We start from the raw sequence: 60,948 nt of genomic DNA, 5'->3' as shown, positions 1-60,948 counted from the left end.
ACATTTTCATCTCATTTCACATCACGTCCCAGTTTAAAACAAAAACAAGAAGGAAATGTTTTATTTAACGATGCACTTAACACATTTTATTTAAGGTTGTATGGTGTCCCGACATGGTTATGGCCACACAGATATTGAAAGGTAACCTGCTGTCACCACTTTGTGGGCTACTCTTTTCGATTAGCAGCAAGGGATCTTTTATATACACCATCCCACAGGACAGGATAGTACATACTACAACCTTGTTACACCAGTTTGTGGAGCACTGGCTGCAATGAGAAACCGCCCAATGGGTCCACCGACGGGATCGATCCTAGACCTACCGTGCATCAAGCGAACGCTTTACCACTGGGCTAAGAATTAAATAACAAAAATTCCACAAAACAGATAGTTGCTATTAATTTTATTACAAATGTATTCATATGGACAGCATTTCCACAAAGTATTCACAAGTTATTGGCAAAATATATTCAACATTGCTTTATCGGTCTAAAAAAATAAAATAAAAATATATGGAAGACAATAGTCTAGAGGCAGATATGAATTTCTCTCTCTCTCTCCTTTTTTTTTTACCAACCAAATGTGTTTTCAAATATTTCTTGTAAAGTTTCTGTCCACAAAAACTATTATTTTATGAAGGACAGAACATAATATGTAATGGTGAAGAGTTTTTATATTTTATTTATTAGCCTATAATCATGTTTTATTTAAACAATGTAGCCCAGTGCAATTAGGAATGGCAATTGACTGCATATTTACAAATTCAATGGTGGTGTTTCGTGGGACATACCACTAAAATGAACCAAGATATTTTTGAACCATATTCATGGGTAGGCCTAATAAACATTGTATATAATACACTTTAAAAGACGTTGAGAGTATGACATACATATGATATGAAAATTAAAATATTTTCCCATTTCTTTACACACATCAGCATTCTGGTAAACAAATAATCATTCTTCAATGTGTAGCCTACTGTGGAACTCACTGCAACTTTATTATGAAACACAACTTGTTTGATCATTCTTATACAACATCGATCGAGTTTACTGAAATCAAATCCCATGCTTATCAATGTTTTAAAAGTCTAGTCTCAAGGCTTCATTGAAGTCTTGCCCATAGGCATGTAGTTCAAGACTGCTAAAATCTCCACATTGGACATTCATCTGTTGTAAGCAAGCAGGAAATGAGTTTATTTTAATGACACACTCAACACATTTTATTAATGGTTATATGGCGTCGTGCATATGGTTAAGGACCACACAGATATTGAGGAAGGAAACCCGCTGTTGCCACTTCATAAGCTACTCTTTTCGATTAGCAGCAGAGGGATCTTTTATATGCACCATCCCATAAACAAGATAGCACATACCACAGCCTCTGATGTTACCAGTCGTGGTGCACTAGCTGGAGCATGTAAGCAAGGAGACAGATCCGACAGTCACTTCCACTGGGATGTATTTATTTATAGATCTGATATGAACCAACACTATTTGTTGTTCAGATAATCTTTCATTGTGAACCAAATCAATGTGATCTAGTCGTGTCATTAAACGCATTAAAACAAAAATTCATTGTGAATCACGATTCCAAATGTGTTCCGATTTTAACATGATTATAAAAAAGCAGTTTTTGAATAGCCAAGTAAAAGGTCATCTGGACATGGACCAACACAGGATTTAGTCAGATCCAGTAATAACTACTTTAAAAGTGATGTGTCAGTAGGATCCCATTTTAACAGAATGAGTATGAGCTTGTTTAATAAGCTAATATAAAGGTTCCGTGATATGAATGCTTGTTTTCGTAGATCACCAAGTGGTTACATACAGTTTGTTTCTATCCAAGAAATGACAATAAACTTGTATCAGGACTTGCTATGGGCGAGCAAAACATTTCGGAAAATTGTCTATTAAACTTAAAAAATTGCAGAAATCAACATATATTTTCTTTAAAATGTTAATTATTACCTGAAATTATTTCGGCAAATTAAAATAAAAATCCCCAAATGCTTTCAAAATTTGCAATTGGTGAATTTGGCAAGTGTACTGTCCTAACCCTAATCATTCTGAATCTATCGATGATGGAACACTACACTATTTGTGTTAAAATGGCCAACATTACATTGTCTAGTCACCCCAACTCACATATTCCTTTTATCACCCAGTGAATACATAGTTATATAAGATGTTAACACATTCTGAACCTACCTGATAAAAGAACTCTGTACTACACATATCAAAATGGCCAATAATACATTCTCTAGTCACCCAACTCACACATTTAATTTATCACACGGTGAACACAAAATTATACAATATTTTAACACATAGCTAACCAGTATAGCTTAGACTGTTAAAGGTCCTTGTTTCTCTTGCAATACTGTATAGTACTTCTTGCATAGAATATTAATTTGTGTAAATCCAATATGTTTTTGGTTGTCCCAATATTTACAGAACCTCGAGACTATTTTGACATGACCGTTTGAAAAGCATGAGAACTTTGATGATAAAGTTCTGGTATTTTCAAAGTAATTTTTAGACATAACCATTTGGCAAGCACCAAACCTTTGATGATACAGTACTGGTATTTTTCAAAGTAATTTTTGGAAACGGCCAATCTTTGGCTAATAAAATATTCCTTAAATTAACCATATTTCATTAAATTTTCAAGGAAATGCTCATATCTGAATATTGACTACACCGAAATTCATTCTAATATGAGCCCTGTATTTCCAGATAAAATCTGAAAATTTTGTGATGGAGAATTTCGCACAAATTGATATTCAAGGAAACATACAAAATGTTAACCAGAAATACCCTATACTATTGTAAGAGAATCAAGAGCCTTCAACACGTAGCTAATCAGTGTAGCCATAATATACGCCATCAATAAGTGCTTTCTCTGGATCTTTCGAACCCCTTCTTGGGTAACGTCCAAATGGCTCCAAGTCTCTGTAACACTTATCGAATACCCGATTCACAATCTCCATTCCTTCTTCTCGTGAAATATTACGAACCATTAACACTGAAAGCAGGGCCTTGTTTTTTACACATTCCTGCAACAGAAGTTTGAAATTATTTTGTTATTTCAGTTAATTTGAAATAAATCCATTGCCACATATTACCTGTAATTAATTAGTTTTAAAAGTATTCACAATTTTCCATAATTAAGATATTTAGGATAGGTACTATTTGTCAAAATAATTTTTATTGTTGGACCCTGCCACCAAATGGTCATGTGACACTAAAACATCAGGCTTGGTAGCAGTCAGGTTGCATTGAATTAAAAAAAGAAAACAAATCCAATTAGAAAATTTTCTGATTTAATAATGCATTAAGTTATATTGTTTTAGAATAATTTTCTCCTCCATTAAAAAATTAACTTAACAATAAGCAAACAAAAATGTCCAATAACAAAGGTTATTAATTACATGGAGAAAAAATATTTTTAATTTATGTTGAGGAAAATCAGCTTCAACTCACTACATGTCTCTGTTTAATATGGAATGGTGAGGCATCCCCTGCCGATACAGCTGCTAGATATGAACAGTGTGTAAAATTAGATGCACGAATCTAAAAAGAAACACAAAATACCGTGAAATGACATTAACAAAAAGTTTGTTTTGTTAACAACACGACTGAAGCACATTGATTAATGAATCATCGGTTATTAGATGTCAAACATTTGGTAATTCTGACATGTAGTCTTCAGAGGAAACTCGCTCCATTTTAACTTATACAGAAATGGATCTTTTATACGCACTTCCCCACAAACAGGAAAGCACATATCACAGCCTTTGTCCAGTTGTGGTGCACTGGCTGAAATGAGAAAAACCCCAATCACCACCGAGGTGGTTCGATCCTATGATGCAAGCACCTCAAGTGAGCACTCAACTGACTGAGCTAAATCCTGCCCCTGAAATGAACATTAACACAGAAAAACATAAAACTTTAATATTTTCATAGGGAGTAACACTGGTTTGAAAAAGTGGGGGAGGAAAAAAATCACATCACTGAAAAATTTCAAACTAAACATTAAAATATTAAAATAAGCAACTTTGAAATTCACTTCTATGTCCCTTTACTCATTAAACCTAACAAGTTGTTTAATAGTTTCCTCAATTTCTCAAATGTGCAAGTGCGTATTCAGTAGGGAGCGTCTAGACGGCTGGAAAATGTATTGCAAAAAGCCGGGAGTTGACCCCAGAAACACCCCCTGCACACGTGCCTGATATTGATAACATTATAAAAGTCACTCCATTTTATATGTAATAAATATAACTATAACTCAACTTGCCTATCCAACAATAGCATGACGATTTATGACAGCTATTACAACATAACAAACAGTCTATTACCTCTGTACAGGCCAGATGTTCAAGATTTTCAAAGTCCAGTTTGGCGCGGCACAAATCAAAGGCATGGATCAACTCATGAGCGAGTACACTACATAATATACTTCTCTTTGTTGCTGTATTCTGGCAAACCACAATCTACAATAAATTAAAAATGTACATAAAATAGATACATCAAACTTTCTGAATACTGTGTTTAAATATAGATGACTATAGATACTACTTCAGTTTAATCATTTATTTTTAGGTGTACATTCAGGTATGCTGACCTGGGCACAAACCTTGCTGTCTGTCCAGAGTAATGATTTGTGAAAGAAGCAGACCTGCACCTCAGCACTTTGCAGTAAACACACTCTAGGATACTATCTCAGAACTAACAGCTTTAAAGCCACTGACTTAACCATTACACCATTTATACCAATTACTCAAGCATTGGTTACAAGCTTAGTATAGTTGTCAAGCTACTGGACTTAAATCAGGTAATTTTGGGGTTCTCATCCTAGTTTCACCTCCCATCCAGATGCAGTGTTAACAGCTCAATGGGGAGATGTAAGGATGTTGACTATGGTTGCATTCAATTTTATAGCGCCATATCCCAAAAAAACATTTTTGGCAGAAACACTGCTGGGCTATTTCACGTTATTGCAGTGCACCACGACTGGTATATCAAAGACTGTGGTATGTGCTATCCTATCTATGGGATCGTGCATATAAAAGATCCCTTGCAACTAATGGAAAACAATTAGTGGGTTTTCTCTCTAAGACTTATGTCAAAATTACCAAACGTTTGACATCCAATAGCTGATGATTTATAAATCAATGTGCTCTAGTGATGTTGTTAAACAAAACAAACTTTACTTTTACTTTTCTGATGATGGTGAAAATTATACAGACTTTGCATTTAGTTTTACCGTAACTTTTTATCACAAACTTTAAGTACTAGATCAATAAAAGTTGAAGACAGTTATACTTGTGGATCTTAAGGCAAACTAAAGAAACATTGTAATCTTTTAACAGGGTTTTTTTTTCAGACTAGCTAAATTAAATTATTAATGAAGCAAAGAAAAACAGTTTACTGGTATGATAGGTGAGGCATTTAATTCCACATAATTTCTGTAATGCATAAAATTCTGTATTTGTTAAGTATTGGATGAGTAATATTAAATTCTGATAAATTTTACAACATACCTGACTAGTAGTTGGATCAAAGCCACCATTAACTCTCTGCAAACATTTCTCACAAGAGATGTGACGTCTTAAATTTACCTCACTGCAAAATAAGTTCACAAACTTACAAACACTCAAGTTATTAATCAACTGAACTGCCTATAATTATATATTATTAATAAGCATTTCATATTAGTAGTGAATTATTCAACAAAGAATTGTAGGTGTGTATATATGTGTGTGTTTGTGTGCATGTGTGTGTGTGTTTGTGTACAACGTGTATAAAATAAACTAAATATACCATCCACGGCTTTTCAGGGCTCTCATCATTAGCTTCACCATTGGATCTACAAAGAACAAACAAAATGAATGAAAATATTAAACTTTTGATCTGGATTATTAGACATTAGGATTGGCTCCTTGGTGAAAAAAAAAAAGGAAAAAAGAAAAAGAAAAAGAAAAAAAAAGAGACGATACCAGAACAAATATTTATATGTAATTGCACAAATGAATTACAGCAAGTAATCAGTAATAATTTTAAATCTTTAAAAACATTCACATTATTCTGCATTCTAAATATATTACAGGATTCAGCAGTGCTGGATTTTAATCATCCCAAGTATCATTCAAAAGGATGTGTTCAGGGTTCATACACTTAAAACATTTTCACTTTCCAAGACTTTTAAGCACCATTTTGGTTCATTTTCCAGTTCTTTTTTTACATTTTTCCAGAAGTCTGAATATATTACCTGGAAAATATTTTTTAACGGCACCCCAGTAAACTGTTTATTCAGTGATTGTTATGTCTCAAACATAAGCTACACCTAATCTAGATATATCACATGGATGCTAAAGTTGTAAAAATACATTTAAAAAAAAATATTGTAGTGTGCAGATTTTTTTTAACTGTGTGTGTGCGGATGTGCATGCATCTGTGTCTCAATGCTGGATCTTACAGCAAAACACTCCATAACCATAATACATATCTAACCACATTGTGGAAATGTTTTTAAGGGTTTCAATTATTTTTGGTCAAGATTACCGGGTAATTAACACTGTTGGTGTGCCTTATACTGTCAATTTACTGATTTTAAACACAGTATCAACCAATTTATCTTTTCAACTTGGCAACATGATTGGGATGGTGTGATTGCGAACAAGCTTCATGCTATCAAGCTGGTCTTGGGAGAGTGGCAGTCCTCCTATAGACAGTGCAGGAAGGATGAAATAGTTTTGTAATGCTCACATCGGTCATACGTACTTGACCCATTCATTTCTCTTGAACTTTAAGAATGATCCTCCACCTCAGTGTGAGTACTGTCAGTGTCTTCTGACAGTACACATTTTGGTGGAGTGTACTCAGCTCAAGGAAACTAGAAAAGATATATTTGGACAACGATCTGTGATGGAATCATTTCGATTACATCCAGAACTTATATTACAGTTTTTGTATGATACTGACTTTTATTGTTAATTTTAATTTTATCTATCTGTGATATTTATATTTTTGTACAGTTCTTTACACTGTGTTTTTATTTGACTATTGAATTTTTATACTAATGTTGATCATCACTTCATATTTTGCCTTTACCATAGTTTGACACCCAATAGCTGGTGTATTTTTCGTGCTGGGGTGTTGTTAAACATTCATTCATTCATTCATTCATTCAAAAGGATGTATTTATAAAAGTTTCGTGGAAAAAACAAATTATAACATATCATTCACATTTTGGCACACACTGAGCGAATCTGGATAAGAACAAAACAACCTGATACCCACTGAATTTCAACAGTAGCATCATGACAGAAGGAGTGCGTACCTTTAACAAATTGTAAAAGTTTGCCGAAATTAATTACCTCCCCTTCCACAAAAACTATTTTTAATTTTAAAACAAAAAATATAAAACAGACATGTTTTTAAGTCATTGTGATATACAAATTGTTCTTTGAGTAATGTCATTTTAACATGGATGATGGAATATTATCTAATGAATATGAAATGTGTACGCGGTCCCTACTTTTATTAGCGCACCAAACGACATTCGTTTCACACTTCAGCGTTTGACGTTGCCCTCTATTCCAGAATTTTTCCCAGTATGTTTTTTGTACTTTCGCTGGATCATCGGTATTTCGTTCTGGAAAGAAATAAAACCCATAATCTTCATTTGACGACTTTTGGTATTTTTGTCTGACGCTCGATTCAGTAGTTTTGTTTTCGTTGACATCATTCTTTTCTCCATGTGACTTTTGTGCCATTTTACTTTTTGTATTTTCTTTTTAATAAAGAGTTCCAAACGTTGAATAACTCTTTTTATAAAATTTAAAGGAGCATTATTATATTGTGTAAAAAAAAGAAATTGTTTTACACCACTAAAACACATTGATTTATTAATCATCGGCTATTGGTTGTCAAACATTTTGTAATTTTCTTCGTGATGAAACCCACAACATTTTTCCAGTAGTAGCAATTTTAAGGGATCTTTTATATACACTATCCAACAGACAGGATAGTACATACCACGGCCTATGATATACCAGTCTTGGTGCAAAGGCTAGAATGAGAAATAACTCAATGGGCTCACCAACGTGGATCAATCCCAGACCAAACACACATCAGGTGAAAGTTACCACTGGGCTGCATGCCACCCCTAAACAGCATTAAGGTCACACTGAAGCTGGGTCTGGAGAGTATGGTACCATTTGAAAATGAAACGCACTGTATCAAATGTGATAAAACATACCACGTCTGTGCTGGCAATATGCTCTATATTTTTTACACTGGCAGCTGTAGTTTCATAATAAATAACAGAAAAGATATATCTGCCCCGGATTGGGTCCCTGGCCTCCATAGGCCGAACCCTGGGGCAGACATGCTCGAAACCTATGTGGTACACGAGCATGTTAAAGTCTTACCCGACCCGGAAAGATATATATATATATATCAATCAAAGTAGAATTCTCATAATTATTGTTGGTGTTTATAGAAAAAAATATATCTAAATATATGCATGCAGTTACCGGGTAATATATAACAACTGAAAATAGGGTCTCCACGACTACTCGGGCATGAAAAGTGTATAGCAAGGCTAAAGTCCGTTCACAGGATTCTAGTACCCATGCAAGGAAAAGCACTCTCAATTAATTATATTTTTTATGTCATTTTGCCACATGCTTGCCGCCGGTTATATTATAGGGTTATGGGATATGGAGGAAAACAAAAGTCGAATGTGTGGAATACAATACAATGGCTTGATTTGGCATCAATGTTCAATGCTGGAATTAAGATACATAATGCTATTTTACTTTATCATTATCATTTAGTGTAAGTGTCGGGTACTCTGGTCTGGGTCGAGTGTGACCCTCGAGTACTAGAGTCCAATATTTTGTACTCGTGAAGGCCCTAGTTGAAAACACATAACAGTTACAGAACCAGATGTCAAAATATGCCAGACATGTCTTTGCCACCATGGGCGTATGGGGACTCTTTGATTTAGGGGGGCTGGAGGGATTGATTTGCCCGAAATTTTATCCAGTTTTCCTCGAATTTGGGGGGGCAATTGCCCCCCCCCCCCCCCCGGTCGTACGCCCATGTTTGCCACACTCACCAGACCAGACCCAAACATGGTGTGTTGAGCCTAAGTCTTGAACTACATAGTAAAAACACAATAACAAAGTAAAAGAAAACAACACCATATTGAATGTTTTGTCATCTTTATCCATTCCATTCTTGTTACTAAAACTAAAATGTATACACATTGCAAATATACATTAAACATTTTGTCTAGCCAGAAACAACAAACCTAAGTTCTAGCAACACTAATTGATAATTGCATGTAGGCCTACAGCTTTAAACGGTATATTCACAGCAAGGAAAGGAATATTTATTTAATGGGCTGAAATACTGCTGTCGGCATGACTGCAGAAGCTGGGAAGAATTTTTCCCCCTGTCATCCTAACAAACCAGATATTATTTTACATTTATATTCACACATTAGTTTAAAGTCAATCATGTTTGGTCTTGAAAGTTTTGATTCAGGCCAGCAGAATTTGTAGCTTACTGGACCTAGTATCTGGCAAGAATGTTGGCCAATTTTAATCCCCATTTTAACAATATGCCATTACCATTACCAATATTTATTTACATGCTCATATACCACTAGAATTTCAAGCATGTCTGTCCCGGGCCCGATCTCTGGATAGCCAGTGATAACAATATGCCAGCACATTTTAAACTATGGCTATTTTGTCCTGAGCAAACTCACCTCTGTCACACAGGCTACTTCTTCCAAACAATAGCAATTAGTGATCTTTTATATGTACATTGTTATTGAAAGGACTACATGCACAGCCTTTGTATGATGAACATCATGTGTGGCAATGGTTGGGAATGACCACTGATGCTGGGACTCACTGCATTAAGCTTAGACAAACACTTTATTAATGAGCTACATCCCACCACTTTTGGCAGAAAAATCAATACACAAATGTTTTAGCATTAAGTATTTTTAATCCAACAAGCAAAACATTGGGTTGGGGTTGGGTCTTCATACATTTTGTACAGAATTTTTAATCAAACAAGCAACCCAAACCATGCAAATACACTGTCACAGGGTGTATTACTCACCCATTTTAATATCACAGCTATTTCCAAAAATAAAAACATACATGTATTCGTTTAATCAAAGGGGATGGCAGAACTGTTATTAAACTGGACTAAGGTTAAAACTTCAAAAGTCTGGGGCCCAGTTAACTAAACTAAACTTGTGATCTCGCAGTGCAATGCAAAAAGACTTGCATGGAGAATGCGATGTTACTTAAGAGAGCCTAAGAGAGCTTTGTGAATAAAGTTAAAGTTTGTTTTGTTTAACGACACCACTAGAGCACATTGATTAATCATCAACTATTTGTTAATTCTGACTGATAGTCATCAAACCTGCTACAATGTTCCTAATGCAGCAAGGGATCTTTTATATGCACTTTCCCACAGACAGGAAAGCACATACCACGGCCGTTGACCAGTTGTGGCGCACTAGTTGGAACGAGAAAAAATCTAATTAGTTGAATGGATCCTCCAAGGTGGTTCGATCCTGCGATGCAGGCACTCAAAGATTGAGCTAAATCCTGTCCCATGACTAAAAAATATATAGTTTTAAAGCACGATGTTTGAGCTTTAATTCAACATATAAAATGTTTTACAACTGGGGGAATGAACCAACTGAAACATTTTAGGGGAGGGGTGGCTTTAACTTTCACAGAATTTATTATATGATATCATAATATCAATATTTAAAAATACACATTTACTGCCACAATCATATTTAAAGATTAATAATAATAATAATAATAATAAACAATTTATATTGAAAGAAGCATTATGAGAGGACTGCTAAAGCACAACATGTCCCCTTTCTAAATTTAAGGACCACAACCGTCAAAAATGGATAAATTCTATTTTTGACAATCATTTCCAGTGAAAGTCAAACTGGATCTGACCATAACTCTTGTCAAAAATTTTGTAAATCCCCACAAAACTCAAACTTGACCCGTAACTACATAATAAAGCTATGTACAAAATTTCAACCGCATATCTCGAGGCATTGCAAAAAAAAAATCTGGAAAATTACATGTAGGATAGATGGACAGACAGACAGACAGACAGAAGGGCGGAGACAAAACCTATATAGTTCCCTCTGGTTGAACTAAAAATGTTATGCTACAACCTATAGTAGGTTGTAGCATAACATTTTTAACTCCTGCTCACCCCATTCCCCTAAAACGTTTGTAACTTTCAATTGTCATATTTGCATGTGTTAGTATGCCACTCCAGCTTTCTTACACTTGAAAATAACCAATAAAATTCAAGTACATTTCCAAAACTTTTCCAGGACATTTTAAAATATTTTCCTGGATATGAAATGTTGAATCAATGAATGTTTTTATAACAAATTGTTGTCAGAATTTAGACAGGTTATGAGGACAACAAAAGTAAAGATGCAAAAAAATAATAAACCACAAAATGTTTGGCTTAAATTTCCAGGACACAATAAAATTTAATGCTTTTTCCTGGACATTCCAGAACTAGATTTTAAAATCACAAAATTCAAGGACATTCAAGGACGTGTAAGAACCCTGCACACCCCAATTCAAAATTCTCTCTATTTTATTAACGGTTTAACAAAAAAATTCAATGTACTAGCCTGTGAGAAACATAAACTAGTTTATACAAATGATAATTATACAAAATATAAATAGCCTATATAAGAAATCTAACTAGCTGGAAAGAAATATAACTTGCCAACAAGTACTGAATCTTTTTTTTCTTTTTTTTTAAATCCCACAAACAAACACCCCTTTTCACAACATCAAATAAGCAACCAACTTTTAATCTCATTCATGGTGTAAACCCAAAATTCTGTTACTTCTATATAAATAACTTCCCCAAAATGTTGTTTGTTTTAATTCCAGTTCGTATTTTCAGTATAAAGACTAGCCTATGTGCATTTTCCCCCAATCATATTCATCTACCATTTTTTAAACACAATATTAAACTTTCATACCAAACCACTACTAAAATAGTGGGTCATGTTACAGCTAAACTAATTTACAGAATAATGACTCGGCTATGAACATACAGTTCTTGTGTATATTTGAAGATGCTCAGTGTATCACAGAAAATGCTTTTCATTCACTAATCATAATATTTACAATGTTCAAACGAATTTCTATTCTACTTAAGTTAGAATGCAGTAGGTGTGGAAATTAAAGAGTTTTGTCATGTCTAATCTTTGATAAAATGCATGTTTGCTTGCATTTCATGTTTTAATTGATATGGATAAATCAATGATATATGTATAATGTATAATTTCACATTTAAATTTGGTTATGTTTGGTTATACAAATTTATTTCAAATATTACTTTTGAATTATTTTTTTTTCATGACAAACTGAGAACAAATTATTCAATCCATGTAATTAATGAAAACAAATGAATTTAAAGTTGATGGCTGTCACTTTCCGTACCCTTGTTTTGGCTTCGTTCACAATCAATATAGCATACCTCACCACAATTTTACTTGAAAACCAAATTTTATAAATGGTACAATTTTTTAATTACAAGATTTTCTTCAAAGACATCCAGTGCACTAATAATGTTCCAAAATAAATAAATTCAATAGCAATTTTGCATTGGAATTTTTCCAGCATTCTGAAAATGGAAACTATTATTGTAAGGAGCTATAAAGTGACGTCACTGGAATACTGACGTCATTCAAATTAAAAATTAGCTGTACTATTACAATGCTTCACCATAGTAAAAATAAAAACTGGTCTACTAACATTGACCCCCTGTTAAAATTCTATAACCAGCTCACGACATTGTTTTCAGGTCAGTATGTTTTTATTTTTCATAATTTTGGACAAAATATTAAGTTTAAATTTTAAAAGATGAAATGATATATTTTACAAAAGGTACTTTTTATTTCTATCAAAATATTACCATTGGATGTTATATTTATTGTGTATGAAGCCAAAACAAGGGTGCGAAGAATGACTGTCATTGACCTTAGTTGAATAATTCTGAAATATGAAGAGAAAAACCCTAACGTGTTATTTCACACCGGAACATTATTTTATTGCTGAAGTCGGTCTCTTCACTAATTCTGACATTCCTCTTGTTTTTCAATCTTGCCACTATGTAGTGCAAGACTAAGTATTCTTTATTTCTGGTGTAAACAGTGCCTTACACAGGGGCAGATACAGATATATGAAAAAGGCTGGGTGTAAAATGTTTATTGCACTAAGTGGGAGATGCGTTGGCTGTTGACCCTTCATTTTGGTCAAATACTAGTACATCAAATTGGGAATCATTCCTATCCCAAATGTGTGTGTCAATTGTTTATTATTTTGTATATTGTTCACTGTTAAGCATTGAGCACAGTGGTACTCAGGAAACTTGTGACATGTTCATTAAAATCAACAAATAACCAACAAACCACTCAGCAAAAAAAAAAATCTGTTTTGTTTAACGACACCACTAGATCACATTGATTTATTAATCATCGGCTATTGGATGTCAGACATGGTCATTTTTTACTGTCATAGAAAGAAAACCCGCTATATTTTTCCATTAGTAGCAAGGGATCTTTTATATGCATCATCCCACAGACAGGATAGTACATACCACGGCCTTTGATATACTAGTTGTGGTGCACTGGCTGGAATGAGAAATAGCCCAATGGGCCCACCGATGGGGGACCAAACTCAAACCGACCGCGCATCAAACGAGTGCTTTACCACTGGGCTACTTCGCGCCCCTAAAACACTCAGTAAACAGCTAATAAGCTTGTTGAGGTGCACACCAGCTTGTTAAGACAAAAAATATAACATATTAAGTCAAAGTATAGAATATAGAAAACTGGAGTCCATTAAGGAATTCCAGTTGTAGCTGAAATGATACCTTGCATAATTATTTCAAGCATAACTCTTCTGCATAGAAACACACACATACACATATTTTAACATAGCTGCATTCACACATACACTTTAAACTAGTATGACTACACTGGTATAACTAAACCAGTTTAAAATGTAAGTGTGATTGCGATTGTTTCACCATACCGGTATAACTAAAAGACTTCAGTATGTGGTTTACTTAAACTGGTATAACTAAACCAGTTTAAAATGTAAGTGTGATTGCGATTGTTTCACCATACCGGTATAACTAAAAGACTTCAGTATGTGGTTTACTTAAACTGGTATAACTTAAACAGTCTAAAATGTAAGTGTGAAAGAAAACTGTTTTAGTTAAACTAGTATAAGGCAGAAGTGACCATGACGTCATAGTTAGAATAAACAGTAAGAGTGTTAGCCAAGGCATAACAGACAAGGGCAGATAACTACACTTCGCCTTATACTGATATAGCTATTGCATGTGTGAAAGCTCATCATTTCTAACCAAATGTGTTTTAAATAAACCAATATAGTTAAACCAGTTTATCCTGCAACCACCGTTTCTATTGACAGAATATGATGACGGATAAAGCAAAGTCATAAAAAGCTACTAGCAGGATATGAGTGACATCACATGCATAGCTTACATTACAAAATTGCTCATTTGACCCTAGGTCATTGTACAATGTGGCTGAAATAAAAGAAATAATAGCTTTTCAACTTCATTTTTATGGTCTGCAGGATAAAGATAATAATCAGTTAATGACGTCGGATATCTGCTTTATCCTATTCAGGCCAAATGAGAAATTCTGTTTGGCAGAGCCTCGTGGGATTTCCCATTTTTACCGTCACATATATAAAGCAGATATCGACATCAACTAGTTATTCTCTATTTAAACTGTAAGTGTGAACACAGTTCATGTGAATGAGGGACACCTTAAAAATATCTTTTTTTAACCTTCTAGGTGTGGCCTTTACAGACAGGTTTCACTGTATTAGTATTTCTACTACCTGAAAAAAGTATTTAGTCTATTGAACATTTTGGCTTGAGCTCCATATTGTCTGCAAAATCATACTGTCTAATCACTTAAACAGAAAATGTCACCATTGTCACATGACCAGTTTTGATCACATGATCACACTGCCTGATCACCTGACTAAACAGCCTGGCCACAAGACACCATTGCTTGATCACTTGACTACATTGTTTGATCACCTGACCACACTTGCTGATCACATGACACTGCAGCCGGATCACACAAGCTGATCACATGACTGGGGACCATTCTTCGTTCTCATCTGCATTCTGAATACCAGTGATCAAAGATCCGCGACACAAACCCCAAAACTTCTGGGGTCTCATTTTCCTGTCAGTTGCTGTGAAGCGCCATCCCATGTGACTCATACAGTTTTTACACTGAGCAATAGTCCATGCATAACTGAAATAAAAATCAGCAGAAAATATTCATAATTAGATGTGTAGAAAAATTAAATGTGTCATTCAGTGTTTTTTAATACTTAGGTAAATCTCACATATTTTAGGGAGTTTTTTTCCACCTTTTCTAGAGCATTGTCAATAAATAGTCAGGGTTTTTTTGGTTTTTTTAATCAAACAGAAAAAAAGAGAGATGAAAAACGACAGATCAGCACATTTTAAATTATGGCTATGTGGTGTCTATCATGATTATTTAATACTTGATAATGAAAAATCGGGGAGGGGGGATCAGTAGTTATTTTTATCTTTTTATTTAAAAATAGCCTAATAATGTTATATTTAAGAACATTTTCAAGTTAACTAAGGCAATTCGTAGTATGTTTTTTTAATATGTTTTTTTAATTTTATAGTTATTATTATTATTTATTATTATCACACTGAAACTAAAAAGGCAAAAAACATTGCTGGACCTTATACCCATTGCAACAGTACATTTTCTTTGGTAATACAAACTGAATTCAGTTCTACATTTTCAAACAAAATTCACCATTCTTGCTAACAATTTCATTTATCTTAAACCCTAAAAATAGATCCATGTCAGATATGTTACCCTGGAAACCAGCTGTGCTCAGTAGATGGGCGTCCAATCAGAGAGAGATTTTGTGCACTGTGTAGGGTCAGAGTCTCGTGAACGTAGCCACCCGGGTTGACGAATGCCCCAAGCAGACCTTCCTCGGACATGCTGAACACATCCGTCTTGTTGGCGATCTGCAAACCACAGTCCTTACACAGCAACATGGTGCACTGTAGACAGACAAAGTAAAATAAGTTATGACCAACAGACCATATTAGTAACCTAAACGTGAAAGTTCATTTGTTTTATTTAACAACACCACTAGAGACATTGATTTATTAATCAGATGTCAAACATTTGGTAATTTAGACATATAGTCTTAGAGAGGAAACCTGCTGTATTTTTCCATAAGTAGCAAAGGATCTTTTATATGCACCATCCCACAGACAGGATGGCACATACCACAGCCTTTGAAATACCAGTTGTGGTGCACTGGCTGGAATGAGAAATAGCCCAATGGAACCACCATCGGGAATCAATCCCAAACTGACCTAGCATCAAGCGAGTGCTTTACCACTGGTCTACGTCCCGCCCTATAATGTCCTTATCCATGTTAATTTTAGAGCTTCTACATAACAACAGATATTTATCATTCCTAGACCCCCATCCTTAATTGTCTTACAAATTATTTTTCTTTTAATTCGATCCGGCTTATTGTTCCACAGAAATTTGAACAAGATTCTGTTAAGACTTTTCAGGTAATTATCTGATGGATTTGGCAGAGTTAGGAGTAGGTAGTTTAACTTTGATATCAATAGAGATTTCAAAATAGCAATTCTACCAAGTGGAGTTATGACTCTCTTCCAGGGGTGGGGAAAATAAAAATTGCCAATCGGTCCCACCTATGACATAATTAGTAGCCTAAACCCCCCCCCCCCCCCCACCCCGGTTAAAAAAAATTTAAAACTATTTTATAGGCCTACTTGATGAATTTATAGTTTATTATCGTTTTACGGGACTTTACTGCTCGTAAAATATCCGACTGCACGTACACCCAATCCCTCAACGTACATTAAAACACCTACTTATCTGTACATTAAATGATGTTTCTAATAAGGAAGATATTAATTCATTTCATATTATGCTATGGTTCCTTACTATATTGTTTTATTGACGCGTCCTGATAAGTGTCGTTGAACAACCAACTTGACACCTAATTCAATGATACTATTGATAGAAGTTGCCGACTGAACGATTAATAACGTCGACGCTGATTGGTTCACCTTGAACTTGAGCTACTGTGTATGACAACCGATGTAAACCATTTTGCTTCCCAAAACAGTATACATACGTTAAACTTAAAGTTGTTGTTTTTGTCGACAAGTATAGGCATACCTGCAGCGTATTCATATTTGCAAAAATAGTATCCCCTTTGATTAAAGATGAACTCTAGGTCTTTGTTTTAATTAAAGCATACGTCCTTCCTTCATTATCACCAATAAATGGTATCATCGCTAATAAGTAAACCTTTAATCTCGTGACCGGTTGTGACCGACTGTTCATTGCGGTTTTTGGTGCTAATCCCATTGATGTAATTATTTTGTTATTTGATCACAGTGCTATTAAAGATTACTGGCCGACTTAATTAAACCTATTGTAATTGTGTACCGATCGACACCTGTGCAGGAACAAACTGAGAAGTGACACAAATAGCTCATTCACCGTGTTCAACGTTTCTATTTCCGGTCATTGATAGAAAAACAAAACATGACCGATTGATTTGTATTAAACGTGTGACCGGTTTAAATGTATCACGACTCAAAATAAACACCTGTTAGTGAAGTAGGTAAGTAATGAGTTGCAGAAACATCAATAACAAATTAAAGTTGTTTCCAATAATAAAAATGGACAGACGCTTCGGACCGAAAAAATAATAAAAGTGGGACCGGCAAACACATGTTTTCAAAAAATTATTTCGGTCTCAAAAATTGTGAATCGGTCCGAGACCGGCAAAAAAGGGCTTTTCCCCACCCCTGCTCTCTTCATCCATTTGTTTATAATTTGCTGTATTTCCAAAACCTTTCCTTCATAGTTCAGTGATGTCATATCTTCTAAATGAATGGAAAATATTATTCCCAGTATTTTAAAGATCTTTGGATTCCATTCTATATAATATTGATATTAATATCTGTGTATAACCTCTCACCTTCTTCATGATATCTAGCTCACAGCGTAGACGCTGCTCCTTGGAGTTGAGACTCAGTAAGTGGAGTCTCATACTGTCATCAAGGGGGAGGTTCTGAGCCACCCAGTAGGACAGTTCCAGTGGATCCTGGGGGAACGATTCTGTTTTCAAAGTGTCGTTCCAGCTCTGTAGTTCGTGTATGATCTTGTCACACAAGATTCTCTGAAACCAATAAACCCAAAACATCAAAACTCAGTATTCTAAATTCACAACTAGATGGATGAATGGTCAGATGGGCTAGACTTACCTAGGGAGAAGCAGTTGTCTCTCCTACCTAGAAAAATGTGAAGAAGGGTTTTGTTTAAATACATCTAGGTGGAGAAAGAAAGAAAAAAAGAAATGTTTTATTTAACGACGCACTCAACACATTTTGTTTATGGTATATGGCGTCATATGTCATATGGTTAAGGACCACACAGATATTGAGAGAGGAAACCCGCTGTCGCCACTTCATGGGCTACTCTTTTTGATTAGCAGCAAGGGATCTTTTATATGCACCATCCCACAGACAGGATAGTACATACCACAGCCTTTGATATACCAGTCGTGGTGCACTGACTGGAATGAGAAATAGCCCAATGGGCCCACCGAAGGGGATCGATCCCAGACCGACCGTGCATCAAGCAAGCACTTTACCACTGGGCTACGTCCCGCCCCTCTAGGTGGAGAAGACCCTATATTACTGTGCCCTGATTCTATTTTTTACTGCACCCTCACCCTACCACTAGTTATTTTAGTTTAGGTATTTGGTGGTGAAAGACATAAAAATATACGTAAGCAATGTTTGAACGGAAGTAGGTACCTGTGTGTATAATCATCACAAAATAAACACAACTATAAACTGGATTCTAGCAGAATACATTCTTAGAAAAAAACACATTTAAAAATAAACATTTAATAATGGACCAAAGACTATTTAGGACAAGTACATTTGTATTTAAAATACTTTCCATAATCACAGCTGATAACAATGATGAAATCATACTAACCGAATCATACATTCTGTACACCCATGGAGGCCACCATGTTAAGTTGGCAGGGCTGAATTTATCCAGCTGAAAAATGAGATGCATATTATAAAGTTTAACATGCTTATTGATCACTGGTAATTTATATAATAACGATGTTTTTAGCAGCAGTGCAAAATGTTTAACTAAATATCATGTTATATTTTTTTACATTAATAACTTGATGTACAACTGGTCAATGCTTGTATACTTCATACAAATTGGTTGAATAAATGTGTCTCCATCTGACCTGAACACTCATATTGTTTTTATTACTGTTGTTGTTCATATTGATTTTATATATAATTCTTATCTTTTAATTGCATGTAGGTAAAAATGTCAAAAGTCTCACTTCCTCAGACTGAAGAGTATTTTTAGGTTATAGTCCAGGGCCCCGTTCCACGAAGTGATCTTAGCACTAAGATCATCTTAAGTGCATTAGGTAGTTATGCATTTATGGTGATCTTAGCGCTAAGATCGCTTCATGGAACGGGGCCCAGGTCAAAGATGGGTTTTCTAAAGACTGCAAAAACTTGACTTACCAATGGACAAGCTTTCTCGAACATAAGCGAATAAAAATGTCATGAATAATGGAATCAGAATTCAAAAACATAATTTGGCAAATATAAACAGATATGATTAAACTTACTAAATTGTTAAACAAATGAATACAGATCTGAGCACATATTTTTGCTGTTATCTTGGCTCTGTGATATCATAAAACCGACATAGGCTATGGTGAGTGTCATATTGACATCATAGCCTATAATGGTTTTATGATATTGTAACACTAAAATAACTTTAAAAATCTGATGGCTGGTGTGGAGTCTCACCTGGCGATTAACCACCATGTTAACACTGGTGAGTGTATTGCCGCGCCTGTCGACTGCAGTTTTCACCACCATGTCCTGGTCGAGTGGGGAACAACAGAACTTTCTGTGTGATGGGGGCCGGGCTCCCTCCAGGCAGTCAGGCAGAACACATTCAGGAAGAATACGAACTTTCCCCATCAATATTCTGAAATAAATAAGCTAACATTTAACAATGTGCACAGAAGTATTATTTAATTTAATAGCATAAATTGTCCAAAAAAAATTAAATTACTAAAGTAAATTAATTAATTAATTAATTATTGGCTTTTAGGTGTCAAGCATTTGACAATTCTTACACATTATGTTCAGAAGAAACCCACTACATTTTTTCAATAGGATCAAGGGATCTTTTGTATTCCCATAAACAGGACAGCACATATCTTGGTCTTTGATACACAAGTCACAAGCCCTAGCCGAGATGGAAAAAAGCCCAATGAATCTGCTAAGGGAATTCAGTTCTATGATCGAAACGCTTTTTCAAATGCCCTATAATATACTGTTAGTCTTTAGTAGACCTGTCTACATTGGATGTGAAGGCAGGAATATGTACCAATAACTAAAAACAGGTGTAAAATATTTCAAAATTACATTTAAAAATGACTACTATAGTTGATCTTATAAGGATTACATACATGTCTTTTGAAAATTTGGATCTTGTCAATTTGAAGATTGGAACGAAGGCCCATGGTCCCCAAAAAGTTAGTTTTTGCAAGTGACACAAAGTTTTTGTAATATAAATCTAAAACATCACTGTTAAATAATGTCCATGGTCTTATAAGAATAAAATCTTTGTGTAAACTGAATCCTGTCAGTTTACGACAGTAAAACTGTGGATCATTATATCCTTTACTTCTGTGAACATAGTGATACTGACCCAGTTATCTCACGACGTGTCTCTATTACTCTGAATCTTTGTCGACCCTTTGCCTTGACCCTCACAGTTGAATTGCCTGTTACATCATCGGTTTCATATTTTATTGAGTAGATTTCGGCTGTTGTCCCAAGATTAGCCAGTGATGTTGTTGATTCATCTGTCTCGTATCTAAAACCAAATACCAAAACAAATAAAATACATATTAAAACTACAGTGTTGTAAGTACGACAACAAATGGCAACATAAAGAAAAAAAAAAGAAAAAAAGATTTTGACAGATGAACCTTTCTATAAAGATATTCAGAGGTAAAACAGTAATCTCTGTGGACAGAAGAAATACATCTGAAGCATCAGTATATACAGGGTTTTGTTATATAAGATGTCCATTAAACCAGGTTGTCACATGACTGAGGTATTTGGTGAATCTCATCAGCTAATAATAAAGCTGAACATTCCATTCCCAAAGTAGCTGTTCAGTTTTTAAATAAAGTAGAGCTATCTGCCTTTAAAGCTGCAAATTGCAATCGGGAGTATATCTTTATAATTTACCTTTTAAAACAGATCATCCACATTAAAATTTTCCATAGTTCATGTCATTCTTAGATATCCTGAAAGTGCCATTATTTATCTTAATAATATAAAAATACATTGTTAACTTTTATAAAAACTCTCAAAGAGGGATGCTTCATGACTATTTAGTTGAACAATGTGCTAAAAAAAGACAAGAAGACTTGTAATTATTCCAACACAGTTACATGTAATATCCATCAGTAGTGAAAATAATAAGGCTACAAAAACAACATTTGCATTAGTAAATATTATAGGATGGGGAGGTGTTGCAAAAATGTATTAAAACTGTAGGTGTGTTTTGCATTTAGTAAACAATACTATTTCGATAAGGAGACATGATTGCAGCTTCAAGTGTGGTTACCTGTAATCAATAATCCCAAATGTGCGGTCATTTTCCGCAATGGTTTTAATCATAGCCACCATGCGGTGCTGGAACAGGTGTAGAGGTATGGTGAACCCTGGAATAGGAACAATTCCTGGCAGAGCGAGGAGGGGCAGAATTACAAGCGAGTCATCGTCATGTATAGTCCGACCACTTATGTCCTCCAAGTCATTACCCAGGTACTGAAAAAAAGAGAGAAACAAATGTTTAACAAGACCTCAACACACAGTTCAAAGCTGCTGATTTTAGGATATGTACTTTTTTATATTTAAGCATTATTTATGTAATTACATTTTTCCCTATGATGTCACTGGATGGAGGAGGCAGGGAACATTTTGTTTAGTATCGCGTCGTGATTCGATATGGAAGTTTCAGAGATTGCTACACAATTTTAAAACATTAAATAGAATTTGCTAATCAATTTTCAGTTGACTAGAAATATTGCTAATCAAGATTTTGAAAACAAAATGTTCCCTGGGGGAATGAAATGTCAAAAGATGGGAATATGAGAGGTCATAGGATGGGAAATGTGATGGCATAGAATGGGGAGGTGAGATGTCATAGGATGGAGAAATGAGATATCACAGGATGAGGAGGTGAGATATCATAGGATGAGAAGGTGAGATGCCATGGGATTAGCAGGTGAGATGCAATAGGACGTGAAGGTGAGATGTCACAGAATGAGGAGGTGAGAGGTCACAGGATGAGGAGGTGAGATATCATAGGATGAGGAAGTGAGATGTCAGGATAAGGAGGTGAGATGTTATAGGATGAGGAAGTGAGATGTCAGGATAAGGAGGTGAGATGTCACAGAATGAGGAGGTGAGCTGTCACAGGATGGGGAGGTGAGCTGTCAAAGAATGAGGTGAGATGTCACAGGATGAGGAGGTGAGATATCACAGGAATGGAGGTGAGATGTCAAAGGATGAGGAGGTGAGATGTCAAAGGATGAGGAGGTGAGATGTCACATGATGAAGAGGTGAGATGTCACATGATGAAGAGGTGAGATGTCACAGAATGAGGGGGTGAGATGTCACAGAATGAGGTGGTGAGATGTCACAGGATGAGGAGGTGAGATGTCACAGGATGAGGAGGTGACATGTCACAGAATGAGGGGTGAGATAACATACGTGTCACAGGATGAGGCGGTGAGATGTCACAAAATGAGGGGATACGATGTCACAGAATGAGGTGGTGAGATGTCACAGGATGAAGAGGTGAGATGTCACAGGATGAGGAGATGATGTCACAGGATGAGGAGGTGAGATGTCTCAGGATGAAGAGGTGAGATATCACAGAGGTGAGATGTCACAGGATGCGGAGGTGAGATGTCACAGGGTGAAGAGGTGAGATGTCACAGGATGAGGAGGTGAGATGTCACAGAATGAGGTGGTAAGATGTCACAGGATGAAGAGGTGGGATGTCACATAATGAGGAGGTGAGATGTCATATAATGAGGTAAGATGTCACAGGATGAGGCGGTGAGATGTCACAGAATGAGGAGGTAAGATGTCACAGGATGAGGTGAGATGTCACAGGATGAGGTGATGTCACAGGATGAGGAGGTGAGATGTCACAGGATGAGGTGAGATGTCACAGCATGAAGAGGTGAGATGTCACAGGTGAGATGTCACAGGTGAGATGTCACAGGATGAAGAGGTGAGATGTCACAGGATGAGGAGGTGAGATGCCATTGGTTGAGGTGAGATATCACAATGAGGAAGTGAGATGTTGCAGAATGAGGGGTGAGATAACAGGTGTCACAGGAGGTGAGATATTATAGGAGGAGGAGGTGAGATGTCATAGGATGAGGCGGTGAGATGTCACAGAATGAGGTGAGATGTTACAGGATGAGGAGGTGAGATGTCACAGGATGAGGAGGTGAGATGTTACAGGGTGAAGAGGTGAGATGTCACAGGATGAGGAGGTGAGATGCCATAGGTTGAGTAGGTGAGATGTCACAGAATGATGAGGTAAGACGTCACAGGATGAAGAGGTGGGATGTCACATAATGAGGAGGTGAGATGTCACATAATGAGGTGAGATGTCACAGGATGAGGCGGTGAGATGTCACAGGATGAGGAGGTGAGATGTCACAGGATGAGGTGAGATCTCACAGGATGAGGAGGTGAGATGTCACATGATGAGGAGGTGAGATGTCACAGGATGAGGAGGTAAGATGTCACAGGATGAGGAGGTGAGATGTCACAGGGTGAAGAGGTGAGATGTCACAGGATGAGGAGGTGAGATGCCATAGGTTGAGGAGGGGAGATGTCACAAGATGAAGAGGTGAGATGTCACAGAATGAGGAGGTAAGACGTCACAGGATGAAGAGGTGGGATGTCACATAATGAGGTGGTGAGATGTCACATAATGAGGTGAGATGTCACAGGATGAGGAGGTGAGATGTCACAGAATGAGGAGGTTAGATGTCACAGGATGAGGTGATGAGATGTCACAGGATGAAGAGGTGTTGTCACAGAATAAGGAGGTGAGATATGTCATAGGATGAGAAAGTGAGATGTCACAGAATGAGGAGGTGAGATGTCATAGGACGAGGTGAGATGAGGTTAAATGTAATAGGATGAGGAGGTGAGATGAGGTGAAATGTCATAGGATGAGGTGAGATGTCACAGAATGAGGAGGTGAGATGTCACATAATGAGGAGGTCAGATGTCACAGAATGAGGTGGTGAGATGTCACAGAATGAGGAGGTTAGATGTCACAGGATGAGGTGATGAGATGTCACAGGATGAAGAGGTGATGTCACAGAATAAGGAGGTGAGATATGTCATAGGATGAGGAAGTGAGGTGTCACAGAATGAGGTGAGATGTCACAGGATGAGGAGGTGAGATGTCACAGGATGCGGAGGTGAGATGTCACAGGGTGAAGAGGTGAGATGTCACAGGATGAGGAGGTGAGATGTCATATAATGAGGTAAGATGTCACAGGATGAGGCGGTGAGATGTCACAGAATGAGGAGGTGAGATGTCACAGGATGAGGTGAGATGTCACAGGATGAGGAGGTGAGATGTCACAGGATGAGGTGAGATGTCACAGCATGAAGAGGTGAGATGTCACAGGTGAGATGTCACAGAATGAAGAGGTGAGATGTCACAGGATGAGGAGGTGAGATGCCATTGGTTGAGGTGAGATATCACAATGAGGAAGTGAGATGTCGCAGAATGAGGGGTGAGATAACAGGTGTCACAGGAGGAGGTGAGATATCATAGGAGGAGGAGGTGAGATGTCACAGGATGAGGCGGTGAGATGTCACTGGATGAGGAGGTGAGATGCCATAGGTTGAGCAGGTGAGATGTCACAGAATGAGGAGGTAAGACGTCACAGGATGAAGAGGTGGGATGTCACATAATGAGGAGGTGAGATGTCACATAATGAGGTGAGATGTCACAGGATGAGGAGGTGAGATGTTACAGGATGAGGAGGTGAGATGTCACAGGGTGAAGAGGTGAGATGTCACAGGATGAGGAGGTGAGATGCCATAGGTTGAGGAGGTGAGATGTCACAGAATGAGGAGGTAAGACGTCACAGGATGAAGAGGTGGGATGTCACATAATGAGGAGGTGAGATGTCACATAATGAGGTGAGATGTCACAGGATGAGGCGGTGAGATGTCACAGGATGAGGAGGTGAGATGTCACATGATGAGGAGGTGAGATGTCACAGGATGAGGAGGTAAGATGTCACAGGATGAGGAGGTGAGATGTCACAGGGTGAAGAGGTGGGATGTCACATAATGAGGAGGTGAGATGTCACATAATGAGGTGAGATGTCACAGGATGAGGAGGTGAGATGTTACAGGATGAGGAGGTGAGATGTCACAGGGTGAAGAGGTGAGATGTCACAGGATGAGGAGGTGAGATGCCATAGGTTGAGGAGGTGAGATGTCACAGAATGAGGAGGTAAGACGTCACAGGATGAAGAGGTGGGATGTCACATAATGAGGAGGTGAGATGTCACATAATGAGGTGAGATGTCACAGGATGAGGCGGTGAGATGTCACAGGATGAGGAGGTGAGATGTCACATGATGAGGAGGTGAGATGTCACAGGATGAGGAGGTAAGATGTCACAGGATGAGGAGGTGAGATGTCACAGGGTGAAGAGGTGAGATGTCACAGGATGAGGAGGTGAGATGCCATAGGTTGAGGAGGGGAGATGTCACAAGATGAAGAGGTGAGATGTCACAGAATGAGGAGGTGAGACGTCACAGGATGAAGAGGTGGGATGTCACATAATGAGGTGGTGAGATGTCACATAATGAGGTGAGATGTCACAGGATGAGGAGGTGAGATGTCACAGAATGAGGAGGTTAGATGTCACAGGATGAGGTGATGAGATGTCACAGGATGAAGAGGTGTTGTCACAGAATAAGGAGGTGAGATATGTCATAGGATGAGGAAATGAGATGTCACAGAATGAGGAGGTGAGATGTCATAGGACGAGGTGAGATGAGGTTAAATGTAATAGGATGAGGAGGTGAGATGAGGTGAAATGTCATAGGATGAGGTGAGATGTCACAGAATGAGGAGGTGAGATGTCACAGAATGAGGAGGTCAGATGTCACAGGATGAGGTTATGAGATGTCACAGGATGAAGAGGTGATGTCACAGAATAAGGAGGTGAGATATGTCATAGGATGAGGAAGTGAGGTGTCACAGAATGAGGAGGTGAGATATCATAGGACGAGGAGGTGAGATATCATAGGATGAGGAGGTGAGGAGGTGAGATATCATAGGATGAGGAGGTGAGATATTATAGGATGAGGAGGTGAGATATCATAGAATGAGGAAGTGAGATGACACAGAATGAGGAGGTGAGATATCATAGAATGAGGAGGTGAGATATGTCATAGGATGAGGAAGTGAGATGTCACAGAATGAGGAGGTGAGATATCATAGGATGAGGAGGTGAGATATGTCATAGGATGAGGAAGTGAGATGTCACAGAATGAGGAGGTGAGATATCATAGGATGAGGAGGTGAGATATGTCATAGGATGAGGAAGTGAGATGTCACAGAATGAGGAGGTGAGATGTCATAGGACGAGGTGAGATGAGGTTAAATGTAATAGGATGAGGAGGTGAGATGAGGTGAAATGTCATAGGATGAGGTGAGATGTCGCAGAATGAGGAGGTGAGATGTCACATAATGAGGTGAGATGTCACAGAATGGTCAGATGTCACAGAATGAGGAGGTGAGATGTCACAGAATGAGGTCAGCTGTCACAGAATGAGGTCAGATGTCACAGAATGAGGAGGTCAGATGTCACAGAATGAGGAGGTCAGATGTCACATAATGAGGTGGTCAGATGTCACAGAATGAGGTGGTCAGATATCACAGAATGAGGAAGTTAGATGTCACAAAATGAGGAGGTCAGATGTCACAGGATTGGAAGATGAGACTGCAACTGTAATCAGTGGTTATTACTATCAAAAGTGAACCATTCACCACGATTTATACATATGCCTTGCATGATAAAATAGTCTTGATCTAGAATGTGAGGGAAAAAATCCACTGTTACAATACAAGCTAATCATTTCAAACTATTTGATATTAGACTGATGAGCTTAATCTAGTGAAACTGTGCATTGAAAAACATGATCACAAAAGGAAAAATGTCAATAACATTATTAATAATTTTCTAAGTTCTGATATTTTATGACCAACAACATGGTGAAAAGATTTGGCTATAAAACTAATAAACAGGGGATAACTTACCGAGTGTGTTCCTGGGAGTGACTTATCAAAGGTCTGTTTCAGAGGGAGTGCCGCTGCAGCCTTCTTGTCTTGTTTAGACTTTTTCTTCTTCTCTGGCTGGGCTACATGTTCCTCAATTTCTTCACCTTCGTGTTCACTATGATTGGAATCTAAAGTGTATGTACATACAAACTATAACAGGCACGGATCCATGGAAAGAGTCATGACACAGCTAGAGGTCATCACCTCCTTCTGGCTATAAATTACAGGTCATAATCCAGAAGCTGGTCAATACATACCCAAACCAAAATATTCACAACCAAAACATACACAATTTGTACTGAGACACCTATTATTATTATTTTTCTCCTATCCATTAAGATGTAGATAGATAGATAGATAGATAGATAGATAGATAGATAACAATTTAATGTGTCCATATACCACTAGGGTTTCGAACACGCCCATCCAGAGTCCGACCTCCGATAAGATCGGTGGCCTGACTCGGGATGAGGGGAGGATAGAGTTGAAAATGGGCAGAATTTTGAAGATAGCTATTAGTAAAAAAGTTAATAGAATTTAAAAAAATAATAATAATAAAAAGTTACAAGCCAAAAATAAAAAGAATTGACTGCTCGGCCAAATATTTATATAATTTGGACCATTTTAGATGGACAGTCCAAAAATAAATAAGAGAAAGAGAGGATCGGACTATTTAATAATATTAAAAAAGAGAGAATAATTTCGACATATAATTTTGAACGGAGGTCTAAAAGTTTAAAGTCCAATCTAAATGGTCCGGGCCGGGGGTGGGGGGTGGGTGTGTGTGTGTGTGTGTTTAAGGTGGGCGGAATTTGGAATACGAATTTAGTAGTTAGGTCAAAGACCTAAAGCCAAAATGAGCTCATTCATACAACTCATGTCTGGACAAAAATTAAAGTCCAAAGAACAAAATTAGACTGCTCGACCAAAAGGGTTTTAAGGTGATTTGAGCAATTTAGACGGGCTGCCAAAATAAAGTGCGTCGGACTGTTTACAAAAAAAGAAAAATTAAAGTCCAACTAAGCCCTTGGAACGGTTGGCAACTACGGGGACGAGATGAAGTGCTTGGCGTTGAACTGTGGCACCAGTTTCCTCCAACGGTGGGCTAGCAAGGTCTTAGCTATCTTGACGTATTGGGCGCTGGCGATGATCTTCAGTACTCTGTGGATGGTGTAGTTGTCCATGTCTTCGAAGAGTATTCCCTGTCTGTAGAGATCATCTCGGCACGACGTCACCACAAGTCCAAACTTCCCGTCTCGTAGTTCCATGGCGTGGATGGCACACTCAACTCCGTCAGGAAACTTCTTAAAGTTGCCCTCAAGAATGCCTCCCGGCAGTGAGCTGGTGTCCAAGGTGTCCCCGACCAAGTATCGAGCGTACTGGCCCTTGATCTTGGAGATGGCTAGGCTCCAGGCGGCGTCCCTGCCCCGGTCGGTCGCGGAAGGCCGGGCCTTGGCTGGCTGGTCACTACTCGGTGGGGTGACGGCCTTCCGCTTTGCAACAGCGCCATCCATAGGGGTCTTGGCGGAGCCCCCCGGGGGTGGGGGACTCGACGCCGACCGCCTCGAAGGGGTTGGAACGGGAGTCGCACGCCGTGGAGTTTCGCAGATCGCTGTGTCCAACTGCGGCGTAGTCTGGTCCACTGGCTCAGTCTGTTCAGAGTTATCTGCGTCGGCTGGCACTGGTTGGTCGGGTCCCGGGGGTGGGGGCGGCGACGCAGACAACAAAACGGTGCTAATTGCAGTAACAATCCAAGTTCCGGTCCAGATCACACATATGTGTGATACAAAATAAGTTTATCACACGGTTTGAAAATGTTTTTATCACTATAGTAAGATTGAATAGGTATGTAATAAAAAATAAACCACCAGTGTCAAAGTGTCAAAATAACTGTATTATGTTTTGTACATACATTAACCCATGTACTGAAATGATAATCAGAGTGTTTTCTTAGTTAATTGGTCTTCTTTTCTTTTAGTGACCTGCACTTGTGATTCCTGATTGGCAGGTGTATATTTGGAAGGTCACCAGTCAAGGTATCTAGACACAAACAAAATATGTGCCTGTTTTATTAATATCACAGTGTATTGTGGGATAACTGGACACCCCTAAAATGGTATTGGATATTATCAGGCGTCCTGCTTTATTACCATAAAGAATTCTGAAAACCCCTTGATTAAGTAGACTTTCCCATCTAAAATCAGAAAAACTGATCAATTACTTAGTCCCAAAGAAAAGAAAATTATCACTTGGGAGAAGGACTTTCCTTTGGCGGTGTCAGTGTGTCACTAACCCTAACTCTATGATAAGTATTTATAATGTTGAACTTGCTTATATGTGACAATGCAAAAGGAAAGTCCTACCATTACACGTTTTTCATTTCTTAAAGTGTTATGTTGCTGGTCCGGGTATGCATCTTTCCAACACATAAGCCGTAAGGCTCATGTTTGAGTTTACTATGTATCATTGTAGCCTATGTATGATTATGATAATGATAGTATGATACTATGCAACTATCCCTTCAAAATTAGTGTATGTCATTCATTGTATCAACTAAACTAAGGCCATTTTTAACGCTTATGCTTGCTATAATATTTTAAAAAAGTATGATGACAAAAGTGACAGCGCAAGTAATAAAATCATTACCATCTTCACTGTCACTTTCGTTTTCTTCAATATTAATTCCAAGCAGCGGAAGTAAATCTTCAGCCATTTTGTAACTAGTTTCATTCGGTACATTTCGGCGGAATACGGATTCAGCCGTGAAATTCCGAAAGCGCCCGACCAGTGAGGAATTTGAAGCACGTGATTAAAGTAGCCAATCAATGAATCAATCGTGTACTTCCTATTTCTAAAGAACACGTCCAATATTAATGGTATTTAAGCCTTACACCACTTACGAAGTTACTTGCATGTGTCAGATAAAAGAACACGGTTTAAAACATATTTCAAAAACGGTGAGTGAATCAAATATACAAAGTTATAATCAACAACTATACTCCGGTATTTTATTGTAAATTGCTTTGATTTAAAATTATTCCTGTTGTTATCGGTCAGCTGACAACTGTCAAAACTTGATGTCAAAAATAATGATGTATTGGCTTTCGTTGATAAACATATTTTCCAGCTGTTAGTTCATTTACATATTATCTGTTATATTCCTTAAACACGTATTTAAGTATTTCAATGTAACCCACATTTTAATACTTTTTGGGGTTATTTTGGGTAAAAATTAATAACATCACGTACTACATAGTCATAGATCTTAGTTCATCAAGTTAAACGTCTCTGGCACGATATTTATTATTGTGATGTTTATTGCTGTCCAATAGATGTCAAAATGTTTTTAAAAACCCGGACCGTAGATGTTTACCTTGGTGAACTACATAGATCTATGAACTATAGCCAAGTGTAGGCCAACGGTGTTACTTTAATAATTTGTATCAGTAGTCTCGATACCCAGTGTTACGGTGTTTTTTTCATATTTATTTACTTGCATTTATGTCTTAATATTGGCACTGTAAAAAGAACTGGAATGTATTTTAAGAACATGTACCATTATCCTCAATATACAGTTGTAGCAGGGGTCTGAAATTGCATTTATGATTTTTTGTAAAAAAAAAAATTGAAAAACAAAACCTAAGAAAATGTCATCAACTGCTATCTGTAAAGGGTGATATTTACTTAGTTCTTTTCCTATTTGTTTTCTAACTATGGGCTCAGTGGTGGGCTAATGGTTGGTGTAAGGCCACTACACAGACGTGTGTTTCACTAACCACTAATAAAGTTCTAACCACTAACCTACTGACAGACAGTCCAGATCGCTGAGGTGTGTGCCTAGGACATGCTTGAACCTTAATTGGATATAAGCCTGAAAAAATTACTACCGTATAATTAAATAAATGTGCTTGTATTTTTATTTTATTTATTATTATATTCATTCTTTCTCATTTTGCAGCAGTCATGAAGTGTGATCAGCTGATTTTGATGTCTGTATATTGCACTGTGTTTCTCAGTTTTGTGGATATTGCCTCAGCGGGGAAAGATTATTATAAGATTTTGGGTGTTAAAAAAGATGCCACAGAAAAGCAAATAAAGAAAGCTTTCAGGAAGTTAGCTCTCAAATATCATCCAGATAAAAATAAAAAGGACAAAGATGGTGCCCAAAAGAAATTTATGGAAATAGCTGAAGGTATGTTCTTTCGTGTGTGTGTGTGTGTCTGTCTGTCTGTCTGTCTGTCTGTCTGTCTGTCTGTCTGTCTGTCTATCTATATGTGTGTGTGTTTTGTTTTGTTTTAGTGTTGTTAAAAACAATTGGTAAATTTTATTTTAATTTGGCGATGATTAGGTGAAATGTTTTGCTCACCCAGAGCTAGCCCTGGTAATATTTGTTTTCGTCTCTCTATGTACATGTATCGGTATGATGAAATTTGATAGAGAAACCACAGCAATATATTGGGAAAGTCTCTGTGACTATTCATTTGGCCAGCAGTAGTGACAAATTACATGACATGCCGGGCCTATGGGAACCAGGGGAGGGGGCAGTGTGATCTGTGGCCCCTTCTCCACTTGAGGAAAAAAAATTAACAAGGTTTTTTGTACTCTGTATGAAAGTATATCTTTATGGTCTCACTGAGTCTGTGCCCCATCCATTTGACATTGTGTCAACTACTTGAGGAATGGTTACAGCCCTATAGGCTGAATGTTCAATGGTCCGGAGGTTCAATGGTCCCAAGGTTCAATAGTTCGAAGGTTCAGTAGTCCGAAAGTTTATAGACCTAACTATAATCACGAAGAATTGTAAAAGAACAGTGTCAAATGCACTAAACAAATGTGAATTATTTACAGTAATCACTAAGCATACCTCTGTGTAAAACGTTTAAGGCAACAGTGTAAGATATATGTTATGACACAACAATATGGTACATGTTGGATATATTAATTTAAAGGCATCTGACTGGCTTTTTCATATAAATCCAAACCATCCACTGGGATTAAAGCTACAGACGTCGATTTCTATTGTCAGATGATGTACAGGTCAACAGTGTATATTAGTATTATTACGTAAACGCGAGCGCCATATATAACTTGGTTCAAAATTCGTTATAATTTCTCTTAAACCTGGATTTTAAAGAAAAAGTTATGTCAGAAAAAGAATTCTACATTCTCTAGCTCTCGTGTCAGTTAGATACCATTTGTCTTGTATTTCGTTTACAACTGTATTCATCTCGTGTTGGCTCCCATGCATTGGCATATATTGGTGGGGGACCACAATGTCATGGAGGGTCAACCACATTGTTTTTGAGATTGTCAATAGTGAAGAAAGGAAGGAAACATTTTATTTACGGTTATATGGTGTTGGACATATGGTTACGGATCACACAGATATTGCGACACTTCATGGGCTACTGCACTATCCAGCAGACACGATATTACATACCACAGCCTTTATTACATCAGTTGTGGAACACTGGCTGGAATGAAAAATAGCCCACCAACCGGGATCGATTGTGCATCAAATGAGCACTGTATCACTGAGCTACGATCCGGTCCTATATTAATAGGGTGACATACAAACATAAACAATGTAGTTGGGGGGAAAAAATGTGTCCTTGGGGAGAGCATAATCCTCCTCCTCCTCCCCAGGCAACGCCAATGTTTGCTCTTTAGGTACAGTTTGAAGCATCTCGGAACCTAAACGGTTTGTAACGATCATTCATGTAGTTTTCTATGTTTATATAAGAACATTCTACAGTGGTCACAATTTAAACGCTTGGGTGATGCTATTAATAAATAATTATATAAATAATATAACAATAATAATTTCCCTTTTAAGAGTGGATATTTGAAAACATATGCCACACCTGAATAGGCCAGTAGTATAATTATAATAATACAGGCCGCACCTGGATAGGCCAGTAATATAATACATGAGTTGACAAAAAAGAAATGTCAGTTTTTAATTAAAATTACTTTATTGAAATCCAGCAGTTAAGGCTCCTACAGTATATCCGGTTTTCATGTTATAACATGGTAACCGGATATAGCAGCTTTAACAAGAACTACAACACACAAAACATCCGGCACAATCCACACTGTTCAACAGTTAATAATGTTTTTAGCCCAAAAAGACTTCACCAGAAGATTCAAATATATCTTCGAACAGCATAAGTACCTACTGCCCAATAGTCTTCCAATGTACGCCGCCTATTATTGTAAAACTGTGTGCCACTTTTCCCTTCGAATGTTTGGTGGATTTCCTCTGCATGGTGCTACCGCCGCTAAAACCTCCAAAAGTTGCTGCTTCCCACAAAATACTATATCCAAATAATTCCATGTACTACCATTTTATAAATGTCTATATTGCAAAAACTAATAAGGGTGGCCCATGGGTTAGCACGTGTCCATTTTTGTTTTTAGTAATGTGTGTTGTAATAAATATATGGACATCCAAAAGAAACTATATACCAAGACTTGAGAGACTACTGAAGAAAAATCAAAATATATTTCATGTTCCAAAGCTATATACTAGTATACATGTGTGGTGTTTTGGCATGATGTGAACAAAATGTCATTTCCATTATCCAAAGTATAAATAGTCAAATACATGTTAATTAACATATAATGCCCTATTTATACCATACACATATTAGACATAGTCAGGGCTCACCCTGGATCAAAAATACATGTAGCCAAAATATTAGCCAAATGAAATTTTTATTAGCCAGATTGAAAAAGACGTGGCGTGACGTATATTCGCACTGAGAGCTGTCCTCAGTTCAGCCAAAGAACGTTCTTCCTAACGTTCGCGACCTATTTGATTGGTGTTCGTCGTGTCCATTTGGTTTAACGTGAAGCGCACAAACCAGCCTAGCGAACGTTCGGTCTGACTGAACTCAGCCCTTGAGACGGTCTACATGTCTTTCGGCCCTGAACTGGCATGTGTATTCAAATTGACACGCATTGTCGGTCTGTTTTTATTACTTTGGTTCAAAGATTTTACAAAGTAAAAATAACAAGTTACAGATCTTCCAGACATTGCTGTCATACATGTTGAATGCATGCCGTTAAAATTAATAACCGTGATTATTAACATAAGAAAACATTATAAGGCCAATGCTGTATTCTGCATGACACCGTTTCTAGTTACCGGTCGCGAGATGGCTATTACGCTGATTTAATATTTGGTAGTATTATTATGTTTGAGGTGTCGGATAGATTATGTAACCATTTGTTTACATCAGAGGACAGAAAATGGCTTAGCCAAAATTTTAGCCACTTGCAAATTTTATTAGCCTTTTTTTTTAAATTAGCCAGTGGCTAATTTGGCTACCGACAGTGCGAGCCCTGATAGTAAAACATTAGCCTATGTTCACGGGAGTTCAGTGTTTCGGATCAATGAACATTCGGACTACTGAACCTTCGGACTATTGAACCTTTGAACTTTAGAGGTATTTTCCATTCACGTTTATACAATTTGAAACCCAATTCCAGTTTGTAAAAATATTTTCTTTTTTCTTTCTTTTATTAACATTTTTTGGAATTTCCTTAAGAAGTGGTACTTGATTAATTTGTACAAGTATACAAATATTTAAAATTTGATAAAAAAAAGACTTAGATCTATAACTTTTCCACTTTCATGATTTTATAGAAACATGCTTAGAATTGCATGAACACTAATTATAATGATACATTTTTATGATTAATCATCTGATTTCCCCTAGAGATATACACAGTCTGAGATTCAGGATTGAGGTTCGAATTAGTGTCAGCATTTGGCTTGGGGTCAGTCATATACATGCATGTCTGATATGATGTGATTAGGAAAATTAGCATGACTGAATCATAATTAGGATGTTTGTTTAGGCCATTGAGTTTATTTTAAATATTTACACATCAAATTGGGTATTTTTAATGTCACTTGCTTTTGGGAAGTTGAGCCTGTATGTTCGGTACGACGGAGTGCCTGGATAAATCTCTGGGTAGGCCTATATTAACCTAATTTAATACAGATTGAACAGCATTTGAAAACTAACACTGCAGGAACATTTTGAGGAGGCCATGATTTGGAACACCTCTAGATGTAGGTGGCAATTAAGTCTTAACTTGTGTGGCGAGGGTTAGTACATTATGCTCAGTGTACACATATATATATACTGTATACTACTCAAAAGAATTTAAGGGTCAGACGATATTTTCGACATTATTTTCTGAATGTCAATTATATTAGCTAGACCATAACGTCACGCATGGTATTGTTCCATTTTGACGAAAGTGGGTCTAAGCAACCCATAAATGAATTAAATTCCACTGTCATTGACACTGTTGACTAGTTCTAATGGCGAAAACATGCTTACATTTGCACGTAAATTAGGCGAAAGCGAAAGGTGTGCTAAGTGCCCATAACTTGCTTTTTCACAAAGCGCTTCATTTGCACGCTTTGCACGTGTATTCCATGTTCCCAATGCTGAATTTCCGTATAATTGGAGCTTGCGTTCGTGTACGGTGCACACTCCAAATTCGACAATGGTACGACTTCAACTGACTATAGAAGATCGAGGAAGGGCTATTGCTTGGCTTCAGGATGTCAATATGCAAAGAAATGTTGCTCTGAGACTTGGTGTCAGTCAGAGTATCGTTGGCCGACTGTGGCGACGGTACCAAGCAACAAATTCTGTTCGAAATCGTCCACGTTCGGGAAGACCCCGAAGCACTACAAATAGAGAGGACCGCTACATCACCAATATGGCTCTATGTCAACGCACAACCACTGCACGCCGATTACGTGACAATCTGCAGACTGCGACTGGAACTCGAGTGTCTGATCAAACCATACGCAATCGTCTGAGAGCCAATAATCTATGCTGCCGTCGCCAGGCTGTTCGACCACCACTCCTACCACGTCACAGAACGGCCAGACGTCACTGGTGCACTCTTCATCTGCGGTGGCAACGTGTTCAGTGGGGTCGAGTGATGTTCACTGATGAGTCCAGGTTTAGTCTCCAGTTCAACGACAGTCAAGTTCGTGTCTACAGACGTCCTGGGGAGCGCTTCGCTGACGTTAACGTTAGACAACGTCACCGGTTCGGTGGTGGCAGCGTCATGGTGTGGGGTGGCATCTCTATCCACCACAGGACCCCCCTCTATGTGGTGGATGGCAATCTGAATGGAATCCGCTATCTGAATGAGATTATCCGGCCGTTGGTTCTCCCAGGCCTTCAGCAGATTGGCGGCGGGGCAGTTCTGCAGGATGACAATGCCAGATCCCACCGTGCCAGGGTGGTAACGGACTTTCTCAGACAACAAGGTATCGCCAGGATGGATTGGCCAGCATATTCGCCTGACTTGGCCCCAATAGAGAACGCCTGGGACGAATTAGGCAGGAGAGTTCGGGATAACCATGCCCCTCCGGCCAACCTTCATGATCTGGGTCAACTTCTTATGGCAGAGTGGCTGGCCATTCCCCAAGAGTTCTTCAGACGTCTGATCAACAGCATGAGGCAACGATGTGTCGAGTGTATTCGCGCCAGGGGTGGTTTCACACACTATTAAACGAATGTTCTAATGTGTAAAATCCATGTTTGACAATCTTCAACTTTGACAGCATGTCATGTGACTTTCTTGTATACAGTGACGTTTATTTGTGTTTTTTTGTAAATATGGAACAATAAATAAAATTGTTGGTGTAGTTTACATCATCAATCTAATACACTCTGAAACTTATTTGGTTATAAATTTTTGACCCTTAAATTCTTTTGAGTAGTATATATATATGTCATTCATTTTCTATTTCAGCATATGAAATTCTGTCAGACAAAGAGAAGAGAAACCAGTATGACCAGTTCGGTGAGGAAGGAGCAAATGGACATGGATTTCATGGACATGAAGGATTCAAATTCAACTTTGACGACTTCTTCCAAAACTTCGACAGTGCTTTCAAGAACCACCACTTCAGAAGTCAGCACCACGGTGGAAACAACGGATTCAAATTTCAGTTTGGTGGGAGCCGCGGCGGAGCGTTCAACTTCAATGATCTGTTTGGTGATGTGGAGGAAGACGATTTCTTTGGTTTCAACCCGTTTGGAAACGACAACATGTTCGGACATCACCATCATGTACACAACCACTATGATAGGGCACACAACAGTGGTCACTTTGACCAACATTTCCACCAGCATCCGTCATTTGGACAACACGCTCATGTTCACACCATGCACAGTTCTAGATCAGGTATGCTATCTGGGGCTTTCAGGCCCCTGAGAATTGAAAATCTGTGTGACCCATTTATCAGTTACACAGAAATAAATCCAGGTAACCCATTTCCTTTTTGCACAATCCGTTATATTGCATGAAAAAAAAATAGGTCACGCAAAATTATATTTGCACAAGCAACGCCGGAACGAAATGATCGACGATCGCTCTCACAATTTACAGAGGCCTGGCTTTATAGAAACTCAGGGATGTGATTTTTTTTTTTTTATCTGATTTCGGCACTCTTCTTTTCTTTTTTTTTGCAAAATGATTTCACAAAGTAGATTGGAGTTGATCTGAAATGCTGAAGAATGACCTTTACTTAGCAATATAGTATTCAGCTTTTTAAACATCATTTTAGCATTTTTTTTTTAAATGGGTGTCACATTCCCAAGAGTGTTCAGCAGTGGGCAGTAGATGATAGTTTCGAGCAGCTCAAGCCTCTGAAAATTGCAAGAATGAGATGCCATTTGCACATGACTTGTGTAAGCTTGATTTTGTGTAACCCAATTTTTGTTATGTATTAAATTTAGGACATCATTTACATGGTCATGATGGGTTATGCAAAAGTGGATTTCCTCAAATGTTTTATTTGCATTGATATTATCATGTGCATGTCATGTTGCCCAGGATAGATTCAATATGTCAATTTTACCTTTAACAAAGTGTACCTATTCATTATTAGTTTTTGTTATATACTCATGAAAACAAATCCAAACCTGAGCATACATGTATTTACATCAATTCAAAGCATATTTACATCAATTCAATCAAGTAAATTGAAGAATCTGCAACAATCGACTGTTGAATTTTATAATCGAGCCCAAGTGATCAGTACGTCTTAATTATAATTGATCACTGGATCATCACCAATGAACACCATGCTTTAGCTCTTGCAAAGTTGGCACCTGTTATGTTTTACTTTTTTGTTTGATAAAAAATAAATCCTGATCATAGTATCTTTTCTGATTAAAAAATATGATTAACTGTTTGTGGAATTGGAATGGTGCAATTAGCCAAGACCCACATCCACTGAATGGTTGTTAATGTTCAGAAATGCAGTTCAAGTCAGTTTAACCTCCTTAATTTAAGGATTGTCTGTTATGGTTTTTTTTACTTTCATTGGGGTATGAAAAAAAAAATCATCCACAGACTCAAAAAAAAAGAAGAAGACAATACTTATAATTAAATTTGAAACATACTTACTTTTTGGTGCTAAACAATAATGCTCAATAGGGCAATGTACCAGTATAAAGTGACTTCATCAGATATGACGTTTCCTGACTATTTTTACGTTCATCAAATAATGAACAAATTCGTATTGCTACAGTTGGACCAATGGAATGACATTAAATTGTAATGAATGTAATGGAAATTTAATCATTTGAATGCTTGTTAAATACTTGATATTGCTTCATGACATGATGTTTTGGGGGCAGGACGTAGCTCAGTGGTACAGCACTTGCGTGATGTGCGATTGATCTAGGATCGATTCCTGTCAGCCAGCCAGTGCTCCACAGCTGGTGTAACAAAGGCTATTCTGTCTATGGGATGGTGCATATAAAAAGATCCCTTGCTGCTAATCGAAAAGAGTAGGTCATGAAGTGGCAACAGTGGATTTCCTCTCTCAATATCTTGTGTGGTCCTTAACCATATGTCCGACACCATATAACCATAAATAAAATGTGTTGAGTGCATCGTGAAATAAAACATTCCTTCCTTCCTTCCTGCATATTTGTAGTTCTTTAGTTCTTTATACAAATAAATATGGTTATAATAATTCTGGACAGATTATGTCAGCGTTATTACATGCAGCGTTTATATTTTTATATTGTTTGTGTATTTCAGGAGGACAGAGATGCAGCACAGTGACAAAGAGAGTTGGCAACACAGTAACCACCTACACCCAGTGTTCCTAGTCGATCACTGAACTCTGGTCGTAGATCGGTGGACTCGTCAGGTTTTTACACGATGAAAACTCGGACAAAATAACGACTGAATACCCGTATGTCTTTCTTTGGATGCCAACATAACACAAGACAGAGACTTAGTGATATATTTTACATCATGTGGTTGACAGTGACGTTGGTGATGATTGGTTGACACTGGAATGATGTATTTTATACTGGTGGTTTATAGTGCTTGAGTACTGAGTGATTAGGCACATTAATCCTATCTCTTGGCTTCCACGTGTGTTGATTGATTGTGCATAGAAAGCATGACCCAACTTGCTTTCATGATGCTTTCCCCAAATTGTTTGTGTTTTTGAATGATGTACTCAGGCATAAGAAGGTGCCAAAAAGTGGGGGACACACATGCATGCACACACACACACATATATAAATACATGTATAAATATATAAAAACAAAACAGGTGCCATGGAATGGGGGGAGGCGGGTGCCATGGAATGGGGGGAGGCGGGGGCCATACCTCCTACCCTTTTCAGTTGTTGGGCTCAGATGACTGGAAATGCCAAAATGAACACCTGAAATCAACAAATTTCTCAGTGTGGTGTGTATGTGTAAGCACATATTCAAACTCCTCAAATTTTCATCTCGTAGACCATTGCACTGACAGTAGTCCCGCCTCCCCCACTTTTAAATACACTTCGCAGGTCCTGCAAAATAACGCGAATGTGACATAATAAAAGTATGAAAGAACCAATTACTGCAAAGCTACAGCTCATATTATAAGTCCCTGATTACGTACATGTTTGTCTCAGGCTCTCTAATGCAGGCGGGTAGGATCTAGGTCGGTCAGTAGAACACTTGCTTCAGGTGCTTGTGTCACGGGATCTAACCACCTCAGTAGACATATAACATTTTAACATCCAGTTGCCAGTGATTAATTAATCAATGTGCTCTAATGGTGTGTCATTAAATAAAACAAACTTTAATGATCGAACCACCTCAGTAGACATATCATCAAGTTTTGACATCCAGTTGCCAATGATTAATTAATCAATGTGCTCTAGGGTGTATCATTAAACAAAACAAACTTTAATGCTGGTAAATTTCTGCAATTGATACATTATACTAACTCTATTTAGGACTTTTCTAAGAATGTCCTAGCTGAAGCAGCTAAAAACGATTGTGTGTACCTGTAAATCATTTCCCAGCCAAAAGTGTAGGTGCATATTTGTAGTGCAAAACAAACTTACCAAGACTATTTACAAACAGTCTATTAGTGTTTACATAATTTACAAACATTGTGTTAGGGAAGACCATTTTGTTTGTAGGGGTCAAGTTTGTCTTGATGTCGACAACAAGCATTTAATTATGTGACTGGTCAGACATCATGCACTGTGATATTCTTGATATTGTTTTATTTTCAGTGTTGGATAAAAGTTTGTAGTTAAATTAAATAAATAAGTTGTGTGCAGGACACGGTCTAGACACCCAAGTTGTATTTGTTGGCTTTTTTAAAGCATAAATAAACTTTTTATTATTAGGTTCTCAAGCCTTTTCGGCAGAACCCTATTGTTATTGCTAGAATTTGTTTTGTCAAATTATTATATATATAGTATTATAAGCCAAAAAATTAATTAAAATAATACTACATGTACTTAGTTTATTTTTAAGTAAGTTGCTCATTATCTTTGTATTGAGATTTTGTTATATATACTTAAGCACTTTTTGTATACATTTTATATACAAAAGAAAACAGGACTTTTTAAATTAATGGCTTACATGTATGTAGAAAATTAAGAAAAAGTAATGTTTGTATCGATATACTTAACACATACACTTGTTAGCTGTGCTACAGTCTAGATAATGGATTAAAATCAACTCTCCAGTTTGTATTTACTCGTCAGGTAGATGGTTTCATCTCAGTCCTTCTGTCTGTCAATCTGTCCGTCCGTTCATCTGTCTGTCCCACGTTTTCCAGGCCTTGAGATATTAACGTGAAATTTTGTGTATAGCTTTATCATTTACTGTTACAGATCAAGTTTGACTTTCATGGCGATTTATGTATTTTTGACAGAGTTATGGCCCTTGAACTTTGTCAATGTGAAAATTGGTTTACCGAACTTCTTTTTCAGAAGACCCTGAGATATTGAACTGAAATTTTGTATGTAGCTTTATAATGTACTGTTACTGATCAAATTTAACTTTCATGGTGATTTAACCACTTACAATTTTTTGCCCATGCAGCAGGTATCAAAACAAATTTGAGGAGAGATTAATTGTTCCCTTAACTTAGATTATGGGGAGCCATTTAAGATATTACCATATTGATTCCATGTAAAATAACAGGCTATGGGGAGCTAAACATTACTCTCGTTGAACTAATCTCAGGAGGTGGCGTCATGGTTAGGCCATTGGTCAACAGGCTGGTAGGTAGATACAGACTCCAAACCCCGAGTAAGTGCTCCGCAAGGCTCAGTGGGTAGGTGTAAACCACTTGCACCGACCAGTGATCCATAACTGGTTCAACAAAGGCCATGGTTTGTGCTATCCTGCCTGTGGGAAGTGCAAATAAAAGATCCCTTGCTGCAAATCGGAAAGAGTAGCCCATGAAGTGGCGACAGCGGGTTTCCTCTCAAAATCTGTGTGGTCCTTAACCATATGTCTGACGCCATATAAACGTAAATAAAATGTGTTGAGTGTGTCGTTAAATAAAACATTTCTTTCTTTGTAATCTCAGGGGAGTAATGGGGAACGAGAGCGATAGCTCACATTAAATGGTACGGTCTGATGCAGAAATCATTTTGTGCGAGTACACATGAGCAAGAGCTATTGCATCAAACCATTAAGGACTGAACTGACACAGATACACATGTATATATATTGGTGATAAAGCAGTTTTCAGAACCGGCCTCTCTGGTGTCGTGGTTGAGCCATCAGACATAAGGCTAGTGGGTACTGGGTTTGCAGCCCGGTACCGACTCCCACCCAGAGCGAGTTTTAATGACTCACTGGGTAGGTGTAGACCACTACACCTCCTTCTCTCTCACTAACCACTAACGCGTAACTACTAATCCACTGTCCTGGACAGACAGCCGAGATAGCTGAGGTGTGTGCCTGTGACAGCATGCTTGAACCTTCATTGGTACAAAATGTATGGGTCCTCCGAGTGGAATCGATCCTATGATTCCCTGACCCACAGTACTGCTGAGCTAACATTTATTCTGCTTGAAAAACAAAACAAATTTAAACTATCCTGTGTGAGATTTGTTGTTTGGGACAACTAAAAGTTGGGTTATAAAGCAATATATAATTATATATAAGTATTTTTGTCTTATCAGTTGCATGTACTTGTCTGTTGGTCTGTCTGTTATATATTTTATTAGCCAATAAAATTCCAACCGATTCCACATTCAGTCCAGTATAATATACATTTGACATTTTGTTTGCGATTTCAAACTGGTAGTAGTACATTATTTGTGTTTATTGTCATCTTGCTTGTGAGATTTTCCTTTTAAAAAAACAAAAGTTTCTAATAGATTATTACTTAAAGTTTAACTTTTTTTTCAGGTTTTGGTTTTGTTTCTTTACATTTGGTATGATATGAATTCATCCGAGGATGTGCATGTTTTACATTTATATTTTACCAGAGTATTGTGGAAATATCAATGCTGTTCATATACTTCAAAGTACATGTGGTTTGTGTGTCACTCCTATTTTATGTGCATATTGATACGTATATTCACCAAGTTTGAATATTTTATCAGAAAATGAACTTTAAGATCTCATTAATGTAGACAATATTGTTTGTTTTGGGGTTGTTGGTTTTTTATTTTTAAGTGTCTAAATTTTCTTACTGTACTGCTGAATCATAGATGTGCAGAGATGAATGTAAAACTTTATTAAAAGTAAGATCTAAAAGGCTGTGGTATGTGCTATCCTGTCTGGGGGATGGTGCATATAAAAAATCCCTTGCTACTAATGGGAAAATCTAGCAGGTTTTCTAAGACTCAAAATTACCAAATGTTTGACATCCAATAGTGAATGAATATATGAATGAATGTTTAACGACACCCCAGCATGAACAAATACATCGGCTGTTGGGTGTCAAACTATGGTAAATGAAACAAATAGTGAATGATTACTAAATCAATGTGCTCTAGTGATGTTGTTAAACAAAACAAACTTTAATTTTATACATGTACATGTACCGCACTCTCTTTCAACCAAGCAGCATACTGAAACAACACAGTGGTATGTTTGTTAAATAGTAATTTTATACATGTACATGTACCGCACTCTCTTTCAACCAAGCAGCAGACTGAAACAACACAGTGGTATGTTTGTTAAATAGTAATTTTATACATGTACATGTACCGCACTCTCTTTCAACCAAGCAGCAGACTGAAACAACAGTGGTAGGTTTGTTAAATAGTAATTTTATACATGTACATGTACCTCACTCTCTTTCAACCAAGCAGCATACTGAAACAACACAGTGGTATGTTTGTTAAATAGTAATTTTATACATGTACATGCACCTCACTCTCTTTCAACCAAGCAGCAGACTGAAACAACACAGTGGTATGTTTGTTAAATAGTAATTTTACCCAAAGTTATATCCCATTCCACCCAGCATTAACATCAATCATTTGAGTTTGACTTGACATAAAAAGAAAAGAAAATGTTTTGGAAATCACAGAAATAATTAGATTTTTTGTTTTGCAATAAAAACATTGCTTAAATGCAGTAGCAATTTAAGAGCTACAAAATAGCTACTGAAATTATATTTTATCAGTTTGATTACATGTACCGTTATACGCACATAAACACACCCACATGTACACGAGCTCAGTTAGTTGGTGATAAGGTTCTTAATTATTTCAAAGGTCTAATTTATTGGGATTGTGTCTTAACTTGGGTTATGTTTTGTTGAATTTAGTTTCATGAATGTGTGTTAAAATTGGAAACTTAATATTTTATTTCTAGGATATCAATTCATTGTTGGACTTTATTCACTAAGTAGAAAATTGCAGAAATTGATACTAATTACTGTAAGCAGGAAATGGAATTAACATGTCCTAGTCATACATTGCAATGTGTATTTGATTAGCTCCAAAGAGTTGTTTTTTTATTTGCATTTATGTATATATTTATTTGGCAGCAGTAATTACTGGAATATGAAAGGCAGTAGGTCTTGAGATATCAAAATACCACTGTACATGTACTAAGTACTAAAAAGCACACATGGTTGTAAATAAATATTTTTGATTATGTTTGTTTAATTTATTTGCTATTTTGTGTACTACATAACATTTAACTCTGAATGAGGGTGCTTTTTAAAGTGGAATACAGGTAATGGGAGAAAAATATTTCTACGTCTTTAGCTTATCAGGGCCATGGTTTCAAAAACATTCATATTCTTTTGGCAATCTGGTGGTGGGCAGTTAGTCATATCCATAGGTAACAAAAACCCAATAGTTTATTTGCAAAATATTTATTTAGTTAGTTCTTCTTTATTTAATTCCTCTTTTTCTGCTGCTGCTGCTTCTCCATCTTCTTCCTTTTTATTTCTGGCAATAATGGTTATGGCAAGTGTTGCCATGATGAGGGCAACACCAAGTAAAGCCAAACCAGCTATCATGATTCTTCTGCCAATGTCATTGTCCTCTTCCGAGTTTGTAGGTTTCACTGAAAAATTAAGTCGGTCAAATACATTAATTGGTAAATTGGTAAAAGATAGTCAACATAGGGCACTAGCAAGGATTTACTGTTTAACCCCATTCCACAAAATGCCATCAATTTCATCATTTGACAATTCTAACTTGCAGATTCGGTTTTGTTTTTGTTTCTGTGTTTTTTTGGCTGAAAGTGGTTTCAAATGACCCTAAAATCGACAAACTATTCCACCCAAAGGCTCTAGTTTGGAATATGTGTGCATATTTTTGGGCAAAGACCACTGGCGTAGCCAAAGAAAGGGGGCGTGTCCCCCTCCCCCAATCACCCTTCTTCCCCTCCATATTTTATATTTTCCTATCTCTCCATAACACGACTCATAGTTGGCCCGAGTAGTCCAACTGTAAGAGAGCTAGACGGACATTTGGACAGTTATAGGCAGCGATTGAAAGAAATTTACATAGCTTGGTCTGTAATGAGAGCGTATAACTGTCCAAATGTCCGTCTAGCTCTCTTACAGTCAGAGTACTTGGGCTAGACTCATACTCGAGTCATAGAATAATCCACCTCCCCAATATTAATTAAATTCTGGCTACGCCATGTCATTGACATATTTTTCGGCACTCATCACCATTTTGGCAATAACACCAGCATCATCTAATTCTGTCCACGATAGTACAGTGGTATTGAAATTTTACCCGTCCTAGGTGATTTGTGACTGGCAGCTTCTACCATCTCCACTGGTCCGGCAGAAAGGTCGTCTTTTGACAAATAAGTAGACTGAGATTCGTCTCGCTTGCGTCGTCCGGAACCCAGGCATCCTTGGCGGCATCTGGAGGTTGGGTCCGAGGCGTTGCAGACGAGAACCTCGCAGTGAAGGTAAACCCTCGACTCGTTGCCCAGGAATTTAAACGTCTCCAGAGACAGCGTCTCCTGTGTTGTGTTGGTTACGTTGTTGATGGTTAGCGTTGTGTCGTGTGCACAGCTACAAATAGTTTTAAATAATGGCAGAATAGTATATATGCTAGAGGAATAATCCCAGTGTGAAATTTTACGTCGCTTATTACACTATGCATATGTATATATGGTTTGATATCAACGCAGTGGTTACAGTACACGGCTAAACTCTTCTTTTTTTTGACTCACAGATTTCTGTTGCTGGGACTCGCCCACACTTCTCGGACCCCTTGAAAAGAATATACGTGGAGTCTACAAACCACGCGACACATGCATTTGTGGGGAAACCCTACGTTTATCACGTAATGTAAGGCCAAACAAAATAAATTTGTGGTCTCTGGTCGGCGCGCGCGTCAATTTCTGGGGTTTTTTTTATTTCCCAAGGTTACACGTCAATTTTTGCTGAGCTTTTCTTGCTATGACCTTAAATCCGCATTTGGAGCCAAAATGCCATCGCGCATGACGTGCATTCTGATTTCAATTTAAATATGTCTGTCATTTTGGTATCAAATATACCCACCTTTTCTGTGCAATCCATGCTTTAAAAAAAAAAAAAAAAAAAAAAGCCGCATCAATTCTGGAACTTTGGTCTGACCAGAGATTGACCTTTTTTGCCTAATATATATATATATATATATATATATATATATATATATATATATATATTTTTTTTTTATGATTAAAATATCTTGGTACAGAAGTAATGGACTAGAACGCCAAGACATCGATTGGTACGTGCTCCACAACCTAATATGAACACCAACCAAACGAGTTGAGCGATATATTAAGATCGATTATGGGTAATAGATAGGATATTAAACTCACTATCATTTCTTATTTTGTTTATGTCCCTCGTGAATATAAACATTATATGAAATGGAAGCTCGTTTAATATCCTATAAATAAATGTATGTGTGTATGCATGTATGTGTGAGCGCACTTGCGTTATTTGTGACTTTACTGACATACCCACATCGTTGTAGAAGTTGGTTATAAATCACCATGCATAAAGCACCGAATATCCATTTTAGTTTTAAAATAAATGAAAACGATTGGAATCGAATTGGAGGTCAATTTACGACAAAAACACCAATAAATTATATAATATTTTCTTGAAGGCAAATACGTTTCCTTTATTAATCAAATTCAACTTTTATTGTATAATTTGGTTGGGTTTTTTTTTTCATTTGATGTATCAAGACTGTCATAGACCTAATTTATTAGTTTTATTAGTTATGATATCGTTTTGATCCGTTATCATCATGCCACCTATCGAAAAATAATAGGACTAGGCCTAATAATAATAAATATATACGGGGGGGGGGGGGGGGGGGGTAGGAGGGACGAAAGAACCCCCCCCCCAAAAAAAAACCCCAACACCGTGTAGGTCTACAACAATATAGATTCTAAATTGGCAAAACCTGTTTTGTTTAGTTTTGTTTTATTTAAAAAAAAAAAAATGGTAGTGGGGAGGGCGTGTTTTATTATTTTTTTAATTTGTTTTGTTAATTATCTTACCCATTGTCGAGAATAAGATACTGTGTTCCTTCGTCGTGCAGAGTGGGCGTGGCTTTACAGTTTCTGGCAAACACCTGTAGATGAGAGTCGTTGCTGTTGAGTGACAGCTTGACTGACAGCTTCTCTCCCGGCGCCACCTTCAGAGGGATGGAGCCCGATGATTGGTACGTTTTCCCATCGTGGATCAGATCCATGCTGCAATTGTGTAATGTCATCAATGACAGGAAAACATGTTAGGCCTCGGTGGTGTAGTGGTTACACTGATAGATACTGGGTTTAAAATATCAGTGGGTATACCAACATCACATTTAACCACTAACAACTAATCACTAACCCACTGTCCTGGACAAACAGTCCAGATATCTGAGGTGTGTATGCCCAGGTTAGCCCGAAGGGACGTAGAAAGTGTGGATTTTTTTCTACGTCCAAATATTATCACATACCCTATATATAGCTGGTATTCAAAACTTGTGGCACCATGTTTCAACGGTTTCTCAACCAACATAGTGCAACAAATGGACACACAAACCAAAAAGTAGGCCTGTAACCTACCGTACTCACTATTAAATCCCGATTGAAGTACTTGCATCATTATTAACAAAATAAATCTTCCAACAACAACATAAAATTTCCCCCGCCATTTTAAATTTGCTAAATAGACGGAAGCAACTCGGCCTTCACATTAAGAAAAGTATTGACTTAATGTGCGCCCTGCACTATGCCCAGTTCAGCATGCTTGAACCTGAATTTGATGTAGGCCTAAGCACGGAAATAACTATATACCTAACTTTTTTTTAGTTTAAAAAGTGCTCTTTTTCAATTTTGTCTCATTGTAGAAGAAAAAAACAATTTAGGCTAGGTACGGCCATGCTAATGTGTGATCAGTTTATAATGTACCTACCTAACTTGGTATGTACCCTGGCCGTGGTCTGTGAAATGCAACTCTCCGGTGTTGACGAGGTAGAAATTCTCCGCAAGGATAGTGTTGCCATAGTGACACCGAACAGTGACATTGAGGTCTCGAACGCGGGTCACTAATCCATTGAGGACCATTTGCCGGCCTGATATTACGTTCTGGTACCAAAAACTTTTCCCCATTTCCTGTAACATATCAAATCCTTTTAAAATAAATTCCATTTATTTTAATTTTTAAAATTAAATTTATGCAAGGCTCTAAGCATTGTGCAAATGTTACCATTAACAACTATCTATTAACCCCTGTCCTGGACATATAGTGGGTAGGCACATAGGTTTAGCGGGAAAGGGGGGGGGGGGGGGGGGCGTGATCTCCAATCACCCCCTTTTTTCTATCACCGTTTATAAATATTTGCCTGTTGCCTCAGAACACGACACGCAATAGTAGGCCTACAGTGTGATGCCATCCTCAATATTGTTGCCCCCAATATAAAATCCCAGATAAGCCAATGCGTGGGGTTGGGAGTCAACTTATGCCTAGGACAGCATGTTTGAAACTTATACAAACGAAATGAGACTGAATTAAGATGAAGACAACTACTATTTTATACAGTGACACTACTATAGATTATTATATATACTGGCCAGTGGATTTTTATAAAAGAAATGTCTCCAGCTTAGCAGTGCAGGTACAACTGCTATAACCTGCTAGACAGATGGTCGGTAACATAATTTTCAACCCCTGGTATAGTACTAGATCATACCTGAACTTCGGTTCCACATCCCTTAAGAGGAACATCAACGATGATGTGTGTGCCGTTGTCGCGGGCGATACACGGCGCTTCCTTCAGTGTGATGTATGTTGCGTGAAGCCCAGGGAAGCTCTTCTTGTGAAATTCCACATGTATGTTGTTGTTTTCGCAGTGAACATCTACACCAGGTGCTAATTTGAATAAAATGCGTGATTGGAGTAAAATTTATAACTATACAAAAGCTGTAAAAACCAATTATTATATACATAGGCATGAAATACATGAAAGCCATAATGAATGAGTAAGTACACAAAAAATATATAAAATGATATTGACAATTTCAGAATTACATTAGAAGTTTAAATTATATTATGATGGCTCCTTCCTTCGATAAGTAGTCTTATTAAAAAAAATTAAATGTAAAAATTATACCTTCATCTTTATGCCAATAAAACATTACAACCCAATTATTTTATTTACAAGTAAAAAAAGAAAGAAAATTTAATCTAGGTTATAGAGGATTACAGACAGCTTACATACGCTTAGCGACGACATTTTGTATGAACGTGTGTTACACATTAGATATAACCCATAATTCATTGCCGTTAATCAAAAAATTAAAAAAAACATCCTGGAGATCAAAGTACCCAGAAGACAGAAACTGAAAACCACTGATTCAACCCTAAAAAACAAAATCAAAACAAAACAAAACAAAGCTGTGATGACAAATTCTTAGGGAATCAGTGACAACACATTATAGTTAATTGTGTAAAAATATTGTGAGGTATTGATTAATTTCTTGTTATTTATCACAAATAAATGGGAAAATAGCGAAATATGGCACTTGGACCTTTAAAATTCGTATGTAATTGTAAAAAAGAAAGCAAATATTGCATTGCATAGCGTAATGTAATGCAATGTAAATGTAATGTAATATACTCTTCAAAAAAAGAAACGCAAAAGGGTGCAAATGGGTTATAACTCCGATTTTATGTTTCCTACCGGTTCATGCTTTGTGAATATAAGGTCATTGCATGTCCCAAACACATTCCCACGGTTACATTCGATAAAACGCAGCTACTGTACAATAAAGTTCCAAAATGTGAATATTCGCAAAAACGCAGCCACGTGCAAACCATGTCACCACTGCACGTGCGTTGTCTGCACGTGCAACATGAACACCGACAGTATAAAAGTGCAGGGTGTTCGCTTGCCTGGCCTCTGTATCTGGCCGACAGTTGACAATCCAGGACATGCCACGTCTCAGTGAACCGCAGAGAAACAATGCCATCGGCCGACTAGACGCAGGCGAATCCAGAACGGCCGTTGCCAGGGCATTCCATGTGTCCCCAAGCACCATCTCCAGACTGTGGGACCGTTACCAGCAACATGGATCAACACGTGACCTCCCTAGATCCGGTCGACCACGGGTCACTACCCCCGGGCAGGACCGCTACATCCGGGTACGCCACCTTCGGGAACGATTGACTACTGCCACCTCCACAGCCGCAGCAATACCAGGTTTGCGCAGGATATCCGACCAGACCGTACGGAACCGCCTACGTGAGGTAGGAATTCGTGCCAGACGTCCAGTTCGAGGTGTCATCTTAACACCACAACACCATCGACTCCGACTGCAGTGGTGCCAGATTCATCGACAATGGCCTCAACTGCGATGGAGACAGGTGTGGTTCAGTGACGAGTCCCGATTTCTGCTCCGACGTCATGATGGAAGATGTCGCGTGTATAGGCGTCGTGGTGAACGTTATGCGGCAAACTGCGTGCAGGAAGTGGACAGATTCGGCGGGGGTAGTGTCATGGTGTGGGCAGCCATCTCACACACTGGCAGAACTGACCTGGTCCACGTGCAGGGCAACCTGAATGCACAGGGCTACATTGACCAGATCCTCCGGCCACACATCGTTCCAGTTATGGCCAACGCCAACGCAGTGTTCCAACATGACAACGCCAGGCCTCACACAGCACGTCTCACAACGGCTTTCCTACAGAACAACAACATTAATGTCCTTCCTTGGCCATCGATATCACCGGATTTGAACCCAATTGAGCATCTATGGGACGAGTTGGACCGACGCCTCCGACAGCGACAACCACAGCCCCAGACCCTGCCCGAGCTGGCAGCAGCCTTGCAGGCCGAGTGGGCCACCATCCCCCGGGACGTCATCCGTACTCTGGTTGCTTCAATGGGCAGGCGGTGCCAGGCAGTTGTCAACACACGCGGAGGCCACACCCGGTATTGACTCCAGATGACCTTGACCTTGGTGGTGTGTCCTATCACTTACTCACAATGGACTAGAGTGAATTGTGAACAATCCTGCAACATTTGGTAATTATCGGACTCGCCATTCAATAATTAAATCAATTCTCCAAATCTTACGACAATGTGGTTTTGCGTTTCTTCTTTTGAAGAGTATATATTTGTGATGTGATGTGATGTGATGTGATGTAATGTAATGTAATGTAATGTAATGTAATGTAATGTAATGTAATGTAATGTAATGTAATGTAATGTAATGTAATGTAATTTTTTCAAGCATATATAATACGTGGTAGCGCCAAAAGTATTTACCATAACAGGTAAAGTTATCACTACTTAGTGTGAGTTCGGCATCGGGACACGAACAGGCGTATGAGCCAATCAAATTCGTACAGATGTGACTGCATCCTCCATTCAATGTGGCGCACTCGTCCGCGTCTGAAAAATTAATGATTCTATGTATATAAACATAATAGTAGTTCAGGGGAATGCATGCCTTTTTAGCGAAAAGTGTGGGAGAGGGTAATATTTAATTATATATTTAATTGTTATATTGTACATTTTCCACTATTAGGCCCAACGACATTAATTTAAACTAATATATAGGCCTATCGATATGTCAGTGTATGTTCAATAATGTCAATGTATTTACATTTGGTTTATGTGTTTTTAATTTTTACAGTGAATAAAAAATACAAATATCGAAAAAATAAAATTTAAATTTTGAGTACATGTATATGTCTATATTTCAATACAAAAAGAATATTAACAACAAACAGTTAAAACACAAACATTACGTATATATCTAGCGACAAGTGTATATATCTAGCGACAAGTGTAACATTTTAAGTTGCAAGTCAAGTGGTGTTCGTCAAGTTTGTATTATTTACCATTTTCACATAAAGTACCGGTGTACCCGCTGGTACAGGCACACCGAAAATGTTCGCCAGTCACAACACATGAACCGCCATTTTGACACGTCACGTTGATGCAGGGATCAACTGGAAAATAAATGAAAGAATGATGGATGGATGGATGGATGGATGGATGGATGGATGGATGGACGGATGGATGGATGACTAACTGACTGACTGAATGAATGAATGAATGAATGAATGAATGACTGACTGGATGAATAAATGAATGAATGAATGGTAACACTTCGGTTATATTTACCATATATTTTATCACTATTACTGAATTCATAGAGTACCGAGTAAAATCAAGACAGGCTATAATTTCACGGGTGCGATTATGGGTGTGTCTCCAGAGTGTATGAACCCACATGGGGGATGATTACCCGACATGCACTGCAGGTTCCGTGTACCCCGGACTCGGGTGATACCGAGATAGCTCAACTGACAGCAAGCGTGGAGCACGAACCTGTCAAGTAGTCCCATACCGAAATGGAAATATAGCGGCTTCACCATTCATCGCATCATCATCCATGTTTGTAATGTCCAAAAAAAGAAAAAAAAAGTAGAAAAGTCTTTGTCTCTGTGTTAAATATTTGTGTCTCTTGGGTACTTTAAAAAAAGAAGAAAAAAAGACGGGCTATAATTCATCCACACATTTTAATACAGGTATTAACTTTGCAATGAACTTTACGTTTGTAGGCCTAGTTGATTGTGCTTATAATCTAAGACCGATTACCATCGGTGGGCCCACTGGGATATTTTTTTTTTCTTTCCAGAAAGTGCCTCAGCACTGTCGATCAAAGGCCATGATATGTGCTATCCTGTCTGTGGGATGATGCATATAAAAGATTCATTGTTACTAATGGAAACATGTAGCTGGGTTTTTTCTCCAAGACTATGTTTGAATTATCAAACGTTTGACATCCAATAGCTGATGATTAATAAATCAATGTGATCTAGTGGTGTCGTTAAACAAAACAAACTTCTTTTTTTTATCAATCTGCGTCTCCTATAGATTTTATGGCAACCAAGTTTATAAATGGATGTTGATTGTTCGCACCTAAACACGTCACTGACACGGACTCGCTGTCTCCACAGTTCTCCACGCCCCAGCCCGGGTTGCTACACAACGCTAGCGAGCTCTCCGTCCCCACACACGCCAGGTCGTCAAGCCATATTTTCTCGTTACCAGGCCGACAGCAGTGGAACTTTGGTTCGTTTGTCAGGAAACCGAGCTGGCGACACACGATAGTCGCTTCCTCGACACCGAAGTCGTCGTCACAAACATCTCCCCATCTAGAAGAAAACTGTGATTGGTTTGTGTTTTTACAACAATAAAGTGTTATTATACATGTCCGTATAATGTTTCAATGTAGACAAATGTATCCATAGCCGGTTTAAGGATCCGTGGGGCCTGTAGTACAAATAACAGAGGGACCCCCTTCCCAGGATATATATTTTGCAACCCTCTCGGGGAGAGGGAAAAAATTACCTGGGGGGGGGGGGGGGGAGGGGGATAAATGTACACATCACCGCGGGGCCCCCCTGAAGCGCTGGGCCAGTAGCACGTGCTACATGTGCTACTAGGATAAACCTGCTCTGAATATATCTTAACATCTCACCCATGAGAATATTTAGCTTAGCATCTCAACTATAACATATAATTATTGTATATAAGATCTCACATATCTAACCTATAATATATATCTATCAATTATAATAATATAACATCTCACCTATGACCATGAAACATAGTATCTTTTTTTTCTTTATTTTTGGCACATACACCCGTTGGTGAGAACATTAATCGTTATTTATGATAACACACCCCAATAGCACGCGCATGTGTGATATCAATATAAAGTCATCCGATTGGCTGATCCTAGATAATGACGCTATGACCACAACAATACCATAAAAGCAAATAGGCATGATCGAAATTCATAGCTCTGTGACGTATAAGTGAACCTAAAACTGATTGCTCTGTGACGAATAATTGCAAGCGCCGTAAATGGGTTTTATTTGGAAAAAATATTTAAATTTGTTTTAAACCCTATTTTTGAGGACCTCGAACTCGAGCAATTAATCACGGTAATCGGCAATGCCGTAGAGATTGCCGCGGCGTTTTCAATCCCCGTTGCATTTATTTTACAGTGAAACTTTCAATGTTCTATTCTACGGTTTCTTAGTTAATCATTTTTTTTTTTTTTTGTAACACTGACAAAGTATATTCCTGTTTTACACGTTATAATTAACCGCAAAACTGTGGCCCTTTTCTTAACTGTCAGGTTTGGGGGATATATGCAAAAAATAAGGGTAAGATCCTACATGAATTTCCGTTAGATACCATTTATCTTACAACTCGTTTAAAACATGTACAACTCGATACGTTTTGAAACACCTCGTAAGATAAACATGTATCTAACGGACACTTGTAGTATTCTCTATATCTATAGCATGTAATATCTCACCTGTGAGCGTGGTATATTTCCAGTTTACCAGTCCATGGGCTGTGACCACCTGTCAGTCTGACGTCACCGTCCTTCTGCGTGGTATAAAAATAAGTGCTATCTTTATGATTAATAACGAGCTACTCTCGATTCACTAATATCAAAACCTATATTAGCTCGGCCATTTACGTTTCAACCGACCGTTCAAAATTGCGCCAAATTCCCTCAATAAAAATTGCGCACCCTTTTCTCTTTGGCATTTAACTGCTCCATTCAAATTCCATAGCACCACCACCATCCCCACCCGCCTGCTACCGATTTGATCGGGCTGCTGGTGCTCCCTTGCACCTGCCAGTGCAGGCGGTCCCTCCTCTCCCCTCTCCCCACCTTTCCTGTCATGGACGGAGGAGCGGGCCAAGGCCGGCTCTTGTGCCCACGACAGGCGTGCGCTACAACAGCTTGTTCTGAATGTGCACGTAAAACCCTATGACATGACATGACATATGATTAATTTGTATTTTGAGTATTAAGTTGAAATTATTCTTTTTAATTGTTTTTTCTGGAATATTTTTTCTTTCTTATTCTTTCTTTCTTTCTTTCTTTCTTTGTGTTTTCTTTCTTTCTTTTTGTGTGTTTTCTTTCATGTATTCATTATCCCTACTACAGTATCGCCATAAACCGAACAGGAAGGATAAGGGGTTTGGGGTGATTAGAGTAAGCAAAAGAAATCTTCGGTCCGAATTTACAAAGCCTGCTATTGTCTTCAGCTGAACTGATTGTAAAACACACAACTATTAAATTATGAGAGAGAGAGAGAGAGAGAGAGAGAGAGAGAGAGAGAGAGAGAGAGAGAGAGAGAGAGAGAGAGAGAGAGAGAGAGAGAGAGAGAGGAGGAGAGAGAATTAAAAAGAGAAGAAAAAGAAATTGTGAAATATTAAATTACAATACAGAGATAAAGAGATGGAATAATATAAAATAATGTGTATTGTAAAGGGGAAAAAAGAAAAGAAGAAGAAAACACGTTGGAAGAATGTGAGAGTGAAAACTCAATTATAACAAAAGAACTGGTTATGAATATCCATCCGACTAACACTAACCTGACACAGCACGCTGTAGACCAACCACGTCCACACGCTAATTGCGTGGAGGTTAAACATCATGTCACAACTACAACGACACTGATACGTGCTTTACTCATATGGAATCAAGTGTATACTGAGCTCACTTTGTTATCTTACAAGCTATAGTGTCCACTCACCACTCACCAATCATCAAGGTTTTAGGTGGGGGTGGGGGCGTCGAAACAAATTCCCAACCTAGCAAGTCCTCTCTCTCTCTCTCTCTCTCTGTGGTGTGTGTGTGTGTATTAAATTGAGAGAGATAGAGAAAAGCAAAGAGAGACTTTCAGACAGAACAAAACTCATAATTATTTCTTTCCTATGAGCCTGATAAAATAGTATTGTTCCATGACCAAGGATCACATTTTTGTTGAACAGTATTGTCACAGTTGACAGGTATTCATGTGAATTAACATGTGGACATTCCGTTCATAAATACACGGATAGCCTACATGTGGTGCTGTACCTGAATGCAATAAACAAGACTGAAAACAAATTAATAATGTCAGATTTCAATACTTGCTACTAGTATATATATACTCTTCAAAAGAAGAAACGCAAAACCACATTGTCGTAACATTTGGAGAATTGATTTAATTATTGAATGGCGAGTCCGATAATTACCAAATGTTGCAGGATTGTTCACAATTCACTCTAGTCCATTGTGAGTAAGTGATAGGACACACCACCAAGGTCAAGGTCATCTGGAGTCAATACCGGGTGTGGCCTCCGCGTGTGTTGACAACTGCCTGGCACCGCCTGCCCATTGAAGCAACCAGAGTACGGATGACGTCCCGGGGGATGGTGGCCCACTCGGCCTGCAAGGCTGCTGCCAGCTCGGGCAGAGTCTGGGGCTGTGGTTGTCGCTGTCGGAGGCGTCGGTCCAACTCGTCCCATAGATTCTCAATTGGGTTCAAATCCGGTGATGTCGATGGCCAAGGAAGGACATTAATGTTGTTATTCTGTAGGAAAGCCGTTGTGAGACGTGCTGTGTGAGGCCTGGCGTTGTCATGTTGGAACACTGCGTTGGCGTTGGCCATAACTGGAACGATGTGTGGCCGGAGGATCTGGTCAATGTAGCCCTGTGCATTCAGGTTGCCCTGCACGTGGACCAGGTCAGTTCTGCCAGTGTGTGAGATGGCTGCCCACACCACGACACTACCCCCGCCGAATCTGTCCACTTCCTGCACGCAGTTTGCCGCATAACGTTCACCACGACGCCTATACACGCGACATCTTCCATCATGACGTCGGAGCAGAAATCGGGACTCGTCACTGAACCACACCTGTCTCCATCGCAGTTGAGGCCATTGTCGATGAATCTGGCACCACTGCAGTCGGAGTCGACGGTGTTGTGGTGTTAAGATGGCACCTCGAACTGGACGTCTGGCACGAATTCCTACCTCACGTTGGCGGTTCCGTACGGTCTGGTCGGATATCCTGCGCAAACCTGGTATTGCTGCGGCTGTGGAGGTGGCAGTAGTCAATCGTTCCCGAAGGTGGCGTACCCGGATGTAGCGGTCCTGCCCGGGGGGTAGTGACCCGTGGTCGACCGGATCTAGGGAGGTCACGTGTTGATCCATGTTGCTGGTAACGGTCCCACAGTCTGGAGATGGTGCTTGGGGACACATGGAATGCCCTGGCAACGGCCGTTCTGGATTCGCCTGCGTCTAGTCGGCCGATGGCATTGTTTCTCTGCGGTTCACTGAGACGTGGCATGTCCTGGATTGTCAACTGTCGGCCAGATACAGAGGCCAGGCAAGCGAACACCCTGCACTTTTATACTGTCGGTGTTCGTGTTGCACGTGCAGACAACGCACGTGCAGTGGTGACATGGTTTGCACGTGGCTGCGTTTTTGCGAATATTCACATTTTGGAACTTTATTGTACAGTAGCTGCGTTTTATCGAATGTAACCGTGGGAATGTGTTTGGGACATGCAATGACCTTATATTCACAAAGCATGAACCGGTAGGAAACATAAAATCGGAGTTATAACCCATTTGTACCCTTTTGCGTTTCTTTTTTTGAAGAGTATATATATTGCTGAGCTATTAGTATGTTTTAAAGTTTTTCTGTAGTTTTATTATGATTTCCAAGACTGCATCAAGTTGGAAAAAAGAAGAAACCGTAAACCGACCTCGCATCCAGCGAGCGTTTTACCACTGGGCTACGTCCCGCTCTAAAGGTAAATTAGAAAGAAAGAAAGAAGTGTTTTATTTAACGACGCACTCAACACATTTTATTTACGGTTATATAGCGTCAGACATATGGTTAAAGACCACACAGATTTTGAAAGGAAACCCGCTGTCGCCACTACATGGGCTACTCTTTCCGATTAGCAGCAAGGGATCTTTTATATGCACCATCCCAGACAGGATAGCACAAACCATGGCCTTTGTTGAACCAGTTATGGATCACTGGTCGGTGCAAGTGGTTTACACCTACCCACTGAGCCTTGCGGAGCACTCACTCAATGTTTGGAGTCGGTATCTGGATTAAAAATCCCATGCCTCGACTGGGATCCGAACCCAGTACCTACCAGCCTGTAGACCGATGGCCTAACCACGACGCCACCGAGGCCGGTTAAAGGTAAATTAAGTCAAAACGGAGAAAAGAAGCGTATCGCACAGCAATCTTTGACATGTGTATATCGGTTTCTGACAATAACACACATATGTCTTATCGATTTAAGGACATAAGATTGGTTGCTTATATTTGATAAACCGGTCGCCACAGCCATACCATCCAATGAAGTAAACACGTACGAGTTAACCTGAAACTGTTTACTCTATAACATACGTTAATTTCAAGCACAAGCGCCACAAATACGTTTTAGTTGGAAAAGACGTTTAAATTTATTTTAAACCTAGAGTGTTTGAGGATATATAAGAAATAGAATACTACATTAGAATCCATTAGATACCATTTACGTTGTTTAAAAACGTACCCATTGAGAGAGAGAGAGAGAGAGAGAGAGAGAGAGAGAGAGAGAGAGAGAGAGAGAGAGAGAGAGAGAGAATGTGCATGAGGGAGAGAAAGAGAGAGAGAGGGGGATAGAAAGACAGATACAGAGAAAGACAGAGTATGTGTGTGTGTGTGTGTGTGTGTGTGTGTGTGTGAGAGAGAGAGAGAGAGAGAGAGAGAGAGAGAGAGAGAGAGAGAGAGAGAGAGAATGTGCATGAGGGAGAGAGAGAGAGGAGGGGATAGAAAGACAGATACAGAGACAGACAGAGTATGTGTGTGTGTGTGTGTGAGAGAGAGAGAGAGAGAGAGAGAGAGAGAGAGAGAGAGAGAGAGAGAGAGAGAGAGAGAGAGAGAGAGAGAGCCTTATACACAACTTCCGGTTTCGTTGTCATGGTTTCTTTTGTTAAAAGTGTATGTGTATTCAGCGATACACCTACACTTTTCCTCCAAAAGTGGAGGCGTATGACAATACACAGGTTGCACTTTTAGAGGAAACGTGTAGGTGTATCATGATACACCTATACAGTTAATTTAACTACACTATTAAAAACAGAACAATACGCTAAAATTCCTCATTAGTTAGTTCTCTTTAATAGTGTATTGATGTCAATTACTAGTCTACAATGTGATTTCAGCTTCTGGACAATATTTTTCAATATACATGTCTCAAATAAAATTAATGAAATTACACTAAAAAATAGTATGATTATCTTAATTGTTACAGTGTGTGTGTGTGTGTGTGTGTGTGTGTGTGTGTGTGCGTGCGCACGCTGTGTATGTATAGATAGTATAGATATGTATGTATCTTTCACTTCTTCTTCTTCTTCTTTTTTACATCTATTCATTGTATTAAGAAAAGGGCCTTTCAGTATTATTTATATTTTTTTTTACAAGATGTTTTTTCTTTTCTAGTAATACACATTAAAATTTTAGTAAATGGGGTCGTTGACTGAACACAACACATATTATGGATGTGGGGCTCGTAACAGATTGTATCAGTTTGAGAACTGCGTACCACTGCTTAGTATGGCGTATCGTGAGTCATTACCCCCCCCCCACACACACACACACACACACACACACACACACACATACACACACACACACACACGCCGTCTTGGAATGAGTCATAAACGCTTATTCTGTCACCGCCTCCATCTTTGAATGCGGCAATAGTGTAACCGATATGGTATCCTCCCATTTGTTACACGTCCCATTGTTTATACACCTTATAACAACATAGGTCATGGCTGAGTGACCTGCTACACCTACCTAGGATGCATTTTTCATTTCTACTTATTTTCGTGCTTATATTCAATTAAGGTTTAAGCACGCTGTCCTGGGCACACACCTCAACTATCTGGACTGTCTGTCCAGGACAGTGGGTTAGTTGTTAATTGTTAGTGGTTAGTGAGAGAGAAGAGGGTGTAGTGGCCATACACCTAGTATGCAACAATGGGATGTGTAACAAATGGGAGACAATCTGGACCGGGTATAACTAATGAGAGGTTTCCAGAATAAGTTGTAGCTAAATATAACATAGTTACCAT

General features: G+C 38.3%; 4 protein-coding genes across 5 annotated transcripts; 1 reads left to right on the top strand and 3 right to left on the bottom strand.

Moving 5' to 3' along the window:
- Positions 1–388: 388 nt before the first annotated feature.
- LOC121367892 (mitochondrial inner membrane protease ATP23 homolog) lies at positions 389–7,785 on the bottom strand. Its single transcript, XM_041492340.1, has 6 exons — positions 7,543–7,785; positions 5,826–5,871; positions 5,546–5,627; positions 4,361–4,495; positions 3,486–3,575; positions 389–3,058 (listed from the first exon to the last, which is right to left on the bottom strand). The coding sequence occupies exons 1-6, from the start codon at positions 7,778–7,780 to the stop codon at positions 2,861–2,863; spliced, it is 789 nt and encodes a 262-aa protein (XP_041348274.1). The 5' UTR covers positions 7,781–7,785; the 3' UTR covers positions 389–2,860.
- Positions 7,786–14,636: 6,851 nt separating this feature from the next.
- Positions 14,637–30,405, bottom strand: LOC121368601 (protein cereblon-like). The gene is made up of 11 exons (XM_041493339.1): positions 30,339–30,405; positions 29,675–29,732; positions 29,077–29,426; positions 27,672–27,820; positions 21,910–22,112; positions 20,980–21,147; positions 20,067–20,250; positions 19,216–19,281; positions 18,188–18,388; positions 16,018–16,211; positions 14,637–15,411 (listed from the first exon to the last, which is right to left on the bottom strand). Exons 1-11 carry the CDS (start codon positions 30,403–30,405, stop codon positions 15,240–15,242), a joined length of 1,812 nt encoding a protein of 603 aa, XP_041349273.1. The 3' UTR covers positions 14,637–15,239.
- Positions 30,406–30,520: 115 nt separating this feature from the next.
- LOC121367891 (dnaJ homolog subfamily B member 9-like) lies at positions 30,521–42,370 on the top strand. 2 transcript variants are annotated; one of them, XM_041492338.1, is made up of 4 exons: positions 30,521–30,649; positions 31,651–31,884; positions 37,488–37,922; positions 39,792–42,370. In XM_041492338.1, the coding sequence occupies exons 2-4, from the start codon at positions 31,656–31,658 to the stop codon at positions 39,860–39,862; spliced, it is 735 nt and encodes a 244-aa protein (XP_041348272.1). In that variant the 5' UTR covers positions 30,521–30,649; positions 31,651–31,655; the 3' UTR covers positions 39,863–42,370. The 2 variants fall into 2 exon arrangements, with proteins under 2 accessions (XP_041348272.1, XP_041348273.1); XM_041492339.1 differs by having other exon boundaries at positions 30,548–30,649; positions 31,654–31,884.
- A 2,962-nt stretch (positions 42,371–45,332) lies between these two features.
- Positions 45,333–56,500, bottom strand: LOC121389803 (deleted in malignant brain tumors 1 protein-like). The gene is made up of 10 exons (XM_041521455.1): positions 56,412–56,500; positions 55,336–55,409; positions 53,925–54,160; positions 52,838–52,948; positions 52,260–52,385; positions 49,682–49,860; positions 48,904–49,103; positions 48,003–48,197; positions 46,226–46,512; positions 45,333–45,542 (listed from the first exon to the last, which is right to left on the bottom strand). Exons 1-10 carry the CDS (start codon positions 56,472–56,474, stop codon positions 45,349–45,351), a joined length of 1,665 nt encoding a protein of 554 aa, XP_041377389.1. The 5' UTR covers positions 56,475–56,500; the 3' UTR covers positions 45,333–45,348.
- Between the last annotated feature and the right edge of the window lie 4,448 nt (positions 56,501–60,948).

The sequence above is a fragment of the Gigantopelta aegis genome, chromosome 3 (genome assembly GCF_016097555.1).
Source record: "Gigantopelta aegis isolate Gae_Host chromosome 3, Gae_host_genome, whole genome shotgun sequence".
NCBI classification, from domain to species: Eukaryota; Metazoa; Mollusca; class Gastropoda; order Neomphalida; family Peltospiridae; genus Gigantopelta; species Gigantopelta aegis.
This window is presented reverse-complemented; position numbering and strand designations above follow the sequence as displayed.

What these genes read in the sequence shown, in the direction of transcription:
- LOC121367891 (XM_041492338.1), top strand. Translation starts at nt 31,656, where the DNA reads ATGAAGTGTGATCAGCTGATTTTGATGTCTGTATATTGCACTGTGTTT. An exon ending in ATTTATGGAAATAGCTGAAG is followed by an intron (nt 31,885 to 37,487) that starts GTATGTTCTTTC and finishes TTTCTATTTCAG; the next exon opens with CATATGAAATTCTGTCAGAC. An exon ending in CATGCACAGTTCTAGATCAG is followed by an intron (nt 37,923 to 39,791) that starts GTATGCTATCTG and finishes TGTGTATTTCAG; the next exon opens with GAGGACAGAGATGCAGCACA.
- LOC121368601 (XM_041493339.1), bottom strand. Translation starts at nt 30,405, where the DNA reads ATGGCTGAAGATTTACTTCCGCTGCTTGGAATTAATATTGAAGAAAAC. An exon ending in ATCAGGAATCACAAGTGCAG is followed by an intron (nt 29,427 to 29,674) that starts GTCACTAAAAGA and finishes TACTGCAATTAG; the next exon opens with CACCGTTTTGTTGTCTGCGT. An exon ending in TTTGGGATTATTGATTACAG is followed by an intron (nt 21,148 to 21,909) that starts GTAACCACACTT and finishes ATTTGGTTTTAG; the next exon opens with ATACGAGACAGATGAATCAA.
- LOC121367892 (XM_041492340.1), bottom strand. Translation starts at nt 7,780, where the DNA reads ATGGCACAAAAGTCACATGGAGAAAAGAATGATGTCAACGAAAACAAA. An exon ending in GCCCTGAAAAGCCGTGGATG is followed by an intron (nt 5,628 to 5,825) that starts GTATATTTAGTT and finishes CTTATTTTGCAG; the next exon opens with TGAGGTAAATTTAAGACGTC. An exon ending in AACATCTGGCCTGTACAGAG is followed by an intron (nt 3,576 to 4,360) that starts GTAATAGACTGT and finishes GTTTCTTTTTAG; the next exon opens with ATTCGTGCATCTAATTTTAC.
- LOC121389803 (XM_041521455.1), bottom strand. Translation starts at nt 56,474, where the DNA reads ATGATGTTTAACCTCCACGCAATTAGCGTGTGGACGTGGTTGGTCTAC. An exon ending in CAGGGTACATACCAAGTTAG is followed by an intron (nt 48,198 to 48,903) that starts GTAGGTACATTA and finishes ACACAATTGCAG; the next exon opens with CATGGATCTGATCCACGATG. An exon ending in TCACAAATCACCTAGGACGG is followed by an intron (nt 45,543 to 46,225) that starts GTAAAATTTCAA and finishes TTAATTTTTCAG; the next exon opens with TGAAACCTACAAACTCGGAA.